Genomic DNA, 52098 nt, shown 5'->3' on the forward strand with positions numbered 1-52098 from the left:
TGTATTTAATATCAAAATTGGGTGGTAAGAGCCACCTCAAGTGTTATCTCTCCCAGGTTTAAAAAGTATAAATATACAATATCTGTCATTTATAGTCTCTGGCAGGGCATTCCCCATTTGCTGTCCATTAAATTTCTTTGTAAGTAAGGGGTAAGTGGATGCCATATTTTTAATAAGAAGTTGTAGGAAAGCCATCCATTCCTGGAGATGTCCTGAAAGATATGCTTTTATCTGTAGCACATCCTCCACTTTAAGTGGAAAATCCTTCTTGGTTAAATTGGCTACTCCTGCCTTCATCCATCCCAAGGTATTGGAGCTGAAGAAAATCTGGAAATACTTCCCATTTCTGAGCAACCCTTTTGCCTTTCTGGTATAGTAGCTTTCCTGAATAAATGCAGTTCCTGGGGTAAATGCAGTTCTTTAACATTAAAAGTTAATATCTTATACAAAAGACCCCCCCCTTTAGATCTAGTGATCCTTTCCCTTTCCCCTTGCCCATTTGTCCATTGTGCATCTGTGGCTTCCTTCTGCAGTTGCATCCCTGAACCTCTCCCTCAAGTGCCCTGGTTTTCATGTGCCCCTTGTGCCCCTTTGCCAAGGACTGGCACTGAAATTATATACCCCACAGACAGGCAAATCTCAGCCACATCATTCTATATCCTTTTTGCCTTTATACAATACACGGAAATTAAGCACTATATTCTCAGAACCTAATCCTAAATGCATTAGCATTTTATGATTTAAAGCTTAGTAGAAAAGAGTGCTTGAGGTATAGATTGATTGCAGGTATGTTTTCTTTTATTTATTTAAAAAGAAAATAAGCCAGGTTATTTTAATGTTTACCTCCCCCTCCCCAAAACTATTGCTTGATTTATAATCTTATCCCAATTAAGAGGACATGAAATACATTTTTGAGAAAAGAGTTATAGATCTTCAGATAAGAGCAGTGTTGCTCTTTTGTTTCACCAATAGATTTAATGTTGTCTCTTTGTAGATCATTGACAAACTTAACATAGTATACAGTGTACACACCAAATAAATTTAAAGGACTTTACATTTAAGGACTTACATTAGCTTAAGCAACTTCACTCCCTTAGAAACCTTGAATAATTAATTAATGACTCAGTAACATTAAAATGCAGACAGTAGTCCATCAATGAGATGGGGGTCTATCTACTGTTTTGCATTGAGTTGCTATATGTAATATTATCTACTAGTTGGTGAGAGGTTTTGTGTATGCACTTGATGCAAACAAAGCTAGAGTGGCAGACTTGGGGGAGCTGAGGTAGATATAGGAATATAGAAGAGAGCTTCCAGAACATAGTAAAGTGGTTCCACCTCTAATCTGTTGGCCCCATGCCACCTTGGAGGAGAAATTTGCTAATGATACACAATTGTGGATTTGTAAGGAACTGCAAAAACATCTTGTAAAAGCCATGAGACTGGGCATCTAAATGGTATATGAAATTTTAATGTGGACACATGAAAATTGATCACACAAAGAAAAGGATAAGAACATAAGAACATACATAAGAAGTTGCCTCCGCTGAGGCAGACCAGAGGTCCATCTCGCCCAGCAGTCTGCTCTCGCGGCGGCCCATCAGGCCCACTGCCTGAACAGTGGTCTCTGACTAATTTTACCATTTACCTCTAATCCTATCCCTATAACCTTACCTCTACGCTTATCTGTACCCCTCAATCCCTTTGTCCTCCAGGTACCTGTCCAGACCTTCTTTGAAGCCCTGTAGCGTGCTTCTGCTTATCACATCCTCCGGTAGCGTGTTCCATGTATCCACCACCCTCTGGGTGAAAAAGAACTTCCTGGCATTTGTTCTAAACCTTTCCCCTCTCAATTTCACTGAGTGCCCCCTTGTACTTGAGGTTCCCCATAGTTTGAAAAATCTGTCCCTGTCCACTTTTTCTATGCCCTTCATGATCTTGAAGGTTTCTATCATGTCTCCTCTAAGTCGTCGCTTTTCCAGCGAGAAAAGCCCCAGCTTTTTCAGTTTGTCAGTATATGAGAGGTCCTCCATACCCTTTATTAGCTTAGTTGCTCTTCTCTGGACTCTCTCAAGTACCGCCATGTCCTTCTTGATGTACGGCGACCAGTACTGGACACAGTACTCCAGTGCGGGCGCACCATTGCACGATACAGTGGCGGATGACTTCCTTCTCCTGGTCGTGGATACCTTTCTTAATGATACCCAACATTTTGTTCGCTTTCCTTGAGGCTGTGGCGGATGCGCCGACGCCTCAATGTTGTGTCTACCATCACTCCCCAGGTCTCTTTCAAGGTTGCTCAACCCTAGCGGTGATCCCCCCCCATCTTGTAAATGAACATCGGGGTTTTTTTTCCCAACATGCATGACCTTGCATTTCCCTATGTTGAAGCTCATTTGCCATTTTTTGGCCCACCTCTTCCAGCGTGTCAGATCTTTTGGAGATACTTCACAGTCCTCCATGGTTTTGACCCTGCTGTATAGTTTAGTGTCATCCGCAAATTTAATAACCTCACATTTTTGTTCCCGCCTCCAGGTCATTTATAAATATATTGAACAGAAGCGGTCCCAGCACCGACCCCTGTGGAACTCCCGCTCGTGACCCATTTCCAATCTGAGTAATGGCCCTTTACTCCAACCCTCTGTTTCCTGTCCGCCAGCCGGTTTGATGTGCTGGCCTTTCTGGTGGGCAAAACCAAAGATGATTTTACATTTATTAGGGTTACCATATAGCTCCAGAAAACGGAGGACAGATTGAGTCATCCGGTTTTACTTCCATTGCTTTCAGTGGAAGTAAAAACCTGGATGTCTCATGTGTCCTCCTTTTTCTGGAGCCATATGGTAATCCTAAACATTTATTATATGCAGGGTACTTTCTCTGTCCCTAGTGGGCTCACAGTCTGCAATGGAAGGTGAATCTCAACTACAGATAAAAAATGCTGGGTTCTAAGTTGAGCAACTAGCCAAGAAAAAGATCTTGGAGACCATAAGTTGAAGCTTACAGCCAGTATCTTGAAATAGAATATTAGGGATTATTAAAAAAGGAATAGAGAGCTAACTGATAATGTCATTATACTTCTATATAAGTCTATGTTGTGACTGGCATTTTGAGTATTTAATACCATAATGGTTTCCCCCATCTCAAAAAGGGTATAGTGGAGTTTGAAAAAGTTCAGAATAGGATGACACATGATAAAATGATTGGATTATTCAACATGCAAAAGAAATCGAGAGGTATGTACATAAAAAAATTATTAGCCTTGTATACACTTAGAAAAAACCATTGCTTATCCCTAGAAATGAGCTCATGTAAAGGGCTTTGAACCAGCGTGTGGCAAGCTTCTTCCAGCACAGTGAGGGAAAAGGGAGGCCAGTTGTTCCCCTCACTGCACCGAGAACAGCAAAGCTCCACTTCTTTCTTCGGTGGGAAGCCCTAGCCCCCTTTTTGCTAGAGCGGCCATTTCCTGCCAGCCCTTTAAAGGGCTGCCGAATAGGCGGGTCCTTCTGCTGGTGGGGCTGCACAAATGGCCCCTTTGGACAGAGCAAGGAGGACCAAGCAGAACACCATGCCCGAGAACCACCCCAAAACCAGAACATAATACTACCCCCCCCCTAGTTATAAGCCTCTTTAAAATTCCCTATCCCAACAGTGATAGGACAGGGTAGATATGGAGAGCTAGGGAAAAAACTACCACAGGAACACAGTGAAAAACTATGAACACCTACCTCTGGATAAATTCCAACCATACGAAAAAGTCCTCCAGCTCGCATACTGCCATGATTAATGCCAGATCAGTCAACAATAAAGATGCTACCACCAGTAACCGGTGGGACATTCTCCATTATCACAGAAACATGGTTTAAAAGACAATGAATGGCGCAACATTAAGCGTGCTATGCCCCCCAGCTACCAAGCACTAGTGTCCTTCTGCCCTGATAAAAAAGGTGTAGGGGTGGCTGCCATTCATTAATTCAAGCTTAAACCCCTGTCTCATCGACTCTATAGTTCTTCAGCTAACCTACTGCTGTCTGCTAAAGAAGCCTTCCTAAACTCAATTCTCCCCCTAACCTATAAGTACACTACATCCAGAGAAGTACCTGCATCCTGGAAAACCTCAGTAGTCTGTCCTATCCTAAAAAAAAATGAATGCAGACCCAGATCAACCAAACAACTTCAGACTAGTCTCAAATCTCCCCATTTATATCTTACAACAATTACAAGACTTTGCAGAAAGCCAAAAAGCCCTATCAATCTACCAATTGGGATTCAGGAAATCCCATGGTACTGAAACAGTCCTATTAGACATTATTAATGATAGTTGGTAATTCCTTGATCAGGGAGAAGATGCTCTGCTGGTTCTCCTTGACCCCAGTGCTGCCTTTGATACCATGGACCACACTCTTCTCATCTCCAGACTTACCAACATTGGCATCAGTTGCACGGCTTTACGCTGGTTCTCTTCATTCCTAAACAACAGGCACTGTTATTCAACCTATACCTTAGTCCAGTGCTTGACATTGTTTCAAAATACAACATCAAGATCCACTCATTCGCAGATGATATTCAACTCTACCTCCCCCTAGATATGAACCGGGACACTCAAATAAAAAAACTACAAGACTGCCTTTCCGAAATCAAAGACTGGATGACAACGAACAAACTCCAACTTAATGCATCCAAAACCGAACTACTTTGGATTCACAAGAAAAAAACTGCTCCCATCCTTGCCCAGTATTCTCCTGGGATAATACGACTCTTAAAGCTAAGGGTCAAGTACGCAGCCTTGGAATCACCCTAGATGCAGATCTATCACTAACGAGCCATGTCTCGCAGGTAGTAGCAACCTCTTTGTACTACCTGCACCAGCACGGAAAATTCGTCCATACTTCTCAAAGAATAATTCACCCAACTGCTCTACGCCTATGTCTTTATCACGCATGGACTACTGCAACAAACCTACAAAGAATGCAACGTGTACAAAATGCAGCAGTTCGCCTTTTGAAGAACCTGTCTATTTCGCGACTCAGTCGCCCCAGCTCTGGCTGCTGTTCACCTGGCTACCCATTTGGAAACGTTGCATCTTTAAAGCTCTTACACTAGCTTTCAAATTCTTCAATAGAATGGTCCCATCCTACATGGCAAAAAAACTAACAATATACATCCTCAACCGAACCCTGTGATCACAAGCTGAGAGAAGATTGTCCACCCCACCGGCACGAACCCTCCTACTAGAAAGTGCTCACAAACACTCCTTACTTATACTTCCTACCCAAATTATAGAATGTAATCCTTCCAATCATTAGATCACTGACAGATTTACTAAACTTCAGGAAAGCAGTAAAAACCCACCTTTTTACCTGACTCTTGCAAACAAGCCCCCTAACCTCTATTTCTACCCCCCCAAAAATTATTCTGCCACACCGAATGTGCCCTCCACTTCACTTACAGGCAGAAACTAAGTCTCGAGGCGCACACTCGGTGCGAAACTAAGCAAGATCTTATCTCCTTACTACATGTACCCAAACCATAAATGCCAAAACTGTCCTATACTTTGAATGTTTTATAATTCTAGCTGCTTTACTTATAAGGCCTATCGGTTGCCAATGCTACTGTGCTCAGCCCCCAAATCTTGTATTCATCTCTCCATACAGTTCCTAAGAATTATTCCTCTGCTGCTGTTCTTCCTTTTAATCTGCTCTTCTGAATATCTTATATGTGAATTTGCATCCTTGTTGCCTATCGTTTGCCATGCCACTGTGTTCAGTACCCAAAACACGTACCGATACATAGGAATTTCTACTAGTGCTCTTCATTCTTTTTATTAGTTGTTCTGTTTATCTGCTGTATATGAAGTTGTAACCTTGTTGCTAAACCTTCTACTGTGTATGTAAACTCGTAACCCGTTCTGGGCTCTTCTGGGAGGATGGGCTAGAAGAAATCTGACTAAATAAACAAATAAATAAAATCTACTTTTTGGGATCTGCTAGGTACTGGTGGTCTGGACTGTGAATAAACAGCAAAAAGACTGCAGTTGATCAGTTGCTAAAGTTTTGACATAAATCCTTAATGTCTGTACCACTTGTTTTCTGGGGCCTGCCCTGTTTGCAATAACAGTCAAGTTCACAGGAAGAATTTAATGTGGTCCTACTTTGACAGGCTTGCATGTAGGCATTGCAGCAATGAAAATGCTCTGGTTCCTAACAAAATAGGCATTAGAGAAAGGATGCCTTTGCCTAAATCTGAACCTGACATATGTGAAATTAATTTAATCTCATCAAGTTTTGTGGTTCTAAAACTATGCACACATAAATCATTTATTTAAACTTGATTAGCATGCTTTCACTTTAGGACACACAGAGAATAATATTCAGTCCAAGGCAGTAGTTGGCTTATAAGCTGCAGGCTGACCTAATCTCAGATATTCAAGTGCTGAGGCTTGCCACAGTTCCTGGCATTGAATATCCTGATACAGTTTGTACACTGACCCAGAATTTAACCAGGCACTGGCTGATATTCAGATTGGTGCTCAGTTAACTTGGCACATAAACTCCCCCTTTTACAAAACCGCAAAAGCATTTTTTAGTGCAGGCCGGTACACTGAATGTTTTGTGCTGCTCTCAACGCTCATAGGAACTGGCTTGCGCTAAAAACCGCTTTTGCGGTTTTGTAAAAGGGGGAGGGGGAAGTTAGGATAAACTTTTCTTCTGTGCTTTTTTATCTGGTTAGCAAACTGAATATTGATACTAGCCAGTTAAGATGTGGCTTCATTCAAGCTCCACCTCCCCACCCCCACCCCCTGGATTAACTTAACTAGTTAGGGAATGGCAAGTTAGTGGAGATTTTCAGTAGCACTACCTGGTTAAGAGCCACTGAATATTGGCTGCTGGCCAGCTCAGTAGAGTTTAATTAGGCAGGTGCTTCTCTTGCACAGTTTAAACCCTTTTAAATATTGACCTCACCAAATCAATTCTTACATGCCCTGTTAACCCATTAGCAGAGGCAGTTTCTGCATGCGAGTGGCAGCACTATAGAAATGATGATAGTAGTAGTTTCTGCTATTGGCAAAAGTCATCTTCTAGATATGCAGGTTAATTTGTTCTATAGTTGATAATAATGAGGCACCTGGTACTTAGGTGGGATGGACACCATTTAAAGTTAAATACTGGTTCCATTGTTTAAGTTAAAGGGATAGTGCTGCTGGATATACATGTAAGTGATGACGGTGCCAATAACTGTTCAATTTAGACTTAATGTTCAGCAGGCCTGAATTAACTGGATAACTTATCCATATAGTGGCTGAATAGTGTTTCTAAACAGATAAGGGGCCAACTCTGCCTTCATGCTCCCCTTTGTACAGATTAAAATATAGTCAGTCACAAGATAAATGGTATAATTTTATCCATATAATAACTGACACTTTGTGGATAAGCGAGATTGCAGCCTGCCAGCAAATGGATAACTCTCTTTGAATATTGGCCATGAGATTTATAACATTGGGTTATAGAGTTGTTCACTTCTCTTTGTAAAAAGTGCAGACTTTACAGTGCTATAGCTGCAAGAAGGAGAGCCTATGAGTGATGGTCTATGTTCCTTTGCTTTCTTCAGGACTCCTGTAGCATGGATAATGAACACGAACTCACATGCATTATGGAAAGTGATGAGGAGCTAGAACTTGAGATGTTGAAAGTAGGTGTTCTTAATGTGTTTTGCTTTGCTTTCAAAAGGCAGGCAATCTGTGTTCCTCAAAAACGTATATTACCCTATATTGGCCATGAGATTTATAACGTTGAGTTATAGATTTGTTCACTTCTCTTTGTAAAAAGTACAGACTTTACAGTGATACAGCTGCAAGAAGGGGAGTCTATAAGTGATAGTCTATGTTCCTTTGCTAACTGTAAGAGCTTTACTCCAGATGAGCGGGGTCAAAAAGACTTAGAACAACAAATTGAGACCTGCTCTCTATTCTCCGAGCACTTCTAGGGCTTTGGGCTAACTGAACTCCTTGTAAGAGATATTGTTAGAATATTACATAAAGGGTGTTGAATCGGTAGGTAGGAACTCATGAGAAAGATTTATCCAAGTTCACCAGGGTTCAATACCGCTAAGTGCACAAGCAGACGTTACCCACTCACATCACTTTAAACGCCCTGTGGGCTAATCTAAAAATCTGTAATTTGTAATACAAAAAACATTTTTTTATTATCCTTTTTCTTTTTAACTGTGTTTATTGCAAAAACTAGCCATAGCCCAAAACCCTGGTGTCTATGTAACTTGTTTAGAGAAATTAAAGTAAATAATTGAATAACGCTTCTAAATGACATTCATTTGAGAGGCTCCTGTAGTATTTAGCCTTGTCAGTTTTAAACCCTTGATAAAGTTGCTAGAAAACAGGAACTTATCTTAATTCTGCAAACCGCAGTTTTTTCATTCACATGGGGTGCCAGCTGATTGCCCTATAGAGCCCCGTTTCATAGCCTTCATCAGGGGCAACCTCAGGGGCATCTCCCGATGCCGTGTAACTCCCAAAGCTGGTTCTCCACGGTGCAGTTACACTGCAAATAGAAGTGAGAGTATTTAAATCTTATGGAGCTATGGTTTGGTAAACATTTGTTCCTTTACTTTCTTCAGGACTCCCATAGAATGGATAATGAACACGAACCCACATGCATCATTGAAAGTGATGAGGAGCTAGAACTTGAGATGTTGAAAGTAGGTGTTAATGTGTTTTGCATTGCTGTCAAAGGGCAGGCAATCTGTGTTCCTCAAAAACGTACATTATCCTTTGTATCACAGATGATATAAAATGTTTTTTTTCTCATTATCCCTATCTCCTACAAAAGGATTTTTAAAAATATATCTTGGCACTAATGATATCTTAAAAGGGACACATTTCTGAATAGATGGGTTTCTTGAAGTGCTTCTGTAATGGAGATGGAATTAACAGAAAAAGGTTTATATACTTATACATATATACATGAAACATGCTTATCCAGTTATAAAATGGTGTCTGCTGTAGCTGATGGAGGATGGAGAGACTCTGGTAGATGTAAATGCTAGCAGCAGAGTTCCACAGTCCTGCCTGCCTGACTGCCCAGCCATGGTCCAGATAGAGGAATTTACAATTTTTAGCTTTAGTTTAGAGAAATAAAAATAAAAACTTCCTGCTTTTTGACTGTACCATTCCATGATGGGGGTTCCTGCCTGCCTGCCTGCTCAGCAGGGGAAAGTGGAATTTACAGCTCCATAGAAGTACATGGCTTGACAGGAGGCAACACCAGATGTTTTCCATGGCCCTGGACAATATTAGCCCAGTAAGGGCAAGGGAGTCAGGTCACCATCAGTTAGGGAGATAATGGGGTTGGGCTGGAGTAGAGATACAAGTAAACATTCTTGAGCTAATTTCAACAGGTGTCAGCCAGTACAGTCTTAATAACAATTATTCGTTTTCTATTTGGGCTGCCTAGGAAGTAAAATACAACCAATGATTCATAGATGGTATGGAAATTCCAACTTCTAAGATTTTGTATACAGTGTTCAAGAATATTGACTGGTTATTGGTGAAACAACTGATACCATGAGAAAGTCCACAAAATGTGGCCCTGCCTATAATGTTCCTTATTTCCTTGGGGAATGGGGGGGCTGGAGTGTGGCATGGCAGAAATGTTGGTAGTAGTATCAAGTGGTCCTTCCTTCTCTTCAGCCAGAATAAATAGGTACATGTTTTCTGTTCCTAAAAATCTGAAACATAAGAAATACAATACACTAAGAGGAAAAAGGAAAAGCCTCAGAATAAGACCAGAAAGTGGCTAGGTAGCTGCTTTGAACAATCAAGTATGTGCTATGGGTTTATAGACCTCTAGACTCGTGGGCAATACCTTCCAGATGGGTTCTTGAAATGACCATCTGTGAAGGTGTTTGCAGTCTGCCACTCATCAGCCTAAAATGACTGTCACAAATATTTTTGAGAATGCTAATGCATATATGTAATCACATGCTAAAATGTAGCTATGGTTTGGTAAAACATTGTTTTTGATGTAGGTCCTCATTCTATATCAGTATATTGGTTTCAGCTAGGAAATATAACAATGGTGCATTGGCCTCTGGTGTTGCTACATGTATTGCAGTCCATGCAGTCACAATGAAAGCCAGATTCTACCTGTTGCAGTACTTTTGGAATCAACTATCCGGTTATAAATGTTCCATATAGGAAATATAAAAATACATATTGATTGGGTTTGTTTTCCTTTAAACTTTTGGCATAGGGAGGAGAGTGTGGCACAGTGGTTAGAGCTACATTGAGGTTGTAGGTTACAAACCTCGCGCTACTCCTTGTGACCCTGGGCAAGTCACTTAATCCTCCACTGCCGCAGGTACATTAGATAGACTGAACCCACCAGGATAGATAGGGAAAAATGCTTTGAGTGTAGTTATAAAACTACAAAAAGGTGGTATACAAGTCCCAATCCCCTCTATCATTTCCAAAATCCAAAGCTGACTTTGCCAAATGATAGTTTTATTTAAGCAAACATGTAAAAAAAAAAAAAAAATCATCTCCCAAAATCTGAAAAGCCATATAGAGACCAATCACTTAAAATGGAGAAAAGGTGAACCTCCATGAATCCTCAAGAAAATTCAGGATCTCAAAAGACCTAAAATCACTATCACTGGTCCTATAAAAAACTCTCCATTGACATAAGGCATAAAGCAAAAATAGTCCCTATCACTTTACCAATATATTATGTGAGAAAACGAATGAACACTTATCTTAGAAAATAGGTTCATATCCAAACAGCGTGAACTTCCAGCGCTGCACTGATAGTCTAAAGTCCAATTCTAACCTTATTATAGAGCTGTTTCTGTCGAACTGATGAGAGTGATGATGATTTTTATTTTTTGAGATCCTGAGTTTTCTTGAGGACTCTTAGAAATCCACTGAGGTCCTTTTGCTCCATTTACAGTGATTGGTCTCTCTGTGGTTTTCTAGATTATAGAAGATGATTTTTTTTTTAGATATTTGCTGTGATTTTCTCTCCACTCTACAGTAGAATTGAATTAGGTGTTGTTTAAGCACCCCCCCAAAAGAAAACCCCAACAACAAAATAGTGAAAATATTTCACTTTTTCCTTTTTATGAGATGTATTTTAATATTCCTTTTTGATTCCTAGTCTTTAGAAGATGTTGACAAAGCAAAAACGCCTCCAACTGCATCAGAGTTCTTAGGGCCGGCTGAATCCATCCATGAGGCACATCTGGACCTTGCTGTAAATGATGATGATGATGAAGATGAAGGCATTGAAGAAGAGGAGGAAGATGATTGGGGTATTTTGGAAACTTAGAACTTTGTTATCATGGACTAGCTTGATAGGTCAGTGCTACTGATATGTATTATTAATAAGAGGGAGGTCTAAGCCTACTACAGCTTCAGCAGGGCTCAAACACTACCTTGTAGCAGATCTGCTGATTGCCTTTGAGCAGCTTGAATTTTCCATTACTGAGTTTAAGTAGTAATTCATTGTGAGACTCAGATTCAAGTTCAAGTTGTAACCGGCACTAGAGCCTAGCCACGGGACTCCTCACTGCCCCTAGTGGTTATAGCCAAAATTTGTACCAGCGTATGACCCAGTAGGGAGTCACCCTGCAGACACTGTATTAATAAATAAACAAATCAAAAATCAGAACCAATGCACACAGCTTCAGGTTGGTTCTCCCAAAAGAAAATTTAATTGTCAGAATGGCAAAATCCAAAACAATGCAACTTGCAAAATATAAAGGGAAAAAAACCCCCAAAAAGAAAACTCTGAGAAAAGTTCAGGATTTTCTCCTCACCAAAGTCAATAATGTTCCTTGTAGCTTTACTCTCCACAGAGCTTCTTATAACAAGGCTTCCAAAGCCTGCTTCTTATCAGATTACCAAAGAGTTCGGTTCTCTGCTATGCTGCACCAAACACTCACAAACAGTCTCTGCAAAAACACAAACCTCCAGCTTATTTATAGCACTGCTGGGTCTAGGGGAGTGCCTCAAGTTTGCCTTCGCCAAGCACATAACAGCTTATCAAAAATCTCGCCCAGTTGCTGGCAAACTTCTCCCCACTAAAAAGGCACTCTCAGCTTCTTTCACAAAATGAGCAGAGAACAAAACAGTGCAGTAACAAAACCCCACAGTTCAAACAGTCCATGTAGCTGGCTGAAAACAAAACCACTTCAGCCCAAAATAGCAATCAACAACAACAAAAAAACCCTCACAGTTTGCTCAGTCCTGAAAAAGGGTTGCCAAGCCTACTTCCATCGGCTCAGGAGCCACTTCCAAGCCCTCAGGGACCAGCTCGCCTTGCAGCTCCATTGGTAGCTCTTGATCTGCATTCAAGCACCTGTGAAGTGGGTCCAGCCTCTTCCACTTCCATTGGGTCACAGGTATTACCCATGCTTGATCTGGGAAGCTCTTCTTAGGGAGAGACCTAAGCTTCCTCCCTAACCTGCCTTCCAGCTTGCCTTCTACTAGCCTTTCAAGAGGGGAGCCACGCCCTGCTCTAGCTGAGCTTGCTCTCACCTGGGCTTTTCTCTGGATCCCCCGATGGACAGTAGAGCAATAGTCTTCATCCCATTTTGGTCAGTGGCATCCTCAAGCGGGGCAGATTGGTACTGGGAGCTAGCCTTGGCAATCCCCTTTTTGGGCTTCTTGGCACCCTGTCTTCCCACTTTCATGGTGACCTTGGCAGGCCTGGAGCCTGACTGGTCACAAAGTTTATTCATAATTTGATATCGACCATCACAAGTATCTGGTCGGTTTACAATAATAAAAATTAAAATAAATAAATAAATATATGTGAGATATTTAAAATTGCATAAATAGCTAAAAAAAAAGGGGGGTGGGAAGTTAATAACAAGACAAAGACATAATTGAGACAAGTAGGTGACGAGAGGAGGGAGGGGGAAAGGGAGGTTGTTAATTACATTATGTAAATGAATAAAGAGGAAGGGTAAAACAAAAAGGAGAGGGGAATGTCGCTTCTTAAAAGCGTTTCTTTGTTTATTAGTTTTTGTTTTTGTTTTTTGGGGTTCTCAGTTGGAGTTTAGATAGGCATCTGTGAATAGAAATGTTTTAAGGTGTGTTTTAAACTTGTTTGGGGGAATTTTCAGCACGGAGGTGAAGTGGCATTGAATTCCATAGCGAGGGCGTGACAGTGGAAAATATAGTAATTCTAGTATAGTATAAGTCCTTAATTGAAGAGACTGTCAGTAAGTTCTGATTAGTAGATCTAAGGGCCCTAGCAGGGGTATGAGGGGTAAGATATTTGTCTAGAAAGGCATAGAGATGGGAGATCCTAGGAGGAGAATCTTATAAGTTGTTCTGTAAGAGACTGGTAACCAGTGTGACTCTTGAAATAACGAGGTGACGTGATCATATTTTTTGGCTTTATACATGACCACTAACAATATCCCACCCCCCCTCAGCCATCCTCTTAGCAGAACACTTCAAGAACAAAATTACAAATGCCAGAGCCACCCTCAATTGTACCCCATCCCACCTAAACGAACTCACAATTCTTCCCACAGATAAAGAATCAACTGCAGCTGACTTTATGTCTTCGATCTTGAACCTTCAGTTCAGGAGTGCCTCTCCAGTGTCCCTTGCAAGGGAGATGATCTGTTTGGAGAGAAGATCGAAGAAACTGCAGATAAAATAAAACACACAGATACTATGACAAAATTTATCTAAAGCACAGACCTCTCAACCTTCTTCATCGTTTAGGAGACATTCCACTACTTCTAGATGTTCATATTATTACAACTCTAAACTTTGCTACAATCAACCTTCTTCCTTCTATGCCTCCTTCTCAATGGACCCACTCGAGACAACAGAGGCCACAGAAATCCCAACCCCAGACTCATTCCCAAGAGCTGTCCTTTTGAATTTCTTCTGAACAGTATTGCCAACATACCCCTTACTCTTCCTCCAAATCTTCCCATAGAAGGTAGACTTCTCTACTGTTGCCAACATTGGATTCTAATTATATTGGACCTGTGGTATGTCAAATTGTAGCTCAGGGTTATGCCCTAGGCTTGCTAAGAAAACTTCCAAACCATCCACCAAAAGAGTCTCTTTTTAACTTCCTCCAGAAGACCCTCCACCAAGAGCTCTTGGCCCTTTAGCTAAACACAGTAGAGCTTGCTTCTCTGCAGGAAAAAGTCCAGGGTTTCTAATCTGAGTATTTCCTAATACTAAAAAAGACCGGAGGCCTTCAACCTCCTAGACCTCCAGGGCTTCAGCAACTACTTTTTGAAAGAGAAATTTTGCATGGACTTTCTGGCAACCCTTCTGCCCCTATTGGATAGGGACAGTTGGCTTTGCTCTTTAGATCTCAAGGAAGACTACACTCATTTATTTATCCTACCTGCTCACAGAAAATATCTTTGCTTTCAGATAGGATTTCACCACTTCCAGTACAGTGTCCTACTTTTGGTCTCACTTCAGCTCCATGAGTTTTCACGAAATGCCTTGTGATAGTGGCAGCAGCTCTTCACTCATGGGGGAGTTTCATATCTTTCCCTATTTGGACGATTGGTTGATCAAGGCTTCATCATCGCTACCAGCTCAGTTTGCCATCAATACAACAGTTTGTCTCCTGGAGCTGCTAGGTTTGCTGTAAACTAACAAAAATCACAGACAGAGTTCATAGGAATTCTCTTGGACACTGCTCAGGGTTGAGATTTTCTACTGCAGCAGAGAGTTAACAATCTCTTTTATCTGTGCCAGATAATATCTATCCTACCACACATAACAGCACGTCCAAGTTACCCTGGACCTTCATTGCTCTCTCCAGTGGTGGATGGTTCCTCCCAAACTCACTCGAGGTCTTCCTTTTAAACCCCTTCCACATCAGAAAATTCTTACCACAGATGCTTTGATGTACTAATTTAGATGGTCTCCTTCCAAGAAAGCTCTCCATTTAAATGTCCTTGAGCTCTGAGTCACATGCAGTGCTCTCCAAACATTCCAGTACTGATTCCCCCATCAAGTAGTCCTCGTCCAAACTGAAAACCAAGTTGCCATGTTCTTTCTGAACAAACAAGGAAGCCCAGGTTCTCAATCTCTTTGCATGGAAGCACTCCAGATTTGAACTTGGGCAGTTGCTCATGATATTCTCATCAGAGCAGTTTATTTGGCAAGCAAGCGAAATGTGTTAGCAGACAGACTCAGCAAACTCCTTCATCCTCACGAATGGTCTCTCAACTCGAAAGTCTTATAGGGGACACCAGACATAGATCTCTTTGCTTCCCCCTACAACCACAGACTTATGCTCTCTGCTCCAGACTATATGCCCCCAATCTCCTGGAATTGGACGCCTTTCTCATTGATAGGGGGAACAGATTTCTCCACGTGTTCCCTCCAAGCCCTTTTATAGGGAGAACTTTATTCATACTTTGCCAGGGGTGAGGTGCCATGATCCTCATAGCATCTCATTAGTTATATCAGCTGTGGTTCCCACTTCTTCTAGACCTCTCGGCACAAGAACTCATCCATTTATACAACCATTCCCAGCGCTACTAAAAACAAAACAATGGCTCTCTCCTTTATTTGAACTCTCGCTCATTAGTGCTTATAGCATGGTTTCTTTCACTGAGCAGATAAATGCTGACATAGAAGTAATCCAGAAAAACTTCTGTGCAGCATTGCTATCACTTCATTCTCTTGAACCTGTCACATGTCCACTCCCATCCATTCAGAACTACCTTCTCCATCTCTCAAATACTGACCTTAAAACTAACTCTGTTCAAGTACATCTCAGTGCCATTAGTGCATTTCATGCTCCCTTGGACAAGAAACCTCTTATCTGTTCATCTCTTAGTCTCCAGATTCATGAAATGACTTTAGTACACTAAACTAGTGCTGCTTGATTCAGGGAAAAAATTTTTGATTTGATTCGATTCAGCCTATTGAATCAATTTTTCAATTCGATTCGATTTTCCTGCCCAATTGGGTGTTTTTATAAAACATCCTGGTGGGTTTATTTTATAGCCTCTTCACCCCCTTTACCTTCTTCTAATCACATTGATGCTGTGGTGTAAACAAAATAAACAAACAAAAATGACTTTTCCTCTCTCTGTTAAATCCTAGCTCATGTTTGCGGTCTAACAAAAGCTCTTGCAGGATACACTTTTCAAATCTGACATTGTAATCACAAAACAGAAAATAAAATTATTTTTTCTACCTTTTGTTGTCTGGTCAATATTCAAATCTTGTTGGTCCCAGGATCTGGTTGTCTTCTGATAACTTGCTTGCCAGTCTCCTTCTTTTCTTCTTTCTCTGTGCTAACCATCAATCTTCTATTTGTCCTACCCTTCCGTTTCCCTTCCCTCCCCTGGAGGTCTGGCATCTTTCCTTTTTTTCATCTCCATCCACAGATCCACCTTTTCTCAACTACCCTTTCATCCAGGATCTCTCCCTCCTTCCCCACCACCCCAGGGTTCACCATCTCTCCCTTTCTGTTCCCAACTACCCTCCTATCCAGTATCTCTATGCCCCCCTCCACACCATCCCTTGTGTCCAACTTCTCTCCCTTTCTGTTCCTTCCCTCCCTAAATCCCATTATCCACCATCTCTCTCCCACTCCTCTGTTTTTAGACTCATTATTTCTTCCCCCCAAAGTCCGGCATATGCACGTCTCTTTGAACCCCCCTTCCCTCCCTCCCTCCGTGTACCTCTACACCAGGGCCCCCTCCCCTGAAGGTCTGTCCCTTCCTGAAGGCCTGTTCCTCCCCCTCAAAGGTCTGTCCCCCCTGAAGGCCTGCACTCCCCATGAAGGCCTACACCCCACCCCTGAAGGCCTGTCCCCCCCAAAGGACTCCACCTCCCCCCCGAAGGTCTGTCCTCCCTGAAGGCCTATACACCCCTTAAGGCCTACACCCCACCCCTGAAGGCCTGTCCCCCCCGAAGGACTGTACCTTCCTCCTGAAGGACTGCCTCCCCCCCCGGAAGGCCTGTGTGTTCCCCTCTGGCCTCCCGCACCTCCCTTTACCTGATTGCAGCAGAGAGCAGCCTACAGAAAGGATCGCGGGTACTTTAGCGATCCTTGCAGGTTGCCATAGGCCTCAGGAACTGTCGTCCTTCTGCCGCGGTCCCGCCCCTCCTCTGACGTCAGAGGCAGGATTGCGGCAGAGGGAAGACAGCTTCTGAGGCCTATGGCAACCTGCAAGGATCACTAAAGTACCCGCGATCCTTTCTGCAGGCTACTCTCTGCTGCAATCAAGTAAAGGGAGGCGCGGGAGGCCAGGGGGGAAGACGGACACTGCAGCACTTCCCGACTTACCCTCCTCCCTCGCCCTCTAAAGCAGAAGCAGCAGTGCCAGCCAGCAAGAGGCAGCGCTGCCGATCCTGCTTGAGGGAGGAGGGTCAGACAGTGAATCAGAAGGCTGATTTTTTTTTTTTTTGAATCGATTAAAATCGATTCACCCGAAATGAATCGGTGAATCGATTTGAATCGTGAATCGGGCAGCACTACACTAAACTACCTGTCAGATTTTCACCTGTTGCCTGGGATCTTAACATGGGACTATCTGCTCTTATGAAGTGTACTTTTGAGCCACTTGCAACTTGCTCTCTCAAACTAGAGGTCTGCACGGGAACAGGGATCTGGGAATCCCATGGGGGTCCTGAGGGAATCCCCCCTTAACCCACGGGACTCCCATGTGGAACCCCCCTCTGGCCCATGGGACTCCCACGGGGACCCCCCTCTAGCCAATGGGACTCCCACGGGGATGGAAGGCTTTGGAAACAGGGTTCATCCATATAATATAATGGACACATCAGCCTTAGTAAAAGAGGGGATTTATAAGTTAATTACCTGAACAGAAAACAAAAAAAGAGTTCCACCAAAGAGATTCCACAAGAAAAACAGCAAAAGAAACTGTGGAATTGATGATCCTGTCAGAAGTAATTGCTGCTTTTTATGGGACGGGCGGGGATGGAAGTAATTCCTTACGGGGACGGGTGGGGTCGGAGAGGATCCTGGCGGGGACGGGTGGGGACAGAGAGGATCCTTGCGGGGACAGGTGGGGATGGAGAGGATCCTGGCGGGGACAGGCGGAGATGGGTGGGAAAATGGTTTTTCTAATAGCCCTTATTAACTCAAAACAAGCCCCACACGGACAAACGATACACACACCCAGCAACACTACAAGGCCTTAAACTTACAACAGCATTCACACTCCCCAAAGAGAAAGGGAAAAAGAAAAGAAGTGGAGAAAAAGGCCTCAGTTCAGCTTCATCTGGCCAAAAAAAAACTCCACTCCTACAAAAGCTGTTTATCTATTTATGTGTAAATGCTGAAAAATAGTCCAAAAACAAGTCAACTAAAGTAGCCTGCCAGATGGTATCAAACAGCATGCCTAATGCAGATGAAAATCAGTGGGTGAATGTAACAAAAGGCAGTATAGTCCCAGCTCATAACATCCACAGCAAAAGCAAGAAAAAAATAACTTAGCTGCTAATGGCTTCCAAATCCAGGCCAGGCAGTCCTTACACCCTCCGTTTCGCATAAAATCGTTGCGTCAGGGGTGTTCATATCATTGCTTCACATCCAGATATTCCAGACCCACCATACTCCTCAAACATCTTCACTACTTCATCAATCGAAACTGGCGCCTTTTGTTACATTCACCCACTGATTTACATCTGTATTAGGCGTGCTGTTTGATACCATCTGGCAGGCTACTTTAGTTGCCTTGTTTTTGGACTATTTTTCAGCATTTACACATAAATAGATAAACAGCTTTTGTAGGAGTGGAGTTTTTTTTGGCCAGATGAAGCTGAACTGTGGCCTTTTTCTCCACTTCTTTTCTTTTTCTTTTTCCCTTTCTCTTTGGGGAGTGTGAATGCTGTTGGTTGTAAGTTTAAGGCTTTGTAATGTTGCTGGCTGTGTGTATCGTTTGTCCGTGTGGGGCTTGTTTTGAGTTAATAAGGGATATATTGGGGCCCTAATCCTTGAGTATTAATTTCTAGTGGAACTAAGTTTTCTAATAGCCCCCATGTCTGCACACCAGGACAGTGAACTTCAAGCGCTTTTGTCTGATCATCCTGAGTAGTGCTCTGAACTCATCCAAATTCCTGCCTAAAGTCATCTCAGAATTCCCTCTCAACCAGTCCATAGTTCTGCTTGTTTTCTTACTGGGTGATACAGCTCTTCACACCTTATCCTGCAAATGTGCTTTGGCATATTATCTGGACCGCACTAAACCTCATAAAACCTCCTCCCAACTATTAGTGGATTTTGACTCTATTAGTGGATTTTGACTCTAACAGACTTGGGAGTTCCTGTTACCAAAAAAGTCATCTCCACTTGCAGGTGGATTGTATTTCCTTTGTGTACACTCGGGCTGCACTGATGCTACAAGGCTGAATGACAACCCACAATTGTATGGGCTATAGCTACATCAGCTGCTTACTTCGATCTACAGTACATCTGTTGAGGACATTTGCAAAGCAACTATTTGGCCCTCTATCCATACCTTCATCTCTTACTACTGTTTAGAGAAAAACTCCAGAAGAGACAGTTTGAGCAAGCAGTTCTGCAGAATCTTTTTACTTCCTGAGCGCCAATTTTCCCATTAACCCTCTGAGGTTTTGCTAGGTTCATATTGATATATGCATTATCTCCACCCAGAGTCATGATCCTGGCAACTTAGGAGTCCCACATGTGAGAATATAATGCCTGCTTGTCCTCGGAAAAAGCAAAGTTACTTACCTGTAGCAGGTGTTCTTGAATGTCAGCAGGCATATATTTTCACAGTCTTCCCTCCTTTATGTTTAAATCATTTTTATTAAAGGCAAAACACAGTAAACAGCAGTAAACAATACAACAATAATTGGATTTTCAATCATAGACCAACCTCCCACCCCCCAACCACCCACTCAACCCGGGCAGCAGCAGCGGCAACCAAATCTGAATACAGAAGCAAAAGTATTAAGGACAAAAAGTAAGGAACAAAGGAGCAACATTAGGTATCCCAAATTTGACGCTGAACATAATAAGTAAAACTAAAGGACTGCCAACATTGGCGGAACAACCGTCCCATTTTAGAAGTCATATCTACAATGTCTCTGCGTTCCAGCAACATTTGTTGCAACATCAATGCTCTCCACTGGGAAATGGTAGGAGGCTGAGATGAGAGCCACTGTAGCAGTATATACACTTCCGGCCCAGCAGCACAGTCCTCCGAAGAAAAGCTGAACATCCTGGTCGGGGAGGATGAAAACGTATCTGCAAGGTGAAGAGAAAACTCGGATGTAGACGCCAGGAACAATTCCAAAGATGCGCCACAGCGGACACCAGCTGGATCCAGAAGGAAGACACGAGCGGACAAGTCCAAAACATGTGTCCGAGAGATGCCAAAGGTTGAGTGCATTTGCTACAACAATGTCCCGAGCCGATCCCCATCATATGAGCTCTCTTGGGTGCATAAAAGGCACATAAAAGAAATTTATAATTGCGCTCCCTCTCAACAGAAGACAAAGCAGAAGAGTTGCCCAGGCGAACACCCTTACGGATCATCTCGTCCGAGATGGATATCTGAAGATCAGCAGTCCATTTCTGGGCCAGAGCAACATAATCCAGGTCACCCGAGAGCTCTTGTAAAAATTTATGATAAAATTTTAAAGGTATCGGCTCCTGAGCTGTGAGGCAAACCGCCTCCTGCAACTGTTCCTGAATGTCCTCCTTCAATACAACCGGGGTCAGAGCCTTCAGGTAATGTTGAAGCTGTCGATAGGCGAACCAATCCGCAGGAAGTAGATGGAACGTCGCCTGGAGTTCTGTAAATGATAGAGGGAGACCAGCACTTGTCACAGCTTGAGACACATACTGGAGGCCAGCGCAGGACCAACGCTGGAACAATGTAGAATCCAAGCCAGGCAAAAAGTCTCCATTGCCTAATATAGGAAGGCAAGGCGTTCTGCGTGATGAGATTTTCAATAACCGATACAGCATCCGCCAAGCCTTGTGCATAGCAGGTAAGAAGGGGTTAGACTGTAGCTGTGGTAAATCAGGCAATTGAAGAACAAGAAGGAGATAACTAAAATGATAGGGCTGAAAATGAAAACACTCAATATCAGGCAAGGAAAAACAGGTAGAGTTACAAAACCAATCATGAATGTGACATAATTGGCAAGCAAGGTTAAACCTAGAAATACACAAAAGGCCCAACCCCCCTTGAGCAGTTGGAAGCATTAGTTTGGATAATGAGATCCGAGCCCGTTTACCCTGTCACAAGTATGCTCAAAGGTGAGACCGGTGTTGGGATAAATGTTGTGACATTAACATTAAGGGAAGAGTTTGCAGTAAGTAAAGCCATTGTGGGAGTATCATCATGTTATAAAGAGCAATGCGTCCAGAGAGAGAGAGAGGATATGCTCGCCAATTATGTAACGTGGTAGCGGTACGACGGAGTAGGGGCAGAACATTTGAGCTATAAAGCCTAGCTAGATTCTGTGGGATAGCCACCCCTAAGTAAACCAAATGAGAGGAAGCCCATTGTAAGGGAAACACCCCACTCCAGGTCTGCCTCACCTCTGGCAAAGTAGGGAGTGCTAGAGACTTTTGCTTATTTAAGATCAAACCTGAATAGATATTAAACTCATCAAGGAGTTCCAACGCTCAAAATAACGAGTGTTGCAGGTTGCCCAAAGTGAGCAAAAGATCGTCTGCAAAGGCCAACACCCGCAACTGAGAATTACCCTCAGGCAATCCCGTAAGCTCGTCATCTTTCTGGAGTGTGCATAAAAGAGGGTCTAAATATAAAAGAAAAAGAAGAGGGGACAGCGGACATCCCTACCGAATTCCTGTACCAATGGAAAATGATGGAGACTTCACTTCATTGACTAACACCGAGGCAGTAGGTCCCGAATAAAGCGCCTGTATAGAAGCTAAATAACTGTCCGGAACCCCATATACTGCAAGACCTGAAACAAGTAATGCCAGTGGACCTTGTCAAAAGCTTTCGCTGCATCAAGCCCTACAAGCAAACCAGGCATCTACATCTGCTGTGCGCGAGAGTAAGCTAGGAGAATCCTTCTTACATTAAGTACAGAATGACGAGTCCGAACAAAACCCACCTGTTCAGGAACAATGAGAGAAGGCAACAAGGAGGCTAACCTATCAGCCAAAACACGAGCAAATATTTTAATATCAACATTCAGCAATGATATCGGCCGATATGACTCTAGATCAGTGGGCGGCTTGGAGGGTTTGGGTATAAGAGTAATCAGGGCTTCATTGGAGTAACGGGGGAATGTCCGCTGCGCCTGAATGGTCGTATAATAGTCTAAAAGAGAGCCCCCAATAGAAAGAGATAAGATATTAAAAAACTCAGGGGAATAGCCATCAGGCCCCGGTGCCGCACAAGGTCTCAGTTTGTGAATCGCCTGGAGCACTTCCTGCAGATGTAAGGGTCGATCTAAGAGGGACATCTGAGCAGCCGTCAGTTTAGGCATACCAGTGTCTTCCAGATAATCACACACATCCGGACCCATGTAAGGACCCGGAGACGCGTAGAAGGCCTCAAAATAACGGTGAAAGCTAGCAGAGATGTCCGCCGAAGATGTCAGGATCCTCCCTGAACTCTCATGAATCATAGAAATGTATCGAGATCCCTTCCAACTTTTAGTTATGGATGCTAACAGCTTCCCCGCCCTATTGCCATATTTATAAAATTGAAATTTACGAAAAAACAACAATTTTTTCGTTCGTTCGTGAATGAGAGAATTCAGAGCAACCAACACTGTCTGATAAGCCTCCCGATTTGCGGCTGTGGGACTACGCAATAAGTCTCTTTTTAATGACACCAATTGTCGTTCAAGTGTCACTATGCGACTCACTATATGTCGAGCGCGAGTGGCTACATATGCTATGATGTCCCCGTGTAATACTGCCTTAGCCGCGTCCCAAAATAAAACAGGCTGTTCCACATGTTGGGCATTAAAACATCCCACTTATCAGACAAAAACTTTTGGGTATCATGATGTAAATAAGAGGGAAATCTCCATCCCGTCCCTGGGCCCACTGGTCCACCCACCGCAACATCAATCCAAATCATATTGTGATCCAACACCTCCAAAGGGCCTATGGTCGCCTCAGTAACCCGAGAAAACAGGGATTCCGATAATAAGATATAATCAATCCTAGAGGAAGGACCCATGCACTCTAGACTGGTGGGTATAATCCCACTCAGTAGGATGGAGGAAGCGCCAGGGATCAACCAACCCCAAGGCTCTACAGAGATAAGGGACCCCTTTTGTCTGCCTCAACGAAGACACTCCCGATGCCCCAGATCGGTCCATGGCCGAGTCAAGAACTTGGTTTAGATCACCAACCAGAACTAAAGGGCAATTGGAATCCTGTAAACAAATATTAACCAGATTTTGAAAATAGGTATGTTTTATACCCGTTAGGGCCGTAGCCCACCAAGAGACGAAAGGGCCCACCGGGTCCCACCACCCTCACCAAGAGGTAACGACCCTGAGGATCACGCCGTTGTACTTGGACAGTGCACGCTAAGCCCTTCCGTATGAGATTGGCCACTCCAGCCTTCTTCCCCAGCGAAAAGGCATAATGAATATCCCCAACCCAACCCCTCTGAAGCTTTTTGTGTTCTAGGTCAGTGAGCTTAGTCTCCTGGAGACAGGCGATGTCCGCACGATGATGTTTCAGTTGAGACAGAATCTTGGTGCGCTTAGCAGGGGATGTAATTCCCGACACATTCCATGAGAGTATGCGCAGTGTTCGATCACCCATAGTGTACCCCACCACGGAACCTAAAACATGTCAACCACCAAGAAAAAATAGTCCCAGGTGCCCAGCCTCACCCCAAGACCCAGGGTACACAAGCCAATCAATCCATGCATGCATCCCCACAAAAGTCAATCCCAGTCATAAAACAAAAAATAAAACAGAATACCATAACAATGCCGCTGCCATTACCCAAAAACTAAACCCACCCCATCCCCAACAAACACTCCCATATATCCCTACCATGAAGGATATGTACAGGTCACGAGAGACACCTAACCCAGGGCCGCCCTGGTCATCAGTGAAAAATAGTCCCCAAGGAGCCAACGGGACTAGAAACCCCTCCGCACTAGTAATCTAGACGAACAAACTGAAACTAATGCATACACAAGTCCATGCAGTAATAGAAAACAGTCAATCAGCCCCAGAGTCTGGGCCACTAAGGAGCTTTATAAAATCAGCAGCTGCCTCTGGGGACTGGAAAGACTTCCAAACTCCATTATGGTGAACCCTGAGCAAAGCCGGATAGTTAAATTGAAACCTCCTCTTAAGCTCAGCAAGTTTAGCACATAAAGGGTAATAAGGCTTCCTCCTTTCTTGCAAAGCCACCGAAAAGTCCTGGCTGATGTGGACAGCGGTTCCATTATAGTTGAGCACATCCCGTTTGGCCCGGTATTGTTGTAAAAGTTCCACCTTGTATCGAAAATTCAGCAGTTTCAAGATAACCACCCGCGGGCGCGTTTCCAAGCCCGCTCGGGGGCCCAAACGATGAGCCCGTTCCAAGCGTAAGGGGCCCAAAGAGGGTGGGAGAGGCAGTTCTTCTTGCAGCTAACGCTCCAGGACATCTAATAAAAGACGGTCAGCAATAGTTTCCGGAATGCCCATGATATGCAAGTTGGAGCGTCGCGAACGATTTTCCAGATCATCAAGCTTCTCTGACTGTGACAGCACTTGGGCCTGGAGCGTGGTCAAAGCCGTCTCCCGAGTCTCCGATGAGTCTTCCAGGGTTGAAACCCGCTGTTCTAATTCCGCGGTGCGGGCCGCTGCAGCAGACAAGAGATTTTCAATATTTGAAATTTGTGAGGAAAGAAGTTCCATTTTCGGTCCCAGGACTTGCGCGATCGCCTCCTTGATGTCTCCCAGCGCAGTCTCAGTGAGATGGGAGACCGCCGCTGCGGGGCTCGCCGCCATCTTGCCCTCAGAAAGCCGCACACGTTCGCGATCTTTCCGAGCGTTTTTAGTAGTCATGGAGTCCTGGGAACGCGTAATGTATCTGTCCATATATTAAGGTGCCCGGTAATATGCAGCGCAAGCATCGGAGGGAGAAACAGTCCCGCAATTTAGTAAAAGTAAACAGGGCAGCCCCGGAGCAAGCGAGGGAACGTCTTCACTCGCTCATAGCATCACGTGACCTCTCCCTCCTTTATTTGTTGGCTTCATAGCTGTATTATTGAGCTGCAGGTCCCTTGAGCTGATGCTGGGTGGGAATGCACCAGCATGTGTGCAGTATAGGTACTGCATTAAAAATTTTTAAGTGACAGTGCACTTGGTAGTGTCCTTACCAGGTTCCCTGGATGACATCACTTACATGTGAGAATTTATGCCTGCTATCCTCGGAGAAAACCTGCTACAGGTAAGTAACTTTTGCTTTATATTCAGTATCTATGATTTTCAGCTAACTCTCCTCCATTTACTGAACACTTTGTGGTGCATGTGGCCAAACCTCTACAAAGAGGTTGAGAAATAGTCAACATATTTAGAAACTAGTAGTAATCCATCCTTGTGTGATTAATGCCAGAACTGGTTCATTAAATTGCTAGTCTTGATCTTTTTCAAATTTTCATTTCATCCATTTCATTTCATCCATTTTAGGCAGCTATAACTGCTCAGCTTACTGTCCAAAGACATATTTCACATAGTTTAACAAGTTTTCTAGGTAGCAGCAGATCCCTGACTGTGTTTCCCTTCCTCTTGAATATGTTCACTATCTTTACTTTATTCTAGTGGATTCAAACTTGTGAACCGAGGGCCACATGCGGCTCACCAGGTACTATTTTGAGGCCTTCGGTATGTTTATCATAATCACAAAAGTAAAATAAAACAGTTTCTTGATCATATGTCTCTTTAGCTTTAAATCACAATATTATTATTAAGACTTAGCCAAAAGGAAAGATTTATAAACTAAAAGAGTTTTACCTCATGCAAAATTGTCATTTCTTTAATAAGACATTAACTGTTTTTTTCTGAGGCCCTCCAAGTACCTACAAATCCAAAATGTGGCCCTACAAGGGTTTGAGTTTGAGACCACTGGTTTATTCTGTTTTTGCACTTCTTTATCCTGCACTTGCACTTAGGGCTCCTTATACAAAGGCACGCTAGGGCCTTAATGCGCGGAATAGCGCGAGCTAAAATGCCACATGCACTAGCCGCTACTGCCTCCTTTTGAGCAGGCGGTAGATTTTTGGCTAGCACACGCTAATCTGGTGCGTGCGGTAAAACTCGTAGCGCACCTTTGTAAAAAGAGCCTTTAGTCTCTGCTGTTGTCAATCAATAAAAAAATGCTGTGTTCTGCCACAGACTATAGTAGACCTTGATTTCCCTTGTATCTTAAGTTTATTTCCATGGTGGCTGTGAGCTTATTTCAATGTATAGTCAAAAACACTTTCCTATGAACCTGTTTCTGCTAGTTCAAATGAGCAAGGTGAACTTTACTGTCTTTGCTAATAAATCTCCTCCTTTCAGAAGCGATTGCTTTTCCTCTATGTCCTAATATCTGCTTGGCATTAGGAAGAAAAACAATTCTCTATTATTTATTTCTTTGGTTGGCATTCTGGGATTCCAGTGCATTAGGATACCTGTATGTTTTTAGGACACTGGAAGAAGCTGAAATACTTTTATTTTTTTTAGATCCTTCTTTGCCTGAGCCCAGTACCGAGCAAATCAGATGTCTGAAGACATATTTTGGACATTCTAGTTTCAAATCGTAAGTGTTCCCTGATAACCTGTAATATTCTGTGCTTGCAATGTTTCATGTGTGCTGCTAGAGTGATAGCTGCTGGAAATCTAGCTATTCTGTTTCCACTATAGGAGTGGGCAGACTTTTGAGCCTAAAGGCATATTAGGGGTCCATTGAGAAGTTTGAGGAGAATGTTGGTCTGCAAAGGAGTGTGCTTTCTTCTTCCTAGAGATATAAGTAAACGACAGAAAAGGTCTAAAGCAGGGGGTGTCCAACCTCAGCCCTCGCCAGGTCTTTAAGTTCATATTTCAGTTTTATCTGTACATTGACATAACTCGGTATAGTATGGTGTAATAACTTTAAACCTGAACTCTGTGTTCTGTGAATCTAGGCCTTTGGAGCAAGCTAGATCAGGAAATTTTGCTCATCGCATTACAAACCTTTCGAGTCCACTCCTGTAGAATCCACGGCTTAAATGCATATTGAGACAAGTATTTTGATAATGCATACAGGGAAATGAAATAATAATATATTTCAATAAATCTGAGGTTGTCTAAAGATGAAGTTTACACTAGGTTACTTTGAGAAGGGAGAAAATAAAGCAACTCCCTGCCTTATTGATTCAGAGACCCATGCAATAAATTGCATTAGGCTTTGTACACAGATTTTAGTGCACAATTTTATGGGAATACAATATAAAAAGTTTTGCACTTAAGCCTTAAATAGACATTAGCACCCAGCACATTTAAATCCTATGATAATAATAAAAGTATTAGGGGTTTGGTGTAAATGCAAAGAAATGCATAGAAGACCCGAAGACTGAGTGTAGTCTTCTGTAAAGCTGGGTTATTAATGCAAGCCCTGAGGAGGAGTAAATAATTAGCTTGTCTTGCAGTTGGTGCTAGTGGGGATTTATGTAGCCTAATGGTTTGTACAGCAGCCTGAGAACCTGGATAACTGGATTCGATTTGTATTCAAAATACTCATTGCCCAGAAAATTGTTTTGTGTATATTTATACCATTTTGCAGCATAAATGTAGAGTGGTACAGTTGCTAGGTTGGAAAGAAAACCTCAGGTCCCAGTTTGCTGCTAGCTATTTTGATTTAGCTTATAAACCGCCATTGGTATGACGAGTGAGGTGATTAAATTTATTCAGAGTAGTGAAGACCCAGGAGGATTGCGAACATCTGAGCTGCTGAGTTTCCGTACAGTATGTGGTGTAAGATGCACAAAGTTTTGAAGTTTATTCAGGATGATATTGGAAGCCAGTGTAGTTTGATGAAGGTAGAGATAGAATGATATTTCTTTAGTTTGAAAATTAGCCTAACGGCAGTGTTCTGAATGAGCTGCAGTTTGTGGATTAGGAAGGTGTTGATGCCTAAATAGGCGGAATTGCAATAGTCTAGTTCAGGTAAAACCATCATCTGGACATTCAGAGCAATGGTGTGAGTGAAAGTGCGGCCTTGTGAGTCGCAGTTGTCGCATAGTGTAGATGGTCTTTTTTTGGAGATTAGAGATTTGTGGTTCCATCGTGAGAGTGTCGTCTACCATGCAGCCGAACACTTTGGTGGATTTTTCCATTGTGAGGGTGATGTCAGTTGGAAGGGTGAGGTTTGTCATAGTGTTCTGTTTTATGGTGTGGAAACCAATGGTTTGGTCTTGCTGACTTTCAGTTTGTTGATTGTTGCCCAGGTTTGGATTTTAGTTATAATTGCTTGAGATTTTTTTGGCGATATTTGGCTGGTTATAGGCTTTGGGGATGAGGAGGAGGATGTCATCGGCATAGGAAAGTATGGTTTCATCTTCCAGTAGGATGTGACCCAGTGAGCTCATGAATAAATTGAAAAGGATTGGGGATAGTGGGGAGCCTTGTGGGATACCACAGAATGCCTTCCAGGGGTTGGAGTATTCTTCATGCTTTTTGACCATGTATTTGCCGTTTTGTAGGAAGTCAGTGAACCATTCAGTACTGTTCCTGTTATTCGAATTTCCGAGAGTTTGATTAGGAGTAGTTGGTGGTCTACTGAGTCGAAGGCTGCGAAGATGTCAAATTGGAGTAATATTGCTTGTTTCCCCAAACTCAGCAGTTGTCTGATTTTAGTAAGTAGAGTGATGACGAGGAGCTCGGTACTGTGTTGTTTTCGGAAGCAGTATTGGGATGGGTGGAGGCAGGCTCAATGTAGGTGGCTAGTTGTTTGCTGACATGGGTCTCAAGGATTTTTGTGAGAACCGGAATGCCCGCAATTGGCCTGTAGTTGGATGCTATGGAGGGTCTGCTTGGGCTGTTTTCCATATAGGGGTTAGGGCTATTTTACCCATTTCTTTGGGTAGGTGGCCCTGGTTCAGGGAACTGTTTAGGAGATTGGTGATACAAATAATGATATGGTGTGAAGCTGCTGAAAGGAGCTATGGGGGGCAGTTGTCTAGGAGCTGCTTCGTGGGGGCTAATTTTGATAATAGGTTTTTGGTATCGGGGATGGAAAGAATGGTGAATGTGGTCCAGATTTAGTTGGTGTTTATAGGTTCTGAGTATTCAGTGATGTTAGGTTGGGAAATGTTTGGAGTGGCTTTCTTTGCAACTTCTGTTTGGACCGATTTGACCTTGTTGAGGAAGAAATCCGCTAGGTCTTGTGCTGAGATTTTGTTGGTGTGGGTTTCAGATTCCTGGGTTGGGGGGAAGTCAGTTGACATACCAGGAGAAATAGTTTTTTGCTGTCTGCTAATTTGTTTCCTAATTTGCTAGCGTAGTAGTTTTTCTTGGTTTCAGATATATTGTCCTTATATTTATTTATTGCTGCTCGCTACTGTGTTCTGTGCTCCAGTGTTTTGGGTTTTCTCCTTTTCCTCTCTAGACACCTGCATAACTGTTTGTCAAGTCTTAAAGACTCCGTAAACCAGGGCGAAGTCTGGTTTGATTTTATTTTGCGTGGATGGAGGGGGGTTATGGTGTCTGGGATATTGATTATGGTTTTATTCCAACTGGTTATCATTGAGATGGTGTTATTCATAGGGGGGAGGGAGAGCGTCTGATACCATGTTCCAAAAAAGACCTGATCTCGTTTTCCTGCAGACTAGTCTTATGTCCTTGGTAGCTTTGAGGTTTAGGTCTGTGTCAGTTAGGTTTAAGCTGAATTTCAGGAAATGGTGATCTGTCCAGGGGACATGGGAAGAGTAATGATTACCATGTGGGTGATATGTGGAGTAATGCAAAATACAAAAACACCCACTCTCTTCGAGTAGAGCCTTGAGTTTGGTAACTTCATTGTTCGATTCTGATTTGAGGGGTAGGTTAATGTCACTGAGTATTAATAGTTTGTCATGTTGGCAAGTAAGATTTGTTATTATTTCCATCGTTTTGGTGATGGAGTTAGAGTGAGAGCTAGGGGGTCTATAGAGTAGAAGAATTCCCACATTCTTGTGTGCTAAGTTGTGCTTGCTTTCAAGCTTGCAGGCAGTGTATTTTAGATTGGGTTGGGAGTTTGACTCTACTTCGGTGATGATAAATGAGTTTTTGTAAATAATTGCTAGGCCCCCCTCCTCATTTAAGTTTTCTGGGTAGATGAAGTATGTTGTAACCCTGTGGACAAAGGTGAGGGAGTTCGGGACTTTCAAGGTCTTTTAGCCATGATTCGTGATGAACATCAGGGCAATGGCATTGGATGTGATTAGGTCATTTATGATGAATAGTTTGTTTACCACTGATCTAGCGTTGACGTACATGCAGGGGACGGGTGATGGGTTTATTAGTTTTAGGTTTTGCTTTGTGTACCGCCATTTTGGATCAAGGAGCCCTTACTGTTCTGATGTGTCAAGGCACAAAAAATAAATATGTTGAGACTCGTGATACAAATGGCAGCTGTGAATGAATAAAATAAATAAATTTGAAAGAAATAGAGGTTTTATTAAATACTGAATTGAGTGACATATAATGGAAATGAGATTGAGGACAAACTGTGTTTGGATATGTTAAAATCGCTGTTTGATGGTGAAAGAAGTGAAACCAAAAATATGTATTTGGCAGACTATCATAGAACAAACAAATGTGAGAGAAAAGTGAAATAATATAGGAACCAGTCATTAGCAAGCATTTGAAATATACCATACAGAAAATGAGAGTTTTGGTCTGACTCTTCATTTTCTGTAACATTGTCTGAAACATGACATGTCAAATCATTCAAGCTTTTATCACAATATTGTCCAGTAAACTTGACTGGTGATTGTTTCATCGTTTCTGTTGGTTCACTGTCTGCTCCGTTTCTTTTATTGTTGGTGACTTGCTCAGACAGGTTTAGTTCTTCTGTTTGTTCTGTTGATTTTATTTTTATAGTCATCTTCCCTTCCTCTCTGCTCCATGGGCACCATCTCCTCCCTTCTCTCTTCTCCCCACCATCTCTTCGCTTTGCTTTGCTTTGCCTTGCCTCCCCTCCCCAGGAACCTATTCTCTGCTCTCTTCCCTTTCCTTCTCCTCCTCCTTCTCCACCTCAGGAGTTTAGTCATCAGATAATACTCCCCTACCCCCACATCTCTCTCTCTTTTTTTCCTTTTTCAGCTGCAGCCTGCAAACACCTCCCCCAGTCTGTATCTTTTTCTACCGGCACCTCCTCTTAGTGGAGCCCCCACTCCTTCTCCCTGCCCTTCATGGCCCTGAACTCTATCTCTGCAGTGAAAGCAGAGTGCTTTCACCCCGGTCTGAAGCCTTTCTCTCTATAATGTCAAGAAACAGGAGGAGAGGCAGAACTTCTTGTTTCCTGATGTTACAGAGAGAGAAGCTTCGGCTGGGAGAAAGCATTCTGCTTTTACTGCAGCGATGGAGTTCAGGGCAGGGAGAAGGAGCAGCAGAGGAGAGGAGGTTGCCTGCGTACCTGCAGAGGTAAGAGAAGGTGCCGGCAAAAACAGAAGCAGGGGGAGCAGTTGACTCAAATTTTAAAAGAAATTTTATGCAATTAATTTATTAACACATTAATCATGTTAATAATGCATTAAATGTACAGACCTAATTGAAATGAAATCAAATTTAGCACTATATGCACCACTTTGATAAATTAAAATTGACGTATTTTTTTCTTATTTAACTTCTAGAGTTCAGTGGAAAGTGATCCACTCTGTGTTGCAAAATAGGAGAGATAACCTTGTCATCATGGCAACTGGTGAGCTAGTTTTGCTTTTAAACTATTTACATAGAAATGTCAGTACATTAGGCAAGAAATACAGGCCCAGTTTTCAAGGCAAGTTATACCTTTACCAAAAACCAGTGACACATTAACTAGCTTATCTATGCATTTTCAGCCACAGTAAGGATGGTATCATGACAAGAGTAAGGGTATTTGATATACTGCCTTTCTGTGGTATAATCAAAATAATTTACATTTATTATATGCAGGATATTTTCTCTGTTCCTAGTAGGCTACATTCTGAGTATTGTACCTGGGGTAATGGGGAGTTAAGTGACCTGTCCAGAATTGCAAGGAGCTGCAGTATGAATTGAACCCAGTTCCCCAGTTTCTTAGTCCACTTCACTAACCGCTAGGCTATTCAGCTAAATGATGTGCCACTATCTGTATAATGTGGGGCCAGATTTGGGGCAAGTCAAGAGGACTTTCAAATTAGCTTGGTAGCAGCTAAAGGGATAACAGAGAATTAGAGAAAAGGAAGGCAGATAAAGATCATGTAGCCTATCTAGTCTGTATATCCATGCCATCTACTATACCTTCCTCTTCCTTAGAGATCCAATGTACTTGTCCCAAGTTTTCTTGAATCAGCTATACTTTTCAATTATTTATTTCGATTTTTTATCCCGTTCTCCCAGAAGCTCAGAATGGGTTACAAGTAGACATTCACAATCATTTGAAAACAGACTAGTCATGACAACAAGTAGGTTACAGTAGACAATAACAGAGCTTATTCTAGAGACCAGACTGGTCTCATCTCCACTACCTCCACATTTATACACTGCAAAGTTAGAAAATGATATATACGTAAAGAGCTTCTAAACCTGTCCTGGGGGCCTTAAAACCAGGCACGTTTTCAGGACGTCTACAGTGAAAATGCATTAGATAAATTTGCTTTGGATGCCTAGTATATTAAAATTTATCACTTCCATATTCATAACCTGAAAATCTACAGTTTATGGGACTGTAAGGTCCAGCCTGGGAAATCCTGTTCCAAGTCTGTACATGTCATATTAATTCATTGTTCAAATGGTTTGATAAAAGTTGAATATGGTGGCCCCAGGCCATTAAACATGAATGAACTATAGTTTTCTGTTATTACATTATAATTTCTTTTCTCTTTTTTGAGGCTATGGGAAGAGTTTGTGCTACCAGTTTGTACCTGTTTACACAGCAGGTATTGGGATAGTCATTGCACCTCTCATCTCTCTGATGGAGGACCAAGTGCTTCAGCTTGAGTAAGTGACAAGGTCCAGAAAGTAATCTGGCTGCTGTGTTAACTTTTCTTCTGTTCCTTCATACAGACTAATAAGCAAACGGAATAATAATGTAAGCTGATAGATTTTTATTGGGTTAGAGCAGGGGTATCCAATGTCGGTCCTCGAGGGCCGCAGTCCAGTCGGGTTTTCAGGATTTCCCCAATGAATATGCATTGAAAGCAGTTGCATGCAAATAGATCTCATGCATATTCATTGGGGAAATCCTGAAAACCCGACTGGACTGCGGCCCTCGAGGACCGACATTGGACACCCCTGGGTTAGAGTATCCAGAGTTGAGATAGAAATAACTGCAGCCTAGAGTTACATATTTTATGCATTGAAGTTAAAATCTTGTAGGAAATCCTAGCTGAAAATAGCAGCTAAGGTTTTTGTTTAAGCAAGGGGATAATGTGATCCCAGCATTTAGTCCCTGTTATTACTTTTCTGTGGTATTTTGATGAGTTGTAAATGTTGCAGTAATCCAATTACATCAATAGCAGGGAATTAAGTAATTTCTACTATGACTATTTATTATTTTATAGTGCTACTAGGCACACGCAAGAGACAGTCCCTGCTTGAAAGAGCTTACAATCTAATTATGACAGACAAACAGGACAGAAGCGTGAATCTATATGTTGCTCAGGTAGGGAATTACAAAGGGAATGATGTGGTACAGTATATAGGGTAGGGGACTACAGAGAGAGTGACAAACGAATATGGGTGCTTTATAAGTGGGTCAGGGTAAGGACTTAAATGCAGCTTTTAAAAAAACAGGCTTTCAGCCTAGATTTGAATACAAGCAGAGACAGAGCCCGATGAAATGAGTCAGGCAGTTTGTTCCAGACATATGGCGCAGCAAGGTAGAAAGTAGAATTTCTGTAAAGTCTTTTTCAGCATTCGTCACAAGGAGAAGCACTAAATAAGAGCATGTACCGGTACGCTAATAAGGTGTGCGGGGTCAGCAGCGCCACCGCTTTGCGGCAACAGAAGAGAAAGTTGTTGGCAGCCTCAGAGTCTGCCTTATTTCTTACTTCATACTGCTGGAGTGTTTCTGCCAGGACACTCTCCACAAAGAGAAACTGGGGATTATTGAATGAAAGAAGGAGAAAGTTAAGAAGGAGGGGGTTGTCCACAGTGTCAGGAGAGAGATTCCATTCACCCCTTACTGGTTAAGCAGGTCAAACACAGAAATGTTTGATTTAACTTAGTACTATTGGTGATTATTAGTAGACAGTACATGAATAGATGAAGATCTGTGTTCTGTTTATGTTGTGTTTCAGGTTTGTTAACTGCTTGTCCAAGCAATTTGATTTCTTTATGGAAATGTACATGATGTATTGCTCATCATGTTAATCTGGATAATGATATGTCTAGTTTTCATGTTTACAATATATTTGGCTAGTAAACATATTCCATTCCTTTAATCTCCCCATCCCTCAATTTCTCTCTTCAGCTTCCCTACCACAGTGGATAAACATACTTGCACTGTCATAGGAGCCAACTTTTGAAAATGATTGGGGTGCTGCACTCATGATTCATAACACATTTCCACCTTACCCAGCTAAGAAAAAAAAAAGGAAAACCAAAGAACATCTGGTAGTGAGTGAGCCTGTATCTAAATGTCAAGAGGAGTGCAGATAATGTTGACAAATCAAAATCTAGGGTACTGCCACTTTCTCTTCCCTTTGCAGCTTGTCAGCATCATAGTTTTGTCAAGACAAAACTTTTATGGTTCGGGTCCCAAACTAGACCGATTAGCATCTTTACTGCGGTTAAATTCTGGTGATACTTTGAAGATTGAATTTTCATCAAAAATCCTGAAGTTTGTTCTGGATTCTACTCTTTCTTTGTCAAATCAGATTAATAATATAACGAAAAAATAAGGGGATTACAACTGATGACTATCTTTGCTCTAATAATTCATTTTCCTTGTCCTATTAGTTAACTCTTTTGTAAACTGAATCGAGCCCCAAAGTTGGAATGACTCGGTATACAAGACCAAGGATGGATTGGATAGTCTCTTATGTCTCCATTCAGGCCATCCACTATACTTTCTCCAACTAGTCCCTTTCTTCCTTCAGTCCATCTATATCAGTGGTCTCAAACTCGCGGCCTGGGGCCCACATGCGGCCCGCCAGGTATTATTTTGAGGCCCTCGGTATGTTTATCATAATCACAATTTAAAAATTCCTATATTCTATCTACTCCCAAAATTCACAAAGATACACAACATCCCCCTGGACGTCCAATAGTTTCGGCTCGTGATTCATTGCTGGAGAAAACAAGCAAATATATTGATATAAAACTGAAGAGTCATCTGAAAGACATTAGATCATATATTCAAGACACTACACAATTTCTTAAAATGCTAAACGACATTGAACCTGACGTCTTAGAAGATTGCACATTAGTCACTTTTGATGTATGCTCGTTATATACCAGCATACCCCAAGATGAAGCTCTTCAAGTCCTGGTTAATCTATGGAATACTCAATATGATCCTGGGAATGGTTTTGTACAATTCTTGAAAGAACTATGTACCATAGCTTTGAAAAATAATTATTTCATCTTCAATGGGGAATTTTTTAAACAACTTTCTGGCATAGCTATGGGTGCATCTTTTGCTCCTACCATAGCCAATTTATATATGGCATGGTTTGAAGAGACTTTCATCTATAAATTAACAGGATTTCAATATGTGTTAAATGGATGGCGTTTTATAGATGACATGTTTGTGATCTGGCTAGGGAACCCAACTTCAACTTCAAGAATTTGTTTCAATGTTGAATCAGTGTCATGAGTTTATCAAATTTACTATGTCATCTAGTAAAAACAAAATCAATTTTTTGGATGTATGGGTACAACTGGATGGAATCCGTTTAACAACATCAGTATTCGAAAACCAACGGATAGAAACACACTGTTGAGATTTGATAGCTAGCAATCCTGCCACATCTGAAAACCAGTATTCCTTTTGCCCAGTTTTTAAGATATAGGAGAATTGCAATAGTAAAGAAAATTTTCTTCAAGAAATCAAAGATACTGGAGCAAAGATTAATATCTAGAAAATATCCAACATCCATAATTAAAAAAGCAAAGAAAAGAGCTTTGTTTAATCCCTAGAGAGATTTTATTGGATTACAATAAATCTCCGGAGAATAAAGAAGAATCTGGAATAATCCCTTGCATTATTAAACAGACTTGCATATCTCCCCAGATTATTAAGAATATAAAAAACATCTTCCATTGCTTAAAACACTTCCATGTTTTGTAAACAAAAAAATTTATTTTTTTCCTCAGTCTAGAAATAGAAATTTAAGTGATTGGTTGTGCCATACATCTAAAGAAAAGTTTGTTAATGAGAGAACAGAATCTACTTTTGGACATAGTCCATGTGGACATTGCACGAATTGTAAAATCATGTCCACAATCTCCAACTTTATAAATCCAATTGATGGGAAAAAATTATATTCTTAAACAGACCTCTACTTGTCAAACAGCTAACGTGATTTATATAATACAATGCCCATGTGAATTATTTTATGTGGGCCAAACATCACGTAATCTAACTATAAGAATAACAGAGCATAAAAGTTGTTTGAATACATGTAAAATGACAGCACCAATAGTGGCTCATTGTTTAAATTTGGAACACAAGTTTGAAAGCCTGAAATGTTGGGTGGTTGAGAAAGTTATCCCTTCAATGAGACGTGGAGATATTAGAAAGCTTTATGGCAGAAGGAACAACAAATGGATAAGTCGCCTCCATACTATAGAACCACAAGGTTTAAATTCTGAGCATGAGTGGCAACCTTTCTTATGAATTATGATTTGTTTTCTTGGATTTTGTGGTTTATGTGAAGTACTGATGTTTGACCTATCACTCATCGCGTTATTGCGATGATGTCATGACGCCCGACTTCGTTCTGTTTTTAAACGAGTAGGGCGCATATCTCGGTCTGAGGTCCATTTTGAGAGAAGCAGGCCTCCTGTTATACAGCTGACAGCGTGGAGATAACCTGGTGCAAACGAATCCCCTGAAGTAGCCTGCTTTCAGGCGAAATAGAAGATCTTTTCTATCGGGACGAAGATGTTTCTTCAGATGAGTGTTTAACTCTCTTATACACGCTATCATGCAGGTTTTATAGCCACGTTACTAAACCCTGTTTTGAATTTACCTACAGCTGTAGCTGATTGCCATAATATAGTAGTTTGGGGCTGTTTCACTTAATCATAGAAAACTATAGGTACGTTGTAATTCAAATCCTTTGAGAATTTTTTGAAAACTATTCTATTTAAAGAGGATGTTGAAGTATGAAAGTAACATATAATTGTACGGAGTTTTTTTATAAACCGTGATGAGGTGGTGAGCTTTGGGCACTTGTGTAGTCCCGGCAACCCACAATTGAGGTTTATATTTTCTCCGTTTATTTATAATTTTGTCAACTGTCCTGTTTTTGTTATTTTTTGGTATGAATGAACCCCTACTTTAACTATTGACAACGTATATTTATAAAATATTGTTCTTCACGGAATACGATTGTACCTTTACTACATTAGTTGATTTATCATAATCACAAAACAGTTTCCTTGATCATATGTCTTTTTAGCCAAAAGGAAAGATTTATAAACTATAAAGAATTTTACCTCATACAAAATTATCATTTTCTTTAATAAGACATTAACTATTTTTTTCTGAGGCCCTCCAAGTACTTACAAATCCAAAATTGTGGCCCTGCAAAGGGTTTGAGTTTGAGACCACTGATCTATACCATACGTCAGTCCCCTAATATTTTCTTCCCTCTCGCTCCTCTTAGTTCCCCTTTCTCCATCCTTACTTCTTCTGCACAGGCATATAATTTGATGTTTTATTATTTTGGGGCAGGATGTTTAATAGTTCTTTGCCTGAACCACTCCTTAAATCTTTCTATTCTATTCTGCTTCTCATTTTAAATTTCAAATGTTATTAAAATTTGGTATATCACCCCAGGACCAAGGCTGTCTAAGTGTTTACATTTATAATCAAGCTAAAATTAATAAGTAAAAGAGTTATTAAAAGGTAGAAAATCTATTCAATTCTAGAACAGTAGAAGATGGAAAGAAGCAAAAGTTCTTGTAGGGAAAGTATGCAGGTTCATAGGGCCCTCAGGCTGAGAACAGGGCACTTTCTGTAATGAGAGTGAAAATTTAAGTTAACTACTGACTGCATCTTTAAATAAGTAGGTTTCAAAACTGCACAAAATTCCAGATAAAATGGTGTTAATCTGATATCAAGAGTTCCACAATGTAGGCCCTCCAATGGTTATGGATACTGAAAAGAGGTTCTTGAGAATTATTCTAGTAAATAAGAACACTTATTCTGGATTTAGTTTTAATTTATTACTGAGTAGCCATGAAGAAAGAAAGTCTAGCAAGCTGATTATTTAATGTAGCAATTGTGGCAGGGAAAGAATCATCCAGAGTTACAATATATTTGTATATCATCTGCTTATACGTTAGGTGGTCTATCGTAATTGTGCAGTAGTCAAGAAAGGAGGCCAAATATATGTTTAAAGAGAGTTGGTGCTAGTAGTGATCCCCGAGGGACACCATAAAGCAGATTGTGAAAGTCAGAGGAGACTTAATTCCATCGTATGTAATGAGATCATCTTGAAACCAGAGGAGAGCTGTATATTGTATCTGTGATACCAATTTCTGATAGGTGATTCCTGGGAGATAATATTATGGAGAGATTGAGAATTTTGCGAAGGATTTGATCTGTGATGCACTCATTCGCGCAAAATTGAGCACAGTTCCATTGGTACACACCTGTGGTGTGCGCCTTGGAAGATAGATGGTTTTTAGCTGCTACCAGTGATGATGTCACTTCTGGTGGGTGCGGCTTGAAGTGCCTTGGTTATCGATCAAGAGCACTGTCTCAGCATGGGGGAAGATCTGCAAAACATTACACAGTCACAGCAGTCAGAATCAGGTACAGCCTTCTTATTTCCTTCTGCTTCTCAGCAAGTTCTACTGCACCTTTCTCTAGCCAGTTGTCGTTCCGTGCAGGTTTGGCTTGCCACTCCTCACTCTCCTCTACAGGTGAGACTTCCTTTTGTTTGTAGATTTAACTCATCTTTAATTTGAGCAAGTATGAGAAGTACTAGGCATACTCAGAGCAGGAAGGAAACAGCGGGGAGTGGCAGTAATGTAGTTATTTGGCTTGCATGGCTTGGTTTCTCCACCAGCAAGGTAAAAGTTGGTGCTGGAGTTCTGGAAGGGCTACAAGCCCAAAGTGGGGAGGCCCAGGTCCCCCAAAGACCCCCCCCTTAGCTATGCCACTGGTTCTCCCCTTTCCCTGCTATATCTCTTCTCTCAGCCTTTCTTCCCCTCACGACACATCTTTCAGCTCTCATAAGAACATAAGAATAGCCTTACTGGGTCAGACCAATGGTCCGTCTAGGCCAGTAGCCCGTTCTCATTGTGGCCAATCCAGGTCACTAGTACCTGGCCAAAACCCAAGGAGTAGCAAAATTTCATACTGCCAATGCAGGGCAAGCAATGACTTCCCCCATGTCTTTCTCAATAACAGACTATGGCCTTTTCCTCAGGAACTTGTCCAAACATTTCTTAAAACCAGCTACGCTATCCGTTCTTGCCACATCAGTGCCTGTGCTACTCTTTTATCCCTCATTCCTTTCCCAGTGCCTCCTCAGCACTTCTCCTCTCTATGGAGACCAAAGGAAGGTAGGAAACATCTCTGCGCTATACTGCAGCTTTTCCTCTGCTTCCTGCTATTAGCCCATTAGTCAGATATAGGGGAGACAGGACCAGTAGTTTAGGAGACATCAACCTTCTGACCTGTTTTCCTCCTGAAATCCATTGGCCAGATATTCCTTAGCCAGCCAGTAAGCTGCAGGGGAAGTGGGAGCAGTAGCTACAGACACAGCCTTATTTCATGCTTTCCTTTACAGCTCTACATCGGGAAGATTCAGCTCTGATGTCTAGGCAGTGCTGGAAAAAATATTGGAGGTGCTTTAGTACCCACAGTGCTGGCACCTATGTGTACTGTATTTTATCTCAATCATATGTGGAAAAGTTGAACCACTCAGCAGTGCCCAAAAGTTACTACAAGCTGTTAGTAATTCTCAGTGATTTGGATTTTAGATGTAATTGGTTTTCTAAATCCAAGTTAAGAGACAAGAGGGAATGAATCAACTTGTCAAATCACAAAGAATATTAATTGGGAAATAACAGGATTTGAACCCTGATTCCCCTGGATCTTAGCCAGGTTCTTCTTCCACTCTTATATAGAAGCCTAGATTTATTATTCTTACAGTGTGTACTGCAGGTGCTTATGACAGATTGGTATTTCCTTCTTGATGCTAGAGGTGTTCTGCCGCAGCTCATTGCGGTGTGAGCAGGAACATAAATGGGGTGTTGGCTCAGGAAGAAAGAAAGATCTAATATATAGATATTTCTCTGTTCAGGATTTGTGAGTGTGCACCATGCTAGTTTGTTTATATCAAGGTCCTTTATGTTTTCTTTATAGAATGTCAAATCATTCCTGCATGTTTCCTTGGAATCAGCCCAATTCAAAAATGTAAATTCAGGATGTAAAGCGTAAGTCAGTCCATTCTTTCTTCTGTTTCATTATTCATAAATGTTTTGTCACAGTATGGTTCTGAGGGAAAATTTGTGAATCTTAAGCGCAATATAATAAATTACAAGTTCTAAATTCAACACTCTTATTTAATTGAAACAAGTTTTATATGCAATTAAAAAGTATAAATTAATCCAATTTTGTTTCTTGAGACACAGTAATGTACAAGGCATGAACAGAATCAGTTTCCTTAGCACACTGTTAATTGGCTTATTAGAATCATGTGCTTAAATAATTGGATAATAAGTAAACTACTCTGTACATAACAAAAAAAATTATTTATAACCCACAAAACTGTAAAAGTTCACTAGCAGCTTAAAATTCACAAGAAAAACTAACAGCAGCGAATTACATAACATTCAGGAAGATATTTAAATGAGTTTGAGATCTTGTCCATATCCAGAGATCCAAAAGATGTTGAGTTTGGTCTTCCACTATAAGTATGTGGGAAGCCATCATGCCATGATCATAAAGAAATTGTCAAAGGATCTGCAACAATGGGACCTAGTTAATTAGAGAGCTTGTTATCAGATGTTACTGCATGCTAATGCAGTAATGCATGTCAGTAACTCTAGCTCAGGATCTCAAAGTCCCTCCTTGAGGGCCGCAATCCAGTCGGGTTTTCAGGATTTCCCCAATGAATATGCATTGAAAGCAGCGCATGCACAAAGATCTCATGCATATTCATTGGGGAAATCCTGAAACCCGACTGGATAGTGGCCCTCAAGGAGGGACTTTGAGACCCCTGTTCTAGCTGAAGGAGTAGCTGCAATAAATGTAAATACAGTACATCCTGAAAGTCACATATGTTTACCTGCAGGAAAAGTGGCAGTTTTCAAAATAGTAATTTGCCTAGGTAAATGACTTTTCTTAATTGTACTCATTCCACACACATAATAAAAGAGAAATATATAAAAGTAAGATGCTTAGATTTGCTTTTTACGGGATTGTGTTGGAAGGGATAATGGGGCAATTGCTTTATTATCAAAATCTGAACAAGGGTAGACTAGAAGCCTGAAAGTTTTCTGGGAGCTTAATAATCTTTTAAGAAAATAAGAGTTTCCATTCTGGGGTAGACTGAAGGTCCATCAGGCTTGTTGTTTCCAGCAGTGGCCAATCCAGGTCACAAGTACTTGGCAGATCACAAAGAGTAAAACAGATTTTATGCTGCTTATCCTAGGAATAAACAGTGGATTTCTCCAAGTCCATCCTTAATAAAGGCTTATTGACTTTTGTTTAAACCCTAGCTAAACTAACTGCTTTTCATCACAGTCTCCGGCAATGAATTCCAGAGTTATTAATTGCATGTTGAGTGAAGAAATATTTTCTCCAGTTTGTTTATAAATCTACTACTTAGTAGCTTTATCACATGCCCCCTAGTCCTAGTACTTTTGGAAAGAGTAAACGAGCGATTCACATCTACCCTTTCCACTTCACTCAGTATTTTATAGATCTTTATTATATCTTACCAGAGCCATCTCTTCTCCAAGCTGAAAAGCATGCTATATCTCTTTTTTGTGATGTGGCAACCAGAATTGCACACAGTATTGTTGTTTGTGCAGGCTTTTCTAAAACTTTAATTAGCAAACAAAAACAGCACAAGCAGCCTACAGAACAGTCACCAAAATAAATTTAATATATATGACCCAATATGCCTATGTTTCGGCATGAAGCCTGCATTAGGGATCTTAGAATCACAAAGTCCGTTCTTGCACTGAAAAATTTGTAAGGAGCACAATGGCTAGATTCACAAACCTGCCCGATCGGGACCAATCCGTTTCCAATTTCGGGCAGGTCCAATGGATTTTTGAAACTGCAAGCCAATCTGCACGGAACGACATTGGAAGCAGGAGGTACTGAAAACACCATCCTCCAGCTCCTCACAGACAATACTGGGCCTTAGGCCTCTTCCCAGTGCATCATGTGATGCACAGGGAGGGGCCTAAGGCCCATGATTTGGCTCAGGCGCCTCAGGCTCCTCCTTAGAGGGGGGCCTGAGGCATCTGAGCCAATCAGGAACTTCCTTAGAAAGGAGCCTAATGGAAGTCCCTGATTGGTCCAATCAGATACTTCCTTAGGCTCCTCCCTAAGGAAAGTCCCTGATTGGCTCAGGCGCCTCAGGCTCCTATGATGGCAGATAAAGGCCAAATGGTCCATACAGTCTGCCCATCCACCAGTATCCACTATCTCCTCCTCTCTCAAAGAGATCCCACATGCTATTAAAACAGAGAATAGTAACGTTTATGGAATCTAATTCATTGCAGGACCTAAGGCAACATGGTTTCTGTAAAAGTAGGTCTTGTCAGATAAATCTGATTAATTTCTTTGACTAAGTGACTAGAGTTAGATCAAGGGTGTATTTAGATTTTAGCAAAGCCTTTGACACAAGTGTGCATAGATGACTAATAAATAAACTGAGGGCCCTTTGTATGGACCCTAAAGTGACTAACTGGGTTAGGAACTTGTTTATTGGAAGGCAACAAAGGGTAGTGATAAATGGAGCTCACGCTGAGGAAAGGGATATTGTGCCGCAAGGTTTGGTTCTTGGGCTGGTCTTTATAACATTTTTATAAGTGACATTGCTGAAGGGCTGTCTGGTAAGGTTTGCCTCTTTGTGGATGATACCAAAATTTGCACTAGGATAGACACCCCTGATGGTGTGGATACCATGAGGAAGGACCTAGTAAAGCTTGAAGAATGATTTGAAATTTTGCAGCTAAGGTTTAATACTAAAAAAATTGCAGGGTAATGCATTTGGGCTGGAAAAACCTGAGGGAACGATACAGTTTAGGGAGTGAAGAACTTAAATGCAAGAAAGGAGAGCATGGGATAGAAGGCAATGCCTTATTGTAGATTAAGTACTAATTAACAGATAGAAAATAGAGTATGTTATGTTAGGGTAGGATCTATTTATTCCCAAAACAGGATTAAGAGCGAGATAACAATTTTAAGAAACCAATTAAATAGCCAACCAAGATAACACTAAACAAAGGTGTAACAAATTAAAAAAAAAAAAAAAAATCAATCTCTTAACAAATATTAAGATAACAGAAATTTTCTTAAATAAATAGGGACTTCAACAATTTAAGAAACCAGAAGAAGATAAAATTTAAACAATACCTCTAATGGTAAAGAATTCTAACTCCCTCTTCTACTAAACCCCTCTAGCGGTTTAGCATGGGGAGCCGCGCTGAATGGCGGAACTCAGTGAGCGTCGGGAGCAGCGCAGGCCATTCAGCGCGACTCTCCATGCTAAAAACCACTAGCGCGGTTTAGTAGAAGAGGGGGGTAAGTCTTTATAGACTGGTAGAGATAAGAATTCTTATGGAGTGACTTCAATTTCAGAGCTTTCACAGAAAGGAAACACAGAAAAAAATGATTTGCATTATGATGTAGCCCAAATGTTAGACTAAAATGGTTGGTAGTCTACATCATAAAGCAAATGAGGATATACTGAAACATCTCAATATGTATACTTTGGAGGAAAGGTGGGAGAGGAGAGATATGATAGAGACGTTTAAATGCCTACAAGGCATAAATACACGAGTCGAGTCTCTTTCAATTGAAAGGAAACTCCAGAGTGAGAGGGCATGAGATGAAGTTAAGAGGTGACAAGCTCAGGAGTAATCTAAGGAAAATACTTTTTTTTACAGAAAGAGTGGTAGTTGCATGGAATAGTCTCCTGATAGAGGTGGTAGAGGCAGGACTGTGTTTGAATTCAAGAAAGCATGGGACTGGCACATGGGATCTCTTAGGGAGAGGAGGAGATGGTGGAAGCTGCAGATGGGCAGACTGAATGACCATTTGGCCTTTATCTGCTGTCATGTTTCTATTGGAGCTTAATTGCATAGGAGAGCATAAGCTCTCAGGCAATAGCTCCTCTAAAGATTAGAGTAGTTAAATGGTCAATATTGTCAGTAGGAAAAGGATAAATATTTATTTAAAATTTCTTGTATCCTACACTATTTCCACTCTAGGCAATTCCTCAAGGATCTGTTCTGGTAGCTCTGGTTTTAACATATTTATAAAATGATACTGAAAATGGGAATATTGAGAGATATCATCAAATCTGCTGATGACACAAAGTTATTCAAGTTTTTAAATCACAGTAGGATTGTGAGAAATTACAGGAGGACCTTTACGAGACACAAAGAGCTCGTATTTATTGTGGATAGGTGGCATATGATCCACATAGGGAGGAGGAACCCAAACTTTACATGATATAAGATTCCACATTAAGAGTTATTGCCTAGGAAAAGGATCTAGTTGTTGCCGTTACCACTGAAATGCTTTGCTCATTGTGCAGTGACAGCTAAAATAACAAAAGTAATGTAATGAATTATTAGAGAAAGAATGGAATATAAAACAGAGAATATTCTAATACCTTTTGTATCCGCTCCATGATGTGACTGCCTTCTGATATTACTGAAATTTTTAGAAAAAAAAAACCAAGTACCGTATTTTCACGTAGATAACGCGCACCGTGTAAAACGCGCACAGCGGGTATAGTGCGCGGGAGGAAACCGAAATATATGTAAAAAAAATTTTGTATACCGCGCACACCCGTATACCGCACATGCTGCCCCGACTCTCCCCGTCGCCACCCCGACTCTCCTTTCGCCCGCCCCTGGACTCTCCTCTGGAGACCCCGACTCTCCTTTCGCCCGCCTCGACTCTCCTCTCCCCCTTGAAGGTCCTGCCCCACCCTGAAAGCCTGATGCCCCCTCCCCCCGACGTCCGATTCACCCCCCGCAGGACCGCTCTGCCACCCCCACCCCGAAGGACCGCTCGCGTGCCACCGCGACCCCCACCCCAAAGGACCGCTCGCACGCACTCCCACCCGCACCCGCACCCCCACAGCCACCCGACCCCCCCCCATCATGTAGAAGCCTCCTACCGGTGTACCTGCTGCTTCCTCTTGGCGGTCCCGGCCCTTCTGTGAGTCCTGCGCCTGCGCTGCTTCCTCTTCCGGCGGTCCCGCCCTTTCTCTGACGTCAAGCCCTCTTGCCTCGCCGACTCCCCGACACGATCGGGGCAAGAGGGAGCTCAAGCCCTCTTGCCCCAGCCAACCGCGGCACACCCCCGACATGATCGGGGCAAGAGGGGAGCTCAAGCCCTCTTGCCCCCCCGACTCCCCGACACCGATCGGGGCAAAAGGGAGCCCAAGCCCTCTTGCCCTGCCGACTTCCCCCAACTCCCCGACAATATCGGGCCAGGAGGGAGCCCAAGCCCTCCTGGCTCTGGCGACCCCCCCCCGCTAGTTGTTCGGGCCAGGAGGGAGTGACCCAAGTCCTCCTGGCCTTGCGACCCCCCCCCCCGCTAGTTGTTCGGGGCCAGGAGGGAGCCCAAACCCATCCTGGCCACGGCCCCTACCGCCTACCACCCCCACCCCGCACTACATTACGGGCCAGAGGGATCCCAGGCCCTCCTGCCCTCGACGCAAACCCCCCTCCCCCCAACGTCCCGCCCCCCCGAAGAACCCACTCCGACCGCCCCCCGGCCGACCCGCGACCCCCCTGGCCGACCCCACGACACCCCCACCCACCTTCCCCGTACCTTTGTGTAGTTGGCCGGACAGACGGGAGCCAAACCCGCCTGTCCGGCAGGCAGCCAACGACGGAATGAGGCCGATTGGCCCATCCGTCCCAAAGCTCCGCCTACTAGTGGGGCCTAAGCGCCTGGGCCAATCAGAATAGTCCCGGGAGCCTTAGGTCCCTCCTGGGGGGCGGGGCCTGGGCACATGGTCAGGTTGGGCCATGTGCCTCAGGCCCCGCCCCCAGGAGGGACCTAAGGCTCCCGGGACTATTCTGATTGGCCCAGGCGCCTTAGGCCACTAGTAGGCGGAGCTTTGGGACGGATGGGCCAATTCTGCCTCATTCCGTCATTGGTTGCCTGCCAGACAGGCGGGTTTGGCTCCCATCTGTCCGGCCAACTACACAAAGGTACGGGGAAGGGGGGTGTGGGGTCGGCCAGGGGGGTCTCGGGTCGGGAGGGCGGTCGGAGGTTCTTGGGGGGGGGCGGTTGTTGAGGGGAGGGGGGTTTGCGTCGAGGGCAGGAGGCCTGGATCCCTCCTGGCCCGTAATGTAGTGCGGGGTGGGGGTAGGGGCCGTGGCCAGGAGGGTTTGGGCTCCCTCCTGGCCCGAACAACTAGCGGGGGGGGGGTCGCCAAGGCCAAGAGGACTTGGGCTCCCTCCTGGCCCGAACAACTAGCGGGGGGGGTCGCCAGAGCCAGGAGGGCTTGGCTCCCTCCTGGCCCGATATTGTCGGGGAGTTGGGGAGTCGGCAGGGCAAGAGGGCTTGGGCTCCCTTTTGCCCCGATCGTGTCGGGGAGTCGGGGGGGCAAGAGGGCTTGAGCTCCCTCTTGCCCCGATCATGTCGGGGGTGCCGCGGTTGGCTGGGGCAAGAGGGCTTGAGCTCCCTCTTGCCCCGATCGTGTCGGGGAGTCGGCGGGCAAGAGGGCTTGACGTCAGAGAAAGGGCGGGACCGCCGGAAGAGGAAGCAGCGCAGGCGCAGGACTCACAGAAGGGCCGGGACCGCCAAGAGGAAGCAGCAGGACACCGGTAGGAGCTTCTACATGATGGGGGGGGTCGGGTGGCTGTGGGGGTGCGGTGGGGTGGGAGTGCGTGCGAGCGGTCCTTTGGGTGGGGGTGCGGGTGCACGCGAGCGGTCCTTCGGGTGGGGGTGCAAGCGGTCCTGCGGGGGTGAATCGACGTCGGGGGGGGGGGCATCAGGCTTTCAGGGTGGGGCAGGACTTCAAGGGGAGAGGAGAGTCGGGCGGGCGGGCGAAAGGAGAGTCGGGGTCTCCAGAGGAGAGTCAGGGCGGGCGAAAGGAGTGAGCGGGTGCGACGGGAGAGTCGGGCAGCATGTGCGGTATACGGGTGTGCGCGGTATACAAAATTTTTTTTACATATATTTCGGTTTCCCGCGCACTATACCCGTGTGCGCGTTTTACACGGGTGCGCGTTATCTACGTGAAATACGGTACTTGGTTTTTTTTCTAAAAATTTCAGTAATATCAGAAATGCAGTCACATCATGGAGCGGATACAAAAGGTATTAGAATATTCTCTGTTTTATATTCCATTCTTTCCTAATAATTCATTACATTACTTTTGTTATTTTAGCTGTCACTGCACAATGAGCAAAGCATTTCAGTGGTAACGGCAACAACTAGATCCTTTTCCTAGGCAATAACTCTTAATGTGGAATCTTATATCATGTAAAGTTTGGGTTCCTCCTCCCTATGTGGATCATATGCCACCTATCCAATAAATACGAGTCTTTGTGTCTCGTAAAGGTCCTCCTGTAATTTCTCACAATCCTACTGTGATTTAAAAACTTGAATAACTTTGTGTCATCAGCAGATTTGATGATATCTCTCAATATTCCCATTTTCAGATCATTTATAAATATGTTAAAACCAGAGCTACCAGAACAGATCCTTGAGGAATTGCCTAGAAGTGGAAATAGTGTAGGATACAAGAAATTTTAAATAAATATTTATCCTTTTCTCTGACAATATTGACCATTTAACTACTCTAATCTTTAGAGGAGCTATTGCCTGAGAGCTTATGCTCTCCTATGCAATTAAGCTCCAATAGAAACATGACAGCAGATAAAGGCCAAATGGTCATTCAGTCTGCCCATCTGCAGCTTCCACCATCTCCTCCTCTCCTAAGAGATCCATGTGCCAGTCCCATGCTTTCTTGAATTCAAACACAGTCTGCCTCTACCACCTCTATCAGGAGACTATTCCATGCAACTACCACTCTTTCTGTAAAAAAAAAGTATTTCCTTAGATTACTCCTGAGCTTGTCACCTCTTAACTTCATCTCATGCCCTCTCACTCTGGAGTTTCCTTTCAATTGAAAGAGACTCGACTCGTGTATTTATGCCTTGTAGGCATTTAAACGTCTCTATCATATCTCTCCTCTCCCACCTTTCCTCCAAAGTATACATATTGAGATGTTTCAGATATCCTCATTTGCTTTATGATGTAGACTACCAACCATTTTAGTCTAACATTTGGGCTACATCATAATGCAAATCATTTTTTTCTGTGTTTCCTTTCTGTGAAAGCTCTGAAATTGAAGTCACTCCATAAGAATTCTTATCTCTACCAGTCTATAAAGACTTACCCCCTCTTCTACTAAACCGCGCTAGTGGTTTTAGCATGGAGAGTCGCGCTGAATGGCCTGCGCTGCTCCCGACGCTCACTGAGTTCCGCCATCGCGGCTCCCCATGCTAAAACCGCTAGAGGGGTTTAGTAGAAGAGGGAGTTAGAATTCTTTACCATTAGAGGTTGTTTAAATTTTTATCTTCTTTGGTTTCTTAAATTGTTGAAGTCCTATTTATTTAAGAAAATTTCTGTTATCTTAATATTTGTTAAGAGATTGATTTTTTTTTTTTTTTTAATTTGTTACACCTTTGTTTGTGTTTATCTTGGTTGGCTATTTAATTGGTTTCTTAAAATTGTTTATCTCGCTCTTAATCCTGTTTTGGGAATAAATAGATCCTACCCTAACATAACATACTCTATTTTCTATCTGTTAATTAGTTCTTAATCTACAATAAGGCATTGCCTTCTATCCCATGCTCTCCTTTCTTGCATTTAAGTTCTTCACTCCCTAAACTGTATCGTTCCCTCAGTTTTTCCAGCCCAAATGCATTACCCTGCATTTTTTAGTATTAAACCTTAGCTGCAAAATTTCAAATCATTCTTCAAGCTTTACTAGGTCCTTCCTATGGTATCCACACCATCAGGGGTGTCTATCCTAGTGCAAATTTTGGTATCATCCACAAAGAGGCAAACCTTACCAGACAGCCCTTCAGCAATGTCACTTATAAAAATGTTATAAAGACCAGCCCAAGAACCAAACCTTGCGGCACAATATCCCTTTCCTCAGCGTGAGCTCCATTTATCACTACCCTTTGTTGCCTTCCAATAAACAAGTTCCTAACCCAGTTAGTCACTTTAGGGTCCATACAAAGGGCCCTCAGTTATTTATTAGTCATCTATGCACACTTGTGTCAAAGGCTTTGCTAAAATCTAAATACACCCTTGATCTAACTCTAGTCACTTAGTCAAAGAAATTAATCAGATTTATCTGACAAGACCTACTTTTACAGAAACCATGTTGCCTTAGGTCCTGCAATGAATTAGATTCCATAAACGTTACTATTCTCTGTTTTTATGCAGTGGGATCTCTTTGAGAGAGGAGGAGATAGTGGATACTGTGGATGGGCAGACTGTATGGACCATTTGGCCTTTATCTGCCATCATAGGAGCCTGAGGCGCCTGAGCCAATCAGGGACTTCCTTAGGGAGGAGCCTAAGGAAGTATCTGATTGGACAATCAGGGACTTCCTTAGGCTCCTTTCTAAGGAGTTCCTGATTGGCTCAGATGCTCAGGCCCCCCTCTAAGGAGGAGCCTGAGGCGCCTGAGCCAATCAGGGCCTTAGGCCCCTCCCTGTGCATCACATGATGCACTGGGAAGAGGCCTAAGGCCCAGTATTGTCGGTGAGGAGCTGGAGGAGGTGTTTTCAGTACCTCCTGCTTCCAATGTCGTTCGTGCAGATTTGGCTTGCAGTTTCAAAAATCCATTGGACCTGCCCGAATTGGAAACGGATTGGTCCCGATCGGGCAGGTTTGTGATCTAGCCATTTTGCTCCTTACAAATTTTTCAGTGCAAGAACGGACTTTGTGATTCTAAGATCCCTAATGCAGCTTCATGCCGAACATAGGCATATTGGGTCATATATATTAAATTTATTTTGGTGACTGTTCTGTAGGCTGCTTGTGCTGTTTTTGTTTGCTAATTAAAGTTTTAGAAAAGCCTGCACAAACAACAATACTGTGTGCAATTCTGGTTGCCACATCACAAAAAAGAGATATAGCAGCTTTTCAGCTTGGAGAAGAGATGGCTCTGGAAGATATAATAAAGATCTATAAAATACTGAGTGAAGTGAAAGGGTAGATGTGAATCGCTCGTTTACTCTTTCCAAAAGTACTAGGACTAGGGGGCATGTGATAAAGCTACTAAGTAGTAGATTTAAAACAAACTGGAGAAAATATTTCTTCACTCAACATGCAATTAAACTCTGGAATTCATTGCCGGAGAATGTGATGAAAGCAGTTAGTTTAGCAGGGTTTAAACAAAAGTCAATAAGCCTTTATTAAGATGGACTTGGAGAAAATCCACTGTTTATTCCTAGGATAAGCAGCATAAAATCTGTTTTACTCTTTGTGATCTTGCCAAGTACTTGTGACCTGGATTGGCCACTGCTGGAAACAACAAGCCTGATGGACCTTCAGTCTACCCCAGAATGGAAACTCTTTATTTTCTTAAAAGATTATTAAGCTCCAGAAAACTTTCAGGCTTCTAGTCTACCCTTGTTCAGATTTTGATAATAAAGCAATTGCCCCATTATCCCTTCCACACAATCCGTAAAAAGCAAATCTAGCATCTTACTTTTATATATTTCTCTTTTATTATGTGTGTGGAATGAGTACAATTAAGAAAAGTCATTTACCTAGGCAAATTACTATTTGAAACTGCCACTTTTCCTGCAGGTACATTGTGACTTTCAGGATGTACTGTATTTACATTTATTGCAGCTACTCCTTCAGCTAGAACAGGGGTCTCAAAGTCCCTCCTGAGGGCCACAATCCAGTCGGTTCAGGATTTCCCCCAATGAATATGCATGAGATCTTTGTGCATGCGCTGCTTTCAATGCATATTCATTGGGGAAATCCTGAAAACCCGACTGGATTGCGGCCCTCAAGGAGGGACTTTGAGATCCTGAGCTAGAGTTACTGACATGCATTACTGCATTAGCATGCAGTAACACTGTTAACAAGCTCTCTAATAACTAGGTCCCATTGTTGCAGATCCTTTGAAATTTCTTTTGATCATGGCATGATGGCTTCCCACATACTTTATAGTGAAGACCAAACTCAACATCTTTTGGATCTCTGGATATGACAAGATACTCAAACTCATTTAAATATCTTCCTGAATGTTATGTAATTCGCTGCTGTAGTTTTTCTTGTGAATTTTAAGCTGCAGTGAACTTTACAGTTTTGTGGGTTATAAATAATTTTTTTTGTTATGTACAGAGTAGTTTACTTATTATCCAATTATTTAAGCACATGATTCTAATAAGCCAATTAACAGTGCTAAGGAAACTGATTCTGTTCATGCTTGTACATTACTGTGTCTCAAGAAACAAAATTGATTAATTATTACTTTTATTGCATATAAAACTTGTTTCAATTAAATAAGAGTGTTGAA

At 42.5% G+C, this 52098-nt stretch overlaps 1 protein-coding gene across 1 annotated transcript; it reads left to right on the plus strand.

The window, feature by feature from the left end:
* Nucleotides 1-7605: 7605 nt before the first annotated feature.
* LOC117352442 (Werner syndrome ATP-dependent helicase-like) lies at nucleotides 7606-33143 on the plus strand (the record flags this gene model as incomplete). The annotated part of the gene is made up of 6 exons (XM_033928944.1): nucleotides 7606-7686; nucleotides 8629-8709; nucleotides 11166-11319; nucleotides 26688-26763; nucleotides 31817-31884; nucleotides 33035-33143. Coding segments are annotated over 6 exons (569 nt in total), but the record flags the coding sequence as incomplete, so codon positions are not given.
* Between the last annotated feature and the right edge of the window lie 18955 nt (nucleotides 33144-52098).

The sequence above is a fragment of the Geotrypetes seraphini genome, unplaced genomic scaffold (assembly GCF_902459505.1).
Source record: "Geotrypetes seraphini unplaced genomic scaffold, aGeoSer1.1, whole genome shotgun sequence".
In the NCBI taxonomy this organism is placed as follows: domain Eukaryota; kingdom Metazoa; phylum Chordata; class Amphibia; order Gymnophiona; family Dermophiidae; genus Geotrypetes; species Geotrypetes seraphini.